This window comes from Pavona decussata, unplaced genomic scaffold (genome assembly GCF_977016875.1).
Source record: "Pavona decussata unplaced genomic scaffold, jaPavDecu1.1 SCAFFOLD_393, whole genome shotgun sequence".
Classification (NCBI taxonomy): Eukaryota; Metazoa; Cnidaria; class Anthozoa; order Scleractinia; family Agariciidae; genus Pavona; species Pavona decussata.
Genome location: NW_028145764.1, coordinates 623 through 72,321, shown reverse-complemented (window position 1 = coordinate 72,321; position 71,699 = coordinate 623). Strand labels below are relative to the sequence as shown.

The window sequence follows — 71,699 nt, the reverse complement described above, 5'->3', positions numbered from 1 at the left end:
TCAAGTAAAAGTCCCTGTATAACTTACCAATGGGATATTATATGAGCTTCATCAATAGCCACAGCTCGTACGGACTTCTTGTAACTGTCGCTTGAGACCATTTTACGCCACCTTTCATCGCCCAACCATGTTTCTGGCGATCCGTAAACAATAGAATACTGGCCATTTTCCACTGCTTTCCTCTGCGATTCAGTGATTATATCGCTCAGACAAATAGCACTTATTCCAAGCGAGGTTAATCGACTTACTTGGTCTTTCATTAGGCTAACTAATGGCGAAACTACGATTACTATATTTCTCTCACGTGCTGGCTCCAGCGAAGCAAACACTTCGGGTACTCCCTGAAATATCATTGACTTTCCAAATCCAGTAGGTAAATTCACGAAAACAGCCTTATTATCCAGAACGATGCATCTTATGGCCTCTTCTTGTTGTTGATTGAGCTTCTGTATTCCAAATCTTTCACAAACTTTTCTGGACGCCAACTGCACACAAGACTCAACATCGTCCGCCATTTTTTTTACACGCGTACTCGTGTGCCTCACGCTAGACACGCGTGTTTAGTTCTGGACTTTTCTGAACCAAATTGTGATTGGTTCAAAAAGAATGACGTCATGGAAATCGTTTGTGGGTTCGTTTTCGCAGACGTTATTTTTCGGCGGAGTGAAGCGACAGCCGGAAATACGTCTGCGTTCGCAGGCTAATTCTGCTCCTAATTATTAAAAATTCTAGTCTCTAAATAAACTTTAACAAAAGGAGAATACGCAAAAATACTCTTTGGTGTTTGGTAGAATTATTTAAGAACTTTGAAACTTGTGTGTGTTTACAATCACATGAGAGCCGTGCGGTTCAAATGAAAAACACGGCCACGAAATATATTTTTTCAAAAATTAACTTCTCCTCGAATATTAGTGATATCGAAAGCGATTAAAGTGCCTATGTAAAGCTATTTTAGAGTTCTGAAAGTTGCCATAACTGATCACAAACGGGTGATATAGGCAAATGTGAGGCTTCTTTAAACTTACTTTTCCGGCCGGCCTGCTCTAACCTGCTATCTATCGTCGCTTTCACGTTGAACTTTACTTAATCGTCCCCGGCTTTCTGATTTCTTTTACTCTCTCTCTTTCTCTTCTTTCCACGTTTGTCAACATATCCAACGAAAACATATAAATTGACTTTGTATTTTGTGTTCGTTATCATTTCTGTTATAAACGCACCTCGCTATGCAACGTCCCGCCAAATAAACTCGGGCGCATTAGCATTGTGGGATTGCGTACGGTCGGAGGGACGGTCGTACGGGTAAACAAATGACGTCATAACCAAACCAAAATTTTTCGCTTTCACGGGTTACCAAATTCTCTTAGCTATGGGGCTCTGCAACGCGCCTCCGGCGCGCGGAGCTCCGCTATAAAGTACCGAGTGATGATAATTAACAATTATTCCATGAGCGCGCGTTGGATACTCAATGATCACATGACACGCGCAGCGCTTTGCAAACGGAGTTGAATGAAAAATCGAAAGCGAAGAAGATCGGACACAGTCGGCCATCTAAAATTCAAGAAACGTTTAAATGTGCGAGTTACCACCTTTCTGAGACAAGCATTCAAGTGTTTTTGAAGTTCCAGCTCATCGAGAAGCGTAATAGCTGTGCACATTTGAGCAAATGTTTTGCTGTGTGATGCTGAGCGAAGGAAGGGATCAAGGACGGCTTTTTTTTACGCTGAACTGAATTCCTCGCAGACGTTTTAAAACAAGTCAAGGTGTACGAGGTACAACCTCACTGAGACAAGCATTCATTGCAAGTTTTTAAACTTCAAGCTTATCGAAGAGCGTAAGAGCTGTGCACGTTTGTGCAAATGTTTTGCTGAGTTGTGCCGAGCGACGAAAACGAACATTATGGCCGCCGCTCGTACGGATTTCATAGATGAACTCTTGTAACTGGAGTCCTCGTAAATGCGTAGAAACATAAAGGCAGGCATTAAGCTCTTCTTCAGAAATTTCTTCGATCGGTTTTAACCTCTTACCGCCAGGATTTGCAAGCCATCGTGAAATTTTTGAAGGTAACCAGTTGTTATTGTTGTTGTTGTTGTTAAGTTTATATGATCTAAATCGTAAAATCGTGCAATTTTTCTGATTTTAAAGGAAACTTCAGAGATACGTACCATTAAATAGTGTCATATCGAACTTTGTGGCTTTTATTCTTGTTATATTGATGAGATGGCATTGTTTGGTATTTCTTCCTTTTCTTTTTTTTTTTTTTCCCTACATTTTTCCGAAGAAACTTTCGCCTCCTGCCGAAAAAAAATTTAGCTTAGCGACACCACCTGGGGCAATCGTTTTCCATATAAGGTCAAACTACGGTTAATGAGCTGATAACCGGGATTTAGTGAACCAATCAGAACGCTAGAAATGCAATATCTGAGGCTGAGAATTTAATAACGCATAATATTAAAGACAGTTGTCTCAGGCAATTACCTCCTGGCCATACTCATTTGTCATTTGTCAAATGCACTGGCAGAGAGAATCAACGAAGCGCCGACGAGAGGCTAATGACAGAAACGTCAGCACTCGAATCTCTATTTACCTTTAGTTATCAACTCTTTTGATAAACCAAACACTCGTTTCTACTCCCCACCGACGCAATACCACAGTTTCATTTGAAAATAATCCCCTGAACAATTTTCCTGAACTGTTCTGAACTGAACTGCTCAATATTCTACAAAGTCATAGCCCTTTTCACGTACGGTTTCTGGCGCCATCTTGCTTGTCGGAAAACACGGCAATAATTACAGTAAATGATTGGGCTATCCTCTAGAAAATGAATCCAGCATTGAGAACGATTTTTGCATAACTAAGTTGCCTTCGTAAATAAAAATATAGACGCAAATATTGTAGCGTTCGTACACTGTTATTAAAAAACTTGTCATTTCGCGTGACATTCCCCGTAAGTCTTGGCAAATTTGCATCTTTTATTCATCAGAGGGGTTTTGTATGAAATTTTAAATTTTCGCTTACTGCCATTATAAAATGAATCTGTTGTTTGATATGACCAGAAACTTAAATAAAAAAATGAAGTATGTTCACTCTATTGAATAAAAAGCACCAGTGGGCAACAGTGAATCATATATGTCGAAGTACGTGTCTACCCATATTGTTATTAAATTACGACAGTTTAAATATTTAGTAGCCACCCGACGAGAACAATTAGACAAAGGACTTTTAAAAATGTCTTCCACTGTTTTCCCACATGTTTTTGCGCCTTTTTGAAGGCATTAAATTTAAATTGCAGTATGTTTTAGGGAATGGAATTTTATATGTTTAGAGACATATTAACCCCTTAGAAAAAGAGAGGTATTAGCTTATCCAGTGTTTAGAGATTTTGAGGCGACCTTTTGATTAAAAAATAAAAATCCTTTACTACATCCGAATTTCTGAAGCAATTTAGACCTTCTAAACAGATATTCACAGAAATGAACCACTGTAAATATCGCTGGACTGTGGATAAGGCCTTATATGGCGTTAGATGCCTCTCATGTCAGTTTTTCATGAGCACAGGGATTTTCTTTGAATTTTGTACGCTTAATGGGGAATTTTAGATTAATTAACCACGTGGGTTTTCATACGACGATTTGAAATTGTACCTGTTTACGTCTTTCCTTACCATTTTATTCCTTTTTTATGTGCTTTAATTTACGCAATAATTTTTTGTAGGACGCTTTGAAATTGTACCTCCTTATTTATATTCTTCTATTTAAATTAATCTAACTTCAGACACCAACATTTCATTTATTGCGATTGACTTTACACCGTGTGAACATGAACTCGAAATTTTGGTGATTTTTTTTTTAATTTATTTTTTTTTTATGTTAAGCTTACGAAAGAAATGTTGCCCCCGGTGTAGAGCCTATTTGCCAAAGGAAAATCTCGACTTTTCCATGTATCAAGCCAATGTCACGACAGCTCACTGAATTACCGGCGGTTTATAATAAAATATGACATATAACATTGGCACTGCGTTCAGGAAAACGTGACTTGCAATAAAAAATATTGTTTATGGTCTGGATAGATTTAAATTTAGGGGTTATGAGGGATGGTAGCATCCCATTAAATGAGTACAATTTGTTTTTGCTATTTCCATTTGTGACAAAATATACTTCTTTAGGTTTTAAAGTTCCTCTTCAACTTCATTATTCGAGCATGTGGACTTCGAGTACCATAAATATTTTATTGTATTTTTGACGCATGCCATTACTATTTAAATAACTTTTTCTTTTGACTCAGTCGCATTTCTAACACCACAGAGAAACAAACCAATACCAAACTCAGCGAGAAAGATAACATCTGAATGAAAGTGAAAATTGTTCCTTTTTTCTGCTGTGATATATTTAAGACAAAAGCTATGCGGTTCAGTACGCCTGTGTTGGTTGCAGTGCTAATCGTGTTTGTGGCATTGGATATTTCTGATGCGGCCCGGGGAAGAGGTAGTAACCGAGGAGGCAAACAAAGCAGGAGGCGATCTAGCAGTATCTCGGGCTCGAATTCAAGATCGTCTCGCAAAGGTGGCTCAAGTTCTAAGCCTAAGACCACCAAGAATACTCCGATCAAGGCCACCACCGTCCGCTCTCCCGTAATAACCAAGCAAACCAAACAAGGTGACCGATCAAACATGTTCCCAAAGGTTGTTGTCTATTACCTGTTCGTGCGCTACACGCTAAGCAAAGCCCCAGTGTACCGGAGTGGATATCCGATGTATGGAAGTTATGTCACCATCCCAGAAAAACGAGCTGTCAGGGTAACCAAAGAGGAACGGAGTTTGCTAGATGAGGATGGAAAGATGAACTGTTTCGAAGACTCACCTGAGGACCAGAGCCTGACCCTTAGAAAAGGCATCGAAAAACACCTGGTTGAACTGAAAACCGTAGTCAAATACAAGGGCTCGGGAAAAACACAGACGTATTTTAACGAAACGGTTTCATTAGAAGACATAAACGAAGGCGGCTTCGAAGTGACCAGCCGCGCTCGGTACAACACGACGATCGTGGAAGGAACATCTTGTACGCAAGTTGAGAAGATAGTGGAAGGCACAATGATTACAATGTACGAAACAAACCCCAACAAGGCAAACTCCATTTACAACAATAATAAACTGCTTGCGACTGTAACGTCTCTGTTGGCAGTTATGCCAGTGCTTCGCTTTATGCACTAGTTCATCTGCTGCTAAATGATGATTGGTATGCGATAACGATCATTAGCAGGATAGAAAATTAACGAATGAGAGAACAAAGATATTAACACAAAATAGAAAATAGCAAACAGAAATGTTGAATTGGAATGTAGAAAACATCTCCGCTCGATGTTGTTTAGATAACAGGTGTTTTTTTTTAATACACCTCAAATATTGAAGTAATTATTGTCAGTAGAAAGCTTTTGCTCTAATTATTTTGCTTTAATTCAAAACATTTCGCATTTTCGTGCTTATATCTGAGTGTGAATTTTTAATACAGTCGTAGTTAACTAAGGAGACAGCAGTTATGCACGTGTTTCGCTTTCTGTACTAGTGCATCTGCGGCTAAACGATGATTGGCATGCGATAACGATCATCAGCAGGATAGAAATTGACGAATGAGAGAACAAAGACATTAACACAAAATAGAAAATAGCAAACAGAAATGTTGATTAGAATGTAGAAAACATCTCCGCTCGATGTTGTTTAGATAACAGGTGTTTTTGTTTAAAACACCTCAAATATTGAATAATTATTGTCAGTAGAAAGCTTTGGTTTTAATTATTTTGCTTCAATTAATTTTAAAACATTTCGCTTTTTCGTGCTTATATCTGGGTGTGAATTTTAATACATTCGTAGTTAACTAAAAAGATATGATCTAAAGGCATGTAGAAAAAGTCGTTGTTATTACTTTATCCGTAATTTCCATATTATTTCTGACATTTAAACGTGAACGTTTGTAGGCTCAATATGTAATGGAAATAAAGAATGAAGAGTAGATCATGACTTAGTCACACCTTTTGTTATCAAAAAAGGGGAAAAATTAGAGGAGAACCCTCATGGGACGGCGAAAAGGTGACCGTAGGCGCTTAATGGGGATGACCGTTTAACAGTTGTATTGACAGTATTCTACTAATAGTAGTCTTGAGGCTTTGATAGCTGACCGGTAGATAGGTGGCCGCTTAACTGGCCCATGAGGTTCGACTGCATTTGTGTTGACCATGTAGTCTAACCACTTCGTCTGTTTTCAAATCCAACTTTAAAAAAGGCTCAATAGTTCCTCCTGCTGCCTAAATCTAGCCATATTTTTTTCTGTAAGACTCATTGCTTGAAAAGAAAGCAGCTTGCTAATAGGTCATTTTCCTGATAACGTCATTTCAATTCAACTATCACAATTTATTTTATTTTCCCTTTCAAATTCAACCTTTGTAATCCCAGAGATGAGGAAATGACAATATATGCAACTAGTGTAAGAAAATAAAAAAACTGAGGGATTTTTCATTAGTCAAATGACGCTATTTCAAAATTGTCCTATTTCCCTTTCTTTGCAGAGGATAGTGAAGTTGCATCATTCTTGGAAGCGAGCGAATTAGATCTCATGCATAAATTTCATCAACTATTAATTTGGAATCGTGTCATTTCATCTCGAAACTGTCAGCAAATTGATGGACAGAAATGACATGTGCGTTGATAATGAGACTGTATGACAATAAGGCGACGATATTAAAACCGCTAAAGCATGCATGGCAAATGTTAGCCTGCGAATGCAGACGTATTTCTGGCCATCGCTTCCCTGGAGGGAAGCCGGAAATACGTCTGCATTTGCAGGCCAGACAAAAATGCATCTATTTTTATTGAGGAAAAACAAATTTAAGAGACAAAAAGGAAACGTTTTTTGATCCATTTTAACATTAAAATAGCGTTCTCATTCGTATTTTGGAGGTTTTATTTTGATCCGTGTTATTATAAAAGAAATTAACAATATATAAGGCAGCTATACGTCAGGTTTAAGCGAGGTTGGATTACGCTTGATGTAACTTCTTTCTTTTATGCTTTCGAAGGATTTTTTTTTATGCTAAAATATGATTAAGTATCGTCCAATATACAACATTCTGTCACAAACATCCCAGAGCTGCAACCCTGGCTAACAGAAGGTCTGAGGTTGCTCGGTAGGTATTACTCCCTCCTCAACCCGTCTGATATACTTTGTTTGATTGTCTGTTGGAAATTCTACAGGATTAGTTTGATGTGCAGTTCAAGAGCTGGGAAAATGAAGATTGTTTTGCACCATTTCTCTGCTGGCGAACCGTGTCCTTTGGCCTATATTATGTTTCCTATTTAAAAAAATAATAATAATACTATTACTACTACTATTACTACTACTACTACTACTACTACTACTACTACTACTACTACTACTACTACTACTACTACTACTACTACTACTACTACTACTACTGCTGCTGCTGCTGCTGCTGCTGCTGCTGCTGCTGCTGCTGCTGCTGCTGCTGCTGCTGCTGCTGCTGCTGCTACTACTACTACCTACGACGACGACGACGACGACGACTACTACTACTACTACCGCTAATAGTAATAATAATAATAATAATAATAATAATAATAATAATAAATGATTTAGAAATACATGAAACAAGAAATATTAGTGATAGGAACCGACGTTTCGGTGCATCTTGCGCCATTATCAAGGTACATAATTAATGATAAAAAGCGGTTTGTAAAGGCTAAGTTGAAGCGAATTTGCATAACATAGCGGCAAGCTAATTACTTAAATACTTTCGCACGAAGAGAATCGGACTGCACATTCAATGTTGGTTTAAGCTCTTGAATATACAACATTTCATTGACAAGGCAGTCAAATTTGTTCATGCATTTCTTGAGCACATTGAAGCGTGCTAAGAAATTGTTCGGAACAGCAGTGTTATGTTCTTTGTAGTAATGCTTGCAGATTGATGACGCCTTTTGACGGTGTCCCTCAACGCGCGTGTGAAGGTGGCCCTTTGTATACCCAACATAACCTGCATCACACAGGTCACACTTGAATAAATAAACAACACATTGCTGGGTTACAATGTTGGGCTTGGGCTCACGCAGGCTTAGATCTTGATTAAGCTTACGGCTAGTAAACACGGGTTGAATGGTCTTTCCCACCTTGCTGCTAAGATCTCTAAGTTGTCGTTTGACAGACACTGCAGCATCCTGATCTTTATAGGGGATAGCTATCCGGATGACGTCATCGGTATGCTGTTTAGACTGGTCCGCTGCGACTCTCGAGGTGATAAACTTGTTAATGACAGAATCAATAAGGTGATTTGGATACCTCAGCTTTCGGAAAACTCCTCTCAAGCGTTCACACTCCTCTGAGAAATGTGTCCAAGATGATGATAGCCGGTGCGCGCGATCAAGCATACAGCATACCGATGACGCATACAGCATACCGATGAAGCATACCGATGACGTCATCCGGAAAAAAAATCAGTATGATAAGTGTACACGTACAGTAGACCTTGGCTAGTTCCTAGGCCTCTCTCTGTTTTTCTTCTCAATCCGTTTCGGATCACGTGGTCTGAGCTAAAAAGCGAGACCTAAACAAAATTAAAAAACTGCGACAAATGTCTCACTTTTTTTCTGGCGCCAAATTTCACGTCGAGCGGTTCGCGCCATGGCGGCAAAATCGGGTGCAGTGGTAAGTCGAACTCATTTTTGGCGCAAATGCTTCGGTCGATAAGTCTCTTTCGAGTGTATAAGAGTTGTTAATTCCTATTTTTTTTTTAAAAGGAAGCAAATGGACCATTTGTTACGTCTTTCTACCCCAGAAAGAGTCTTTTCGACGAGGAATTTGAAGCTGTTGAAGGTAAGCATAAGTATATTAAACGTAACTAGGAAATGGGCGACTGGCTTCAGCGTTGAAATCATCATGTTGTAATGAAAGGCTCTCTATTTTCGACCGGTTATTTACTATGTTTTTATAAAGCGAACTAGAGAGTCTGACCCAGCAATTTGGTAGTTTAAGGAATAATTAAACCTTCGAAGGAGAAAGACGAAGGTAAGGTTTCTGTAAGTTTGAACTTTATACTCTTCACAGGGGACTACGTGAGGCTTTTGTTTTTCTTCATTTTTGCATCATACAGCCGGCAAGAGAATTGAAGTCTTGACCGGGTTTTAATTTTCGACAAATTATTCGGTTGAAGAAAAAGTTAAGAGAACTTCCATATTTCAGTTGCAGTTGCTTGCATGTTAAAACTAAAATTTAGGAACTTCTACCAGGTAACTGTAACATTTCAAAAAGGGACTTAACTCTACTGTCAAAGGCTCACGAGCAACCAGGACAAAAAGCAAAGAAAATCGTTTTGGTAAGTATCAAACCTCTGTTTCAAAGCGGGTCATGTGAGATTTTGTGCTCAGCTTAAGCTTAAGTTTAATTGTGCTCATTTTTAATACCAAGACGAGCGAACTGTTAAATATTGAAAAACAAACAACGCGAAGTCCGATGTGTGTATGCCATATATAGACACCAGGAAACGGGATTAAAAAAAATATATATTTTATGTTTAATATAAAATAAAAAAAAATCGGTCAAACCTTTTCATCGGACTAGAGATACCCACAGGGTCCCCATGTTATCAAATTATAACTTGATTCTTTCGTGCTTTTTGTCCAAACAAAAAGTTTATCACTTTAATGGTTGTACTGTTATAAACTTACATTGTTTCTAACTATGTTATTATTGGCTTTAAACCTGAATATTCTAACTTTTCACAAGCCACATTTCAAAATAATTATTCCGAATGCGTGTATTTTACAGAATCTGAGATGCAAATCTTAGACACTTTGAAAATAATGTTCCACCCAAAGGCTGGGTCACAGGTATACTATCATGAAGTGTGCAGCATTTTGTCAAGCACATGTGGTTTTGAATGTTCAAAAAGGAAGGCAAGTGACCTAAAAGAGAAAGGTTTTAAGGATGCTGACCCACCTATAAATAGCAGGAGAGTAAAGGTTGCAAGGCAGACACTAGGATTAATTTGTATCCTTTAAATTGCATGCAGTGTAGCTCTAGGACCCCAGGACTATTTTCAAATTTCACCTAAATACACGCCTTTTACGTTTCATGATGTCAACATAGTTCTTAGTTTCTGGCTTGTCAAAAACTAATATCATAAGCCTCTGGCTCGGGAGATTGGACCACCACTCCCCGTGTATTTAACTTTGAAATAATAAATTATCTTATCTTACCTTGTGCCTTAATTTGTGTTTAAAAAAGATACGTATTTGAAAATTTGAGCAGCTGTGGCAATGAATAGAGGAAAATTAGGACTACAAATAAAATCTATGGCCTACGCAGATTTAACAACAAATTTTGAGAAACTGAAAATTGCTGTCTATTCTATGGAGGAGGAAAACCAACATCCCAATGACCAAAATAGTGAGCTGTTACAAAGGATCAAACGTTTGGAAAACGGCTCTATTTCTGATTGTACAAGTAAAGCTTCCTTCTCTTTGTCAGCACCTCAGGCCCACCAACTACTAGAATAAATGAAGCTATTTGACCAATTCAGTTGCATTGATCTTGGCAAGGCTAATGCCACGGAATTTATTAATCTACAAAAAAGGCACTTGGTGACTATTTTGGGACAGCCTGCGAAAGAGTACAGAAGAACTGCCAACTACTGACAGGTTTGATGAAAGCCTTGGTGGTTGGAACAAGCACTGCTGACAACAGTGCAAAACACAAACTCTTCCTGTGCTGTCTTTTCTTAGCCATATAAGATCTCAAAAGTCATTGTCAGATTTTGGCCTCTTGTTAATTGCTCATGATGGTGGCAAATCAATCCTTACCCTTCTGTCTTCAATTGGATTATGCAAGAGTTATGAGTGAGTAGTAGTAGTAAGTAGTAGTAAGTTATCATTCCACATCAGTTGTCTTGGCACACAAATTCTGAAATTCAATCTGTCAAACAACAAATTTTAAACTTTCATTTATGATTAACAGATGATGTGTTCAATTGTGGACTCTTGTTTTTAATTTTGTTGCATATTGACTTCAGAATCGATATCGGTGTTACTGTAGCAAAAATTATAATGTTAAAAATGTTATCATTAATTACTGTGACCTAAAAAAAGGAAATGCTGAGATAAACTCAGATCAAAGGCATAATTAAAATAATTTACAACAGATCACAGGTAACAGGTTAGAGGTACAACTCTAACCCTAAACTGAACCCTAACCTTAACCTTAACCCTAACCCAAGGTTAGGGTTAGGATTGTACCTGTAACCTGTGACCTGTATCTGTTACCTGTGACCTGCATTTTAGACCTGCCGAAGAAAATAGTTACCCTTTTTTAAATTTCAACTGCTGCTGTGGACAGTGTACTAGTAATTGCTACAGTGTTTTGGTGGCAATTGTACAATACAAAGTTGGCTCTTGGTGTATGAATTTGCAGCTCTACATGCAATTCTCACAAGAGTTGTAAATGTAGAAGTTCTTGGCAATTTATATATTCCCTCAATATTCTCTGTGTTAATATATTCCTTATGGTATCGGATGAAAATTTTTCTTAACTAGCATATATCAACATATTTTTTGCTTGGTGATTAAATGAAAGACTTCTCATTACTTGTATGTTTGATAAAGGGAATGACATTGTGTTGAGGAATCATATGCTGGTCAGTTATAATTGTGCTAAGGGAGGCTTAAAAGCGTAAGAGGTGTTTTCTTTTTAGAATGAATGCCATTTATATTCCATGATTTGAAGTTTATTAGTCTTGTTTGTATTGACTGTCACAACATGGGCAGATTTAAATGGGAAAGACAAACTCTCAGAAATGTTTATAAATGCATTAAAAGTTAGCATTAACTCCTATTGGAATAAATTGGTTTTCAAATAACAGGGCAAAGTGAATTATTATTACTACTGGTGCAGTGTGGGGGGTGGGGGGGGGGGGGGGGGGAGTGTATCACTGGAAATGTTAAAAACATCCTGAATGGACCAGCTCCTGTGAGCTGCGTTTTATACCCACCGGCTGCGCTTTTGGTTTTATAAAAATGATGTTGATCCCAATTAAGAGAAAGGTGTACCTTATGCTCTTATGTGATGAAATTATCATCAATGGATGGGTGGCTTAGTCAAAGGTTACACAAAAACCATACCAGTTGCATTTCCTTCCACTAAACCACTAATAATAGGCTATGACAATATAAATATTTACAAAGGTAAACCCCGTTTTACAAGACTGAAAAGAGCTACCCTTCCAGTGATGTGGAACCTGAGTGTACTCATGGCACGAAAGCCTGTGGTCGATGGTATTGAACACTTGTGGACCAATCCTGACACTGCTAGCAAGCCCCTGAAGGATAGAATGTCCTTAGCTTTTTAGCTTAGGTAAACTCTAAGATTAATGTGTTATTAACAGTGAATAGAGGTGTGGCTGGAAGCTAAATTAAGTTGTTGGAGCGTCTGAGTTCAACTGTAAATTATGCACAACGGCAAGAAGTACAACTTACGGGAATACCAGCAGTATTTTTATGCAAATTGACATGGTTTTTTTATTTATCAGGACTTGACTGAGTTGAGATATCTGATGGTTTTGATTGCAGCTTACGTCACTGAGATCTCCAATGAAATATCCCTCCACCCCCAACCCTCCCTTTACATTATCTGCTAGTGAAACATAGGCTAAGGAAGGAGGCAATACTTCTCGTATATGCATCTACGACATGAGAACGGTGTCAGTGTCTGGTCGTCCCGTCCACAATTAGGCAGATGACGAATTCATAGAGGAGAGGTTAGTGAGAAGAACAAAGATTTATGCAAAGAAACAGGCTACAATTTAGAAATTAGAGAGAATAAGCATCATTCTTGACTTCTGCGCAGAAATTGAGTCGCTGTTCAAGAGTACCTACAATGTCATCACAAGAAAGCAGACAAGCATACCAGATTCTACTGCTGATCACATCAAAGTTGCATGGTTAGCTATTAACGAAGAGTGGGTTTGTGATAAAGGCAGATCTGAGGTGCTGACTTACCCAAGCAACAAGAAGGAGTTGCCTGCTGTAAAACAGAAGCTACGCAAAGACTGCCAGTATACACTTCTGTGGGGTAAGCAATTACTTGAAAAGCATTTTAAAGAGCTGAGGTGTAGGTTATTTCCTACAACAGCCTTGCACTTTTTAAAAGATGACACTTGCCGTTAAGTCTTACAATGAATGGTACATCAGTTTGGTCTGTCCACTCACATACTTCAAGCACTGGCTACCAAGTGACAGTTGCAAATAGGAACATGCAGTTTCTCTTGCTGTCTCCTTATGCTAGTGAGACTTCCCTCAGTATGCCCCTTGTTACAATGTGCCTTAACAAATGTTCACAGGAATTGACTGTACACTTGAAAATTCTGAGTGTTCATCCCCATTGTCTGTTACTTTCTTATTGTTTTTCCAGGAAGTACTTGAGCCAAATACTTGATAGTTACAGCTCTCTCTGTAGTGCTTTGGAGAAATTTTTGTGTTGAGTTGTGGCGTGTAGTCATTGACAGGAGCTTGCTGCATTACGGTGGCGTCTCGACTACAGACATCACAGGCATTACACACAGTGAAAGTGACTTCTTCTGGATTAAAATATGACATCAAATTTCCTCTGCGGCACTTTTTAGACATGACAAAGTCCAAGACTTTCTGAAACCTTAGCACTGCAGACGTTTTCACCTGCGAGTCATAGCTGAACTGGTCAAAGATATTTATAATGTGAAAAATCCTGTCTCCAAAGGAAAAATACAAATAACAGGTGGCTTGGAGTCTATCACGGCCAGCATGACCCCAGCCTTTTAGCTTGAAAAAGGTTCCTTAAGGCATTATGGAAGTGAGTGGAACATAACCCTAACATTGGGTTTGTTGATACCCATTCCAAAGGCAGATGTGCAACTGAGTATCTTAATGGCTCCTTTAGTTCAGTTTTGCTGGAGAGTTTCCTTAACAGTTTTGCTAAGGCCTGCATGCTATGGCTGGATAGAGATTCCTGAAGCGTCAAGCAAAGCACTTATCTCCTCACGTTCTTCCTTGGTTGCACAGTATATCAGACCACTTTCAGCAGATGACATGATCAGAATCACCTCACTGTCAGTTTCTTTTCCCTTCACTGAACTATACTTAAGTAGTCCAATCCAATCTTTTGTTTTTTATCGGAAATGACATCTTCTGTTGCCGTGGCAGACAACGGAATGATAGGAGCTTTAGGGACAAGAGTTGCACTCATCTCTGCTACACTTAAGTAGTCGGGGCGGAATCCATTTCCCCGTTGGCTGATGCAATGGGCCTCATCATAAACCAGACAAGAAATCATGTCTTTTCCACCCAGTAACTTGACAATTTCTTTAAATGCGATGTCGCGATTTAGTGTTTCTGGAGTGGCATAGACAAGCATCAATTGTGGATCACCACAGCGCATCTAGTAAAGAATCTGCTGCCTCCTGGTGCTATCTGTCTTACCTGTAAATGATTCAGTACTATTTCCTTTGATCTTAAGTCTGCAACTTGATCGTTTATAAGCGCAATTAATAGAGAGACAACTATGGTTAGCTTGTGATTACATACTGCTGGCAACTGAAAAACAAGTGATTTGCTTCCACCAGTTGGCATTAAAACCATGGTGTGATTTCCAAATACGATGGAATCAATGGCCTTCTGTTGAAGTGGCTTTAGCGTTGAATACCCCCAGACAGATTTCAGGGTGTCAAGCAAGTCACTTGCACTTGTTACAGTTCCACAGAGGAGAACAGGAATAGAGACAGGAGTGGTTGGTGTCATGTCACTTGAAGCAATGTCCCTGCTTATGTCCACAGGTGAAAATATCGTGAAGTCATCACCAACTGCACCTGTCCCAATTACTGAGACACACTCCAATTCTGGTTCCAGGTGGTTATCTTTGTCTTTGTACCAGACTCTAAACTTAACAGATTGCTTGGGACTAAAGACAGTTATGACTTCATGTTTTCTAACAAATGGGTGTAGCTTCCCATTAACAAGCAGGACACATGAAAACTTGAGGGCAATGTTTCTCTCAGACAGTGCTTTCACATTTTAACAGCTGAGGCAACAAAAGTCTCTTTAAGTACATCCCCTTCAACCTTGAAATGGAAATTATTAACAAAAGTTGTAGTCAATATCTATATAGTAATTAATTGAAAGGTATGCAATAATAATTTTTCAAACCGGTATTTCTTTTTATTACCGGTACTTATTTTACAATCGTTTTTGAAAACACACAAACTGTGCAGTTCAACAACTAACCACCAATTCATGACCAAGATGAAAGACAGAGAGAGGTCTAGGAACTAGGCAAACACAACCACTTTTAGTGTTTGCAACCAGGCTTTTGAAGCACATTTCAGAGCGTAATAAATTATCATTTTATTATCTGAAATTCAAATGCCTCAGTCTTTAGGTCATTGTTCAAAATCTCTCTTTGAAAAATATGTTTGAGTGATTTGAAGTTTTGTGTTAGGACTTAACAACAGGGTGCATTGAAGTACTCTTACAAATAATAGTTATTTTATAGTCTACCCAGGAAAAATTTACATACAAATTTTGAGGCATCAGCAAAGATTTTCTCCAGCAACAGCTGGCCTAGTTCGGTCTTTTTCAGTTCTTCAATTGCTTTCATGTCAGTCTTTGTAGACGAGTTACTACACCTAATGTGCTGCTGGACATTTCTGAACCACCCAGGACACTCAGGAGAAGGGTACTCAGCAATTCTTCAGTCAGCTGCTCTTAAGTCGTTGCCATACGACAAACATTCGTAGATAAACTAATTTTGAACATATACGGAGCTATTCACATGTATGAATTGTCTTGAACATTTTGTGTTGGACTAAATGTGTATTATATATTCATTTGCAGCACATATATGTAAGCGCGCAGTAAACGCTTAAATATCTCGGACAGCAACCAAACATTATTTTTCTTCTATTCTCCTTTTGTAAACTTTAACTTAGAGACTAGAATTATTTCTGTAGGAGAAAAAAATCACGGAGTCATGAATTGTATTGAACATTTTGTGTTGGACTTGTGTGATTCATTCGCCGTTCACAGCGCATGCATATTTGTAAACACGCTTTAATTTTAAGCGCTGACTGAAATATTTTGGATCACAACCAAACATTACTTTTCCTGTATTGTCGTTTTGTTAACTTTTACTTAGAACTAGAATTATTTCTGTAGGGGAAATATTTACAGAGTTATGATTTTGTTGTTGTTGAACATTTTGCGTTTGACCTTCACCAATCGTCGCGCATATTTGTAAACACGCTCTAATTTTAAGTGCTCACTGAAATATTTGGAGCTACGACCAAACATTAATTTTTCTATATTCTCCTTTGGTTAACGTTTACTTAGAGACTAGAATTATTTCTGTAGGAGAAATATTCAGAGATATGAATTCTTTTGAACATTTTGCGTTCGACTTGTGTGTCGACATTCCATTGCGCAGCGCCTATTTGTAAACACGCTCTAATTTTAAGCGCTCACTGAAATATTTCTGACCACAAACAAAAATTATTTTCCTACATTCCCCTTTGTTAACATTTATTTAGAGACTTTAACGATTTCTTTAGGAGAAATATTCCGCAGAGTTATAAATTGTGTTGAGCATTTTGTGTTGGACTTGTGTAATTCATTCGCTATCAACTAAACATTATTTTCCTGTATTCTCCTTTTGTTAAATTTTACTTAGAGACTAGAATTATTTCTGTAGGAGAAATATTCACAGAGTTATGGTTTTTTTGTTGTTGTTGAACATTTGGCGTTGGACTTGTGTAATTCATTGTAAACACGCTTTAATTTTAAGAGCTCACTGAAATATTTCTTACCACAACAAAGATTATTTTTCCTGTATTCTCCTTTTGCTAACTTTTACTTAGAGTCTTATATCTGTAGGAGAAACATTCACAGCTATTTTTTTTGTTGAACATTTTGCGTTGGACTTGTGTAATTCATTCGCTATTCGCAGCGCATATCTGTAAACATGCTTTAATTTTAAGCGCTCACTGAAATATTTCGAGCCACAACCAAACATTATTTTCCTGTATTCTCCTTTTGTTAAATTTTACTTAAAGACCAGAATTATAAATAAGAAATATTCACAGAGTTATGATTTTTTTTTAACATTTTGCGTTGAACCACAGGCCAATGTGACACAGCTTACCATGCAAGCGTGATTTAAGAGTTTGTATGGCGTTAAGATTAAATCGAAATTTAGACACCAATATTCCCACAAAACCCACAAAATACATAATAAAGTCTAAAAAGCTTACTCGGTGTGTTTTGCCGTGTTTTCAATGCTTCTCAGTGCTTACAAACGCTGGTTTAAGCGGTTTATCTTTCAGCAGCTGGTCCACGTGCATTACTGCATTATGTTGATGAAAAGGTAGGAAACTACAAGTCGAATTTGAATAAAAATTAAGCCGGTCATTTGAGGACAGCACTTCGAAAACCTCGCTCAAATTTGCTTGAAACTTAAGCACTCGCTTACAGGTTTCTCCATATGGCAAGAAGGATGTTGTGCGGTCCTTCCTGGGCCGCTGATTTTCGGCGAAGTTTATTTATTGAGACACAGGCCTTCGTTAACAACAAAGTTCATTTCAAATCGGGTGCCATTTTTTCCGCCGACCGAGCCGTGTCCCTGGAATGTTGTTACAAACTCACGGTCAAACCAAGGCATGAGTACTAAAATGTGCCCAACTGGGGAAATCCACGGGAAGCCTTTGACACCCAACAAACGACACACCCCCTCCTAGCTAAGTGCAGTTCGGTACCAGCCGTCCGTGTCTGGCGTGACAGCAAGAACGTCTCTTAAGAATATGAATATTGACTTTTGTATTATTAATTGTTTTTTCATAGGATTTGACTTCGCGATTTTCCAACTCGTAACTGACGACTTGGCTTTTATTGAATAAAAGCTGACTGGAAGAAACTGAAAATTTGTCTTTGTATTCACGTTCTCCAAAAACCTTGAATTTGGTCAAGTTGTTGTTTTGCCGAGAACGGCAATATTTTTTACGCACGTGTGACGTAATTTTTTTGTATTGTATTTCGAGGTTCTTTTTACCGGCACGGCACGGCACGGCACGACTGGATGGCCTTTTCATTAACATAATATAGTGTGCACGTGGACCAGCTGCTGAGAGATAAACCGCTTAAAACAGCGTTTGAAAGCAGTGAGAAGCATTGCAAACAAAGCAAAACACACCGGGTAAGCTTTTTCAGACTTAATTTTATTTTCTGTGGGTTTTGTGGGAATATTGTTGTCTAAATTACGATATAATTTTAACGCGATACAAACTCTTTTAAGATCACACTTGCATGGTAAACTGTGTCACATAAGCTTTGGTAACCTACGGTTGGACTTGTGTAATTCATTCGCTGTTTGCAGCGCATATTTGTAAAATAAGCGCTCACTGAAAAATTTCTTACCACACCAAGCATTATTTTTTCTGTAGTCTCCTTTTGTTAACTTTTACTTGGAGACTTATAACTGTAGGAGAAATATTCACATAGTTTTTTTTTTTTTTTTTTTAACATTTTGCGTTGGACTTATGTAATTCATTCGCTTTTCGCAACGCACTGATCTTTGTAAACACCCTCTAATTTTAAGCACTCACTGAAATATTTCGAGCCACAACCAAATATTATTTTCCTGTATTCTTATTTTGTTAAATTTTACTTAGAGACTAGAATTATTTCTGTAAGAGAAATATTCACAGAGTTATGATTTTTTTTAACATTTTGCGTTGGACTTGTGTTATTCATTCACTGTTCGCAGCGCATTTTTCAGGGGCACCCAACGGATCGTTTCGGTAAATTATCTGTTCGGAAGGCCCTTAATCCCCTACAATTTTCTTCAGGAAATTTTCACCACGAACGTTCGTGATATGGGAAATTTAAGGCCTAGTGTTTTCGGATTGATAAAAATGTTGTTTCAGGTACCGAAAAAAGGTTAGGTAAGATTTTTGGAAAGGAAATAAGACCTAAGGTCTCGGGAAATGGAGAAAAAAAAGCCCTACTAATTTCGAAAAGCCTCAAGTTCCCCTAGAATGACCGAACAGATAAAAATATTATAGCGCTGCCTAAAATGAACCTATAGAGCTTTTAAGCTACTCTAGATCACCTGAAACAACGCTTCAAAGGATCTGAGAGAAAAGTGTGGTTGGGTGCACCTGATTTTTGTAAACATGCTCTAATTTTAAGCGCTCACTGAAATATATTTCTTACGACAATCACGTATTATTTTTCCTGTACTCTCCTTTTGTTAGCTTTTACTGTAGGAGACTTATCTGTAGGAGAAATATTTACAGAGTTATGATGTTTTATTTCGGTTGAACATTTGGTGTTGGACTTGTGTTATTCATTCGCTATTCCCAACGCACTTATATTTGTAAACACGTTCTAATTTTAAGAACTCATTGAAATATTTCAAGCCACAACCGAACATTACTTTATTGTTTTCTCCTTTTGTTAAATATTACTTAGAGACTAGAATTGTTTCTGTTGGAGAAATATTAACAGAGTTATGATTTTTTTTTAACATTTTGCGGTGGACTTGTGTAATTCATCCGCTATTCGTATCGCACATTTTAAGCGCTCACTGAAATATTTATTACCACAACCAAGCATTTTCCTGTATTCTCCTTTTGTTTACTTTTACTTAGAGACTTAGTTCTGTAGGAGAAATATTCAAAGAGTTATGGTTTTTTTTGTTGAACATTTTGCGTTGGACTTGTGTAATTCATTCGCTATTCGCTGCGCACATTTGTAAACACCCTCTAATTTTAAGCGCTCACTGAAATATTTCGGACCACAACTAACAGTTATTTTTTCCTATATTCTCCTTTTGTTAACGTTTATTTAGAAACTAGAACGATGTCTTTAGGAGAAATATTCCCAGAGTTATGAATTGTTTTATACATTTTGTGTTGGACTTGTGTAATTCATTCGCCATTCGCAGCGCATGCATCAGATTTGTAAACACGCTGTAACCAATTTTAAGCGCTCGCTGAAATATTTCGCGTAAACAGTTTGCTTTATATGTACTTAAGATATATATAACTCCCGAAAGGATGAGGAATTTGTAACCTTATTATGTGTTATTACCTTCATAAAATAAGCAGACTTGCATGTATATAAATGATTTTAAAAAGGAATTGTGGAGCTCCACTTTTAGGATGTGTCATTACTGAATAATACATCATTCTCAAAAGTTATATGTTTTTGTTACATTCCCTTTATATCCTTTGTTGTTATATACATACAACAAGAAAAGGTTTTTGAAGAAAATAATTTTAATTCAAAAAATGTTTCCTTTTAGAAATTCTGGTGGATCAGATCAATTGAGAAAGGAGAAGTCTTCCTCTGCCCACTCGGTCGTTCATGTGTTCATCTGGTTCCAGGGTTCCTTCACTCGTTTTTTTTTTTTTTTTTGGACATTGAACATTGCTTGAGGCCTGAGCGTGAATTCTCTTGTAGTTCCACGTTTACGTAGAAACGGGTAGGGAAAACACTTGTTTAATGTTTACCGGGTGCTTCTGTGTCCTACCATACTATTCCTATCGTCCGTAAAATTCTACTGAAACATTAGCACCATAGTCAGTTTAAACGAATAAAACCGTGCGCTAAACCTACAAAGAAACGCTAGAGAAAGTTCTGCTCAGAGAACAGCACTTTCTCATTTCCAGTCCCCAAGGGGCCAGAGAAAAACATGTGCACTGTTCCAATTTGTATTTTACCTGCCAATATGCATGCTTTTAAGTTGATGAGTAAGTTACAAGGACAAAACATTCATTATAATCTAAGTAGTGGTCTTTTTCGTGGGAACCTTCGGCTCAACGCTTTTTTTTTCTCAATTTAATTCAATTTTATTCACACTTAATTGAAATACAATATATTTTATGATAAGAAAATAAACATGCAGAGCATTATATTTAAGTGGTTTTACCTTCTAGGAAAGAAGTGCGTAGTGGCCAAAGGTGCAAGGCTTTCGTGTTGGCCACTACCTCTGTGTAGTTACAAGGAAAAAAAAAAGGGGGAAGTAGAAATTCTCTGAAAACTGATTGTAAAGCTCTGTCTAGGCTTGGGAGAGGAAAATACACCAGTAAGGGAAAAAGTGCTTAAAGCAAATACATAAGTATATAGTATACGTTAAATTAAAATGTATTATTCCTGTTTGGCTGTCAAGTAGCATAAGTTTCTATTTCAAAGATATGAAAATTGGAGCCATTCCCATCCTTGCCAGAGATGCGTGCGTCCATTTCGGCCAAAGTATTGTTATAATAAGTCAAAGCAAATAAAAGAGGCGCCAAACAAAACAGACAGTGATACTACTCCGAGAACACTGACTTCTTATTTCCATTCTCTCTCAGCACCACGGCAGCTTAGAAACATCATGTTGAGGGATCGATAGTGCACAAGCTTCCTTTTAACGGTTAGCCACAATGATTAACAAATGAATACAAACTTAGAATATTATCTCTCTTCCATACGGGGGATGTAGCCGAAGAATTGAAATCAGTGATGTCGGGAAGAGGCCGGGTCAAAACATTGTGCAGTCTAAACTCCAATATGGAAGTAAAAAAGATGCAAGATGAACCGAATCAAGTCACACCAAAGGAAAGCAGACTAAGTCGGTTTAAAGATTATTTAATACGGCAGAGACACTGGAAGATTTAAGACTAGGGCAAATTCAAAAAAAGTAAAAGACAAGAAAGTTGTGCTCAGAGAACAGCACTTTCTTATTTACATTCCCTAAGGGGAAAGAGAAAAGCACGTGCTCTGTTCCAATTTGTATTTTACCAGCGAATATGCAAGCTTTTAAGTTGAAGAGTAAGTCACAAGGACAAAACATTCATTGTAATCTAAGTAGTAGTCATTTTCGTGGGAACCTTTGGCTCAACGCTTTTTTCTTTTTTCAATTTAATTCAGTTTTATTTACATTTAATTGAAATACAATATATTTTATGATAAGAAAATAAACATGCAGAGCATTATATTTAAGTGGTTTTACCTATTAGGGAAGAAGTGCGTAGTGGTCAAAGGAGCAAGGCTTTCGTGTTGGCCACTACCTCCGTGCAGTTAATTACAGAACAAAAAATAGGGGAAAATAGAATTTATCTAAAAACTGATTGTACAGATTGTAGAGCTCTCTCTAGGCTTGGGAGAGGAAAATACATCAGTAAGGAGAAAAAGTGCTTACAGCAAATACATGAGTATAGGGTATACGTTCAATTAAAATGTATTATTCCTGTTTGGCTGTCAAGTAGCAAAAGTTTGTATTTCAAAGATAGGAATGGTTAAATTGGGGCCATTCCCATCCTTGCCAGAGATGCGTGCCTCCATTCCTGCCAAACCATTGTTATAATAAGTCAAAGCAAATAAAAGAGGCGCCAAACAAAACAAAGACAGTGATACTACTCCTAGAACACTGACTTCTTATTTACATTCTCTCCCAGCACCACGGCAGCTTAGAAAAATCATGTTGAAGAATGGATGGTGTACAAGCTTCCTTTTACCGATTAGCCACAATAATTAACAAATGAACACAAACTTAAAATATTCTCTCTCTTCAATGCGGGGTATGCAGCCAAAGAATTGAAATCAGTGATGTCGGGAAGAGGCCGGGTCAAAACATTGTGCAGTCTAAACTCCAATGTGGAAGTAATAAAGATGCAAGATGATCCGAATCAAGTCACACCAAAGGAAAGCAGACTAAGTCGGTTTAAAGATTATTTAATACGGCAGAGACACTGGAAGAATTAAAATTAGGGCAAATTCAAAGAAAGTAAAAGACAAGAAAGTTGTGCTCAGAGAACAGCACTTTCTTATTTACATTCCCTAAGGGGAAAGAGAAAAGCACGTGCTCTGTTCCAATTTGTATTTTACCAGCGAATATGCAAGCTTTTAAGTTGAAGAGTAAGTCACAAGGACAAAACATTCATTGTAATCTAAGTAGTAGTCATTTTCGTGGGAACCTTTGGCTCAACGCTTTTTTCTTTTTTCAATTTAATTCAGTTTTATTTACATTTAATTGAAATACAATATATTTTATGATAAGAAAATAAACATGCAGAGCATTATATTTAAGTGGTTTTACCTATTAGGGAAGAAGTGCGTAGTGGTCAAAGGAGCAAGGCTTTCGTGTTGGCCACTACCTCCGTGCAGTTAATTACAGAACAAAAAATAGGGGAAAATAGAATTGATCTAAAAACTGATTGTACAGATTGTAGAGCTCTCTCTAGGCTTGGGAGAGGAAAATACATCAGTAAGGAGAAAAAGTGCTTACAGCAAATACATGAGTATAGGGTATACGTTCAATTAAAATGTATTATTCCTGTTTGGCTGTCAAGTAGCAAAAGTTTGTATTTCAAAGATAGGAATGGTTAAATTGGGGCCATTCCCATCCTTGCCAGAGATGCGTGCCTCCATTCCTGCCAAACCATTGTTATAATAAGTCAAAGCAAATAAAAGAGGCGCCAAACAAAACAAAGACAGTGATACTACTCCTAGAACACTGACTTCTTATTTCCATTCTCTCCCAGCACCACGGCAGCTTAGAAAAATCATGTTGAAGAATGGATGGTGTACAAGCTTCCTTTTACCGATTAGCCACAATAATTAACAAATGAACACAAACTTAAAATATTCTCTCTCTTCAATGCGGGGTATGCAGCCAAAGAATTGAAATCAGTGATGTCGGGAAGAGGCCGGGTCAAAACATTGTGCAGTCTAAACTCCAATGTGGAAGTAATAAAGATGCAAGATGATCCGAATCAAGTCACACCAAAGGAAAGCAGACTAAGTCGGTTTAAAGATTATTTAATACGGCAGAGACACTGGAAGAATTAAAATTAGGGCAAATTCAAAGAAAGTAAAAGACAAGAAAGTTGTGCTCAGAGAACAGCACTTTCTTATTTAAATTCCCTAAGGGGCCAGAGAAAAGCACGTGCACTGTTCCAATTTGTATTTTACCAGCCAATATGCAAGCTTTTAAGTTTAAGAGTAAGTCACAAGGACAAAACATTCATTGTAATCTAAGTAGTAGTCTTTTTCGTGGGAACCTTCGGCTCAACGCTTTTTTTTTTTTTTTTCTCAATTTAATTCAATTTTATTCAAACTTAATTGAAATACAATATATTTTATGATAAGAAAATAAACATGCAGAGCATTATATTTAAGTGGTTTTACCTATTAGGGAAGAAGTGCGTAGTGGCCAAAGGAGCAAGGCTTTCGTGTTGGCCACTACCTTCGTGTAGTTACAAGAATAAAAAAAAAACCAGGGGAAGTAGAATTTATCTGAAAACTGATTGTAGAGCTCTGTCTAAGCTTGGAAGAGGAAAATACACCAGTAAGGGAAAAAGTGCTTACAGCAAATACATAAGTATATAGTATACGTTAAATTAAAATGTATTATTCCTGTTTGGCTGTCAAGTAGCATAAGTTTCTATTTCAAAGATATGAAAATTGGAGCCATTCCCATCCTTGCCAGAGATGCGTGCGTCCATTTCGGCCAAAGTATTGTTATAATAAGTCAAAGCAAATAAAAGAGGCGCCAAACAAAACAGACAGTGATACTACTCCGAGAACACTGACTTCTTATTTCCATTCTCTCTCAGCACCACGGCAGCTTAGAAACATCATGTTGAGGGATCGATAGTGCACAAGCTTCCTTTTAACGGTTAGCCACAATGATTAACAAATGAATACAAACTTAGAATATTATCTCTCTTCCATACGGGGGATGTAGCCGAAGAATTGAAATCAGTGATGTCGGGAAGAGGCCGGGTCAAAACATTGTGCAGTCTAAACTCCAATATGGAAGTAAAAAAGATGCAAGATGAACCGAATCAAGTCACACCAAAGGAAAGCAGACTAAGTCGGTTTAAAGATTATTTAATACGGCAGAGACACTGGAAGATTTAAGACTAGGGCAAATTCAAAAAAAGTAAAAGACAAGAAAGTTGTGCTCAGAGAACAGCACTTTCTTATTTACATTCCCTAAGGGGAAAGAGAAAAGCACGTGCTCTGTTCCAATTTGTATTTTACCAGCGAATATGCAAGCTTTTAAGTCGAAGAGTAAGTCACAAGGACAAAACATTCATTGTAATCTAAGTAGTAGTCATTTTCGTGGGAACCTTTGGCTCAACGCTTTTTTCTTTTTTCAATTTAATTCAATTTTATTTACATTTAATTGAAATACAATATATTTTATGATAAGAAAATAAACATGCAGAGCATTATATTTAAGTGGTTTTACCTTCTAGGGAAGAAGTGCGTAGTGGTCAAAGGAGCAAGGCTTTCGTGTTGGCCACTACCTCCGTGTAGTTACGAGAAAAAAAAAAAAAACAGAGAAAGTAGAATTTATCTGAAAACTGATTGTAGAGCTCTATCTAGGCTTGAGAGAGGAAAATACATCAGGAAGGAGAAAAAGTGCTTACAGCAAACACATAAGTATATGGTATACGTTAAATTAAAATATATTATTCCTGTTTGGCTGTCAAGTAGCAAAAGTTTGTATTTTAAAGATTGGAATTGTTCAATTGGAGCCGTTCCCATCCTTGCCAGAGATGCGTGGGTCCATTCCTGCCAAAGAAATGTCATAATAAGTCAAAGCAAATAAAAGGGGCGCCAAACAAAACAAAGACAGTGATACTACTCCGAGAACACTGACTTCTTATTTCCATTCTCTCTCAGCACCACGGCAGCTTAGAAACATCATGTTGAGGGATCGATAGTGTACAAGCTTCCCTTTACCGGTTAGCCACAATGATTAACAAATGAATACAAACTTAAAATATTCTCTCTCTTTCATACGGGGTATGCAGCCAAAGAATTGAAATCAATGATGTCGGGAAGAGGCCGGGTCAAAACATTGTGCAGTCTAAACTCCAATATGGAAGTAATAAAGATGCAAGATGATCCGAATCAAGTCACACCAAAGGAAAGCAGACTAAGTCGGTTTAAAGATTATTTAATACGGCAGAGACACTGGAAGATTTAAAATTAGGGCAAATTCAAAGAAAGAAAAAGACAAGAAAGTTCTGCTCAGAGAACAGCTCTATCTTATTTACATTCCCTAAGGGGCCAGAGAAAAGCAAGTGCACTGTTCCAATTTGTATTTTACCAGCCAATATGCAATCTATTAAGTTTAAGAGTAAGTCACAAGGACAAAACATTCATTGTAATCTAAGTAGTAGTCTTTTTCGTGGGAACCTTCGGCTCAACGCTTTTTTTTGTCAATTTAATTCAATTTTATTCACACCTAATTAAAATACAATATATTTTATGATAAGAAAATAAACATGCAGAGCATTATATTTAAGTGGTTTTACCTTCTAGGGAAGAAGTGCGTAGTGGCTAAAGGAGCAAGGCTTTCGTGTTGGCCACTACATTCGTGCAATTAATTACAGAAAAAAAAATAGGGGAAAATAGAATTTATCTAAAAACTGATTGTACAGATTGTAGAGCTCTCTCTAGGCTTGGGAGAGGAAAGTACATCAGTAAGGAGAAAAAGTGCTTACAGCAAATACATGAGTATAGGGTATACGTTCAATTAAAATGTATTATTCCTGTTTGGCTGTCAAGTAGCAAAAGTTTGTATTTCAAAGATAGGAATGGTTAAATTGGGGCCATTCCCATCCTTGCCAGAGATGCGTGCCTCCATTCCTGCCAAACCATTGTTATAATAAGTCAAAGCAAATAAAAGAGGCGCCAAACAAAACAAAGACAGTGATACTACTCCTAGAACACTGACTTCTTATTTCCATTCTCTCCCAGCACCACGGCAGCTTAGAAAAATCATGTTGAAGAATGGATGGTGTACAAGCTTCCTTTTACCGATTAGCCACAATAATTAACAAATGAACACAAACTTAAAATATTCTCTCTCTTTCATACGGGGTATGCAGCCAAAGAATTGAAATCAGTGATGTCGGAAAGAGGCCGGGTCAAAACATTGTGCAGTCTAAACTCCAATATGGAAGTAATAAAGATGCAAGATGATCCGAATCAAGTCACACCAAAGGAAAGCAGACTAAGTCGGTTTAAAGATTATTTAGTACGGCAGAGACACTGGAAGATTTAAAATTAGGGCAAATTCAAAGAAAGTAAAAGACAAGAAAGTTCTGCTCAGAGAAAAGCACTTTCTTATTTACATTCCCTAAGGGGCCAGAGAAAAGCACGTGCACTGTTCCAATTTGTATTTTACCAGCCAATATGCAAGCTTTTAAGTTTAAGAGTAAGTCACAAGGACAAAACATTCATTGTAATCTAAGTAGTAGTCATTTTCGTGGGAACCTTCGGCTCAACGCTTTTTCCTTTTTTCAATTTAATTCAATTTTATTTACATTTAATTGAAATACAATATATTTTATGATAAGAAAATAAACATGCAGAGCATTATATTTAAGTGGTTTTACCTATTAGGGAAGAAGTGCGTAGTGGTCAAAGGAGCAAGGCTTTCGTGTTGGCCACTACCTCCGTGTAGTTACAAGAAAAAAAAAAACAGGGAAAGTAGAATTTATCTGAAAACTGATTGTAGAGCTCTCTCTAGGCTTGGGAGAGGAAAATACATCAGTAAGGAGAAAAAGTGCTTACAGCAAATACATGAGTATAGGGTATACGTTCAATTAAAATGTATTATTCCTGTTTGGCTGTCAAGTAGCAAAAGTTTGTATTTCAAAGATAGGAATGGTTAAATTGGGGCCATTCCCATCCTTGCCAGAGATGCGTGCCTCCATTCCTGCCAAACCATTGTTATAATAAGTCAAAGCAAATAAAAGGGGCGTCAAACAAAACAAAGACAGTGATACTACTCCGAGAACACTGACTTCTTATTTCCATTCTCTCCCAGCACCACGGCAGCTTAGAAACATCATGTTGTAGGATCGATGGTGTACAAGCTTCCCTTTACCGGTTAGCCACAATGATTAACAAATGAATACAAACTTAAAATATTCTCTCTCTTTCATACGGGGTATGCAGCCAAAGAATTGAAATCAATGATGTCGGGAAGAGGCCGGGTCAAAACATTGTGCAGTCTAAACTCCAATATGGAAGTAATAAAGATGCAAGATGATCCGAATCAAGTCACACCAAAGGAAAGCAGACTAAGTCGGTTTAAAGATTATTTAATACGGCAGAGACACTGGAAGATTTAAAATTAGGGCAAATTCAAAGAAAGTAAAAGACAAGAAAGTTCTGCTCAGAGAACAGCACTTTTTTATTTACATTCCCTAAGGGGCCAGAGAAAAGCACGTGCACTGTTCCAATTTGTATTTTCCAGCCAATATGCAAGCTTTTAAGTTTAAGAGTAAGTCACAAGGACAAAACATTCATTGTAATCTAAGTAGTAGTCTTTTTCGTGGGAACCTTCGGCTCAACGCTTTTTTTTTTTCTCAATTTAATTCAATTTTATTCACACTTAATTGAAATACAATATATTTTATGATAAGAAAATAAACATGCAGAGCATTATATTTAAGTGGTTTTACCTATTAGGGAAGAAGTGCGTAGTGGCCAAAGGAGCAAGGTTTTCGTGTTGGCCACTACCTTCGTGTAGTTACAAGAATAAAAAAAAAACCAGGGGAAGTAGAATTTATCTGAAAACTGATTGTAGAGCTCTGTCTAAGCTAGGAAGAGGAAAATACAACAGTAAGGGAAAAAGTGCTTACAGCAAATACATAAGTATACAGTATACGTTAGATTAAATTATATTATTCCTGTTTGGCTGTCAAGTAGCAAAAGTTTATATTTCAAAGATAGGAATGTAAATTGGGGCCATTCCCATCCTTGCCAGAGATGCGTGAGTCCATTCCTGCCAAACCATTGTTATAATAAGTCAAAACAAATAAAAGAGGCGCCAAACAAAACGAAGACAGTTATACTACTCCGAGAACACTGACTTCTTATTTTCATTCTCTCTCAGCACCACGGCAGCTTAGAAACATCATGTTGAAGGATCGATAGTGTACAAGCTTCCTTTTACCGGTTAGCCACAATGATTAACAAATGAATACAAACTTAGAATATTATCTCTCTTCCATACGGGGTATGCAGCCAAGGAATTGAAATCAATGATGTGGGGAAGAGGCCTTGTCAAAACATTGTGCAGTCTAAACTCCAATATGGAAGTAAAAAAGATGCAAGATGATCCGAGTTACAACACCGGAGAGCAAAATCGGTTTTTATAGATTATTTGATACGGCAGAGACACTGGAGGATTTAAGATAAGGGCAAATTCATAGAGTGAATTAGATTTTTATGAGGCAAATAAGTCAGACAAAAAAGTTCATGCATTTAAAATCGAAACACCACCAGGCTTCTGATCTTTTTGACTGGACCACCTAATGAGAATGTCTACCTGTTGAGTCAAAACCATGTTAAAATTAAAACGAAATACCTTCCCTTGTACATAAAATGTTTCTGGAAAGAGGCGCCAAACAAAACGAAGAAAGTGATGCTACTCCGAGAACACCGACTTCCTATTTTCATTCTCTCTGAGCGCCACGGCAACTTAGAAACATCATGTTGAAGGATCGATGGTGTGCAGGCTTCCTTTTACCAGTTAGCCGCAATGATTAACAAATGAATACAAACTTAGAATATTCTCTCTCTTTCATACGGGGGATGCAGCCGAAAAATTGAAATCAATGATGTGGGGAAGAGGTAAGGGAAAACGATGAAAACAAAAAGAACGAAAGTTCTGCTCAGAGAACAGCATTTTTTTTTTCTTTTTTCATTTGAATGCCATTAGGAACAGAGAAATCATTAACAAATAAAAGAGGCGCCAAACAAAACAAAGAAAGTGATGCTACTCCGAGAACACCGACTTCTTATTTTCATTCTCTCTGAGCGCCACGGTAGCTTAGAAACATCATGTTGAAGAATCGATGGTGTGCAAGCTTCCTTTCACCATTTAGCCACAATGATTAACAAATGTATACAAACTTAGAATATTCTCTCTCTTCCATACGGGGGATGGAGCCGAAGAATTGAAATCAATGATGTTGGGAAGAGGCAAGGGAAAACGATAAAAACAAAAAGAAAGAAAGTTCTGCTCAGAGAACAGTGTTTGTTTCATTTGAATCCCATTAGGGTCAGAGAATTCATCAGAAACTTCGTGTGCGGTTTAGCAAAATTGGAGCTATAAATAAATAAAAAATGCCTCAAGCAATGTTCAGTGTCAAAGGTAAACGAAAAATTAAAACAGAAATACCAAAGAACGAAGTAAAGGCTGATGTCATGGATACTGAGAGACATAAATTGGATAACATCTTTGCTTTGAACTATCTTATTGCAGAGGACTGCACAGGATTCGGAGATTAAAAACCCGAGATCAAGGAGCATTTACTACAGATCAAGACTTTGTCCTTCGTCAAAGTGAGTTTTTGCAAAATTTTGAGGTATTAAGGTTTTGGCTTAGCTTTTTAGGTATTAATACAATTTTGTTGACCCAGTTGCTCACTTTCGGGGTTCTATAAAGTCCTCGTTCTCTGGATGGTTTTAAGAAACTAATCGTCAAAGCTTGTTTTCTCATTATTGCCAGTTATCTTACCAATTATCCTTTCAAAACAGTTTTTATGTTATCAGCTAGTTTTCCGTTAGCTTCTGTGCATGAGATGAGATGTTTTCTTCTCTAAATCGTTCGGGTTTTATCGCTGTTCCTACCAGTTCCTTTCAATTCCCGAGAAGATAGGAATCTTACCAGCTTGGTCTGTCTGGTGATGACCACGAAAACACGGAAACTAAATTATTACTAGCGCGCGCCAGTGAGGGCCGTATTCTGCCTAATTTCAGATTATTTAACAATTGTTCACCAAATTGGTCCACTTACTGAGTTATCCCTAATGGGAGCGGTCCACTTATGAGAAGTTATCCCTTACCATCACTTTTCATCCATTTTACTGACACTGAGGTGAATAATTGTTTTAGTATATACCACACAAGCTGAATAACTAGTGGACCAACAAATTATTTTATTTCTGACAATATACCGACAAATGGTATGAAATTTTCAAATCTCGCGCGCCACGCGGTAAGTGATTTCTTATTGTAGAAAGTTCCAACTCGCTTTCTTGCAGACAAATGAAACTTTTTGAGACTCTTGTTTAGTTCCTACAGTGTCATTTCTTAAAATTTTCTGCGAAATTCGTCTTGTTGCTGAAACCATGCTGAAAAATATTAGTTGCTTCATTGTTTTCATTGTAATTTTAGTGTTCGACAGTTTTCGTAAATAAGGGATTTTATTTTTATTTTTCGCCTAAGAATATCGGGTTGAAAAGATTTAATAACTTACCATTTAATGCCGCCAACCAAACTTTCTTGCCATCTATGTATTTTTGTTAATAGCCGCCTTTTTTATCGAAATAATTTCCTCTTAAGTAATCATGGCGAAACGGGAAGCCATCTTGTTTCAATTCGGCTGCTCGGAGTGAATAGTTGACTTTTTAGATCACAATGGGCTTTTGTTTCTCATTTTAAGGGACTCTTTAATTGTGTGCAGTCCGCGCTTAAATCGGAGGCAATCGGCAAATTGTCGGTGATGACATCTTATCACCTAAGGGGGTCTAGTGGCGGAAAATGTTAAGTTGGACACCAAAGGACATAGGGTGGAGAAGTAGCTGTATTGTCTCACGGTCGCGCAGTGAACGGATTGTAAGCGTGATGCTTCTTGCATAGTTTTTAAGACTGAAAGTGCATCAGTTAAATTACCGTCAGGACATTGAGAAACGTAAAACAACGCATTTCAACGCAGTTTGTGCTTTTGATTGAGGTTTCGTTCCTCGGTAATGATACACGTGCATAAGTCATGGAAGCACCCCTTCGAAGACGGTAAAGAGCGTGATGAAGTCGTGCGCATTGCTCACCCTCGTATTTATTTTACAAAACTTGCCCTCTTGTTTTCACAGCTGATCATTTAATCCTTTCTAACTAAAAGGTAGGAGCTTAGAACATCAGAATAAAGCTCGCTTGGGTTTGTTGAAAGACGTATTTCATGAACCGTTTTCTTCGCGCGCGCGCATATAATCTTTAGGAGAAAACACATTTTACAGATCGATGTTTGCTGGAAATTACATTGCCTTAACTTCTTTTACGCTGGATAATTTGCTTAATGTTTGATAGTTTAACATCGTGTAAAGGAGCTGTAAAGTTTGATTTGCACTACTTTTGCCTGCGATATAGAAATGGTATGCAAATTTGTTGCACATGAATCGTAGGCTAATTGACCGGAATAAATATATTTTTTAGAGCAGAATAGGAAGGAAATCTGGGATCGAAAAACGTCGAATGGCCGTCTTCAGTCAGTCTGATTAGTTTTAGTACACAATATGTGATGTTTGGAAACTTCCAAGGGCTCCATATGAATCGGTTTTGATGTCATAATTGGTGACGTGAATTGTGAGCCGTGAGGATCGCACGCATATTCGATCCTCCCTGAGTGGGAAAGAGTTTCAATCAGAGCTTGAAACTTGGAACAAAAAAACTTATTTTCTTCGTCTTGTGAGAAATGAGATTTAATTTAGGAAAAATTACATTTAAGAAACACTTTAATTTTAATGAATACAAGCATTAGTTTCAAGGCCATTTGGAGTAGCGTGCACAAACCTGCATACTTTAGAAAAACTTGATCCCAGTTCCTTGTCATAATATGCCCACAAATCCCGTTCGCAGTGTCACAAATAGTAAAAATAAAAACAATTTATCTAATGCAAACAAGAGAGATAAAATAATCATTATAATGAAAAGGTACTCGATGTACGCATCCAGTTAAACCTACGGAGACCTTTCAGTACACTAACTTCTATTCATAAGTAAACAAAAGGAAATCAAAGGGAAGGCTCTTAGAACTATAACTAACTATAAAAAAAAACTTTAAATCACACTTTATAGAGGAGGGTACTCAGAGGATCAGGAGCCCGTCAAAAAAAAAAACAAAAAAAACAAAAAACAAAAAGAGCACAAGTAAATGTTCCCGTTAATAACGAAATTTCATCCAGCATTGATTAACCCCATCTAGGCCGGGGGGTGGGGTCGATTTTGCCTGCGGCGACTTTGAACCTCAATACATTTTTTTACTACTTGCGTAAATGCCATGAAACTTTGATAAATGTTTCGGAAAATTATCTGGAAACAATTTGACGTGCTCGGTTAGTGTTCTATGACTTTGATGTGACCATGGTAACCCATTTTTAACAGGTCGGGTTTTTTTTTTAGAAAACAGAAAAAACCTTTTTGAAATGAAGAAATATCCCTTTTCTTAGAGTATTATTTTATGTTTTTAGCTCATATGTGTTGTTTTCATGGATTTGATTACTTTTCGTTGTATGTTTTCGTTGTCGTTTCCGTGACTTTGCGTTTTCCAGTAGTTTTCGGGAAATCAACAAATCTAACATGGTAAATCAGGGAGGTCGCCATTTGGAAATCATGACGTAATTAATGTGACGCCGTCACTCCTCTTTGCGACCACAAAGGAAACATCTTTGGACGTACTATTTCTACTCTTAGTGTCATTTTCATGGCTTTCATAGCCCCAGAAGACGAAAAAGGCTGTTCTAAGTAGGGTTAATAATGTAAAACCAGCGCTCATGAACACCAGACATCTTACCTCTGAAACAGCAACGACTGCTACATACTCGCACGAACGAGGTTACAAAATACTAAAACTTACGCAAGAGATTTACGCAGGCTTGTCACGTCTTATAGCCCTATCAGTAGTATTTGAAACTTACCATTTCTTTTAGCGACAAAATGGCTGTTAAGGAAGCAATGATCTTTCTCCTGGCTATCATGTATCCAGTGATGATGATTGCAGAGCAAACCGCAAAACCTGAAGGTAAATATTAATACAATTTAAAAAAAAAACAAAAAGGAAAATATGGCGGCAGCTAATTACCGTCAGTAAACCATCAAATTTTATTTGTGCAAGACAGCTAATGGTATGGCATTTTTTTTATCTAAAGAACGAAACGAAAAATAGGGAATTTGTCATTAATGAGTAATACATTTTATAAACAACTACCAATTAAATTATTGTTGCTTTTATGATACCAGTAGTCATCAAGTGTGATAATGACGATATCACATGGGCTATTAATAGTAGGTATTAAAACTGTGTTCCTCAAAATGGATAGTGCAAGGTGGCGTTCGATAAACAAGTAAAATTTTGTGGTGATTTTGAATCTAAAGTTGAGCAAGCGTTTTTTTAAGTTGAGTTAACTGAAGAGATAATATTTATTCTGGGTTTAAATATTTTACTAACATTCAGTTTCGAAACAATTTGGTTACAGCTTGCCCTGAGAGAAAGAAAGTCATTGATGCGATCAACAAACAAAACGAAGAAGTCAAGAAAGTAAAGGAACGCGTTAAGAACTTCCTGGATAGAATAGCTGCAGAAGTTGAACGCTTTTCTTGCACAGGTGGGTAGAGTACTGAAGTATATTGTCACCAGATGAGCGATCTTGGACTCACTTTTCACCACATGTATGGTGAAGTTTTCGACTTTAAAATATACAATATACAATATACAATAATGGAACAACACCGTGAATGATAAACGTTAAAACAGACATGTTACTAAGTACAATCTACCTGGGCAATCTAGCTGGGCGCCATGTTAAATGTGGCAATACGTCGATAAAATAGTGGTAAATACTCATTTTTGGTCAAAAATTAATCAGTATCTTAAATGCAAAAAAGGTTACAAAACCCTACATGTTTAGTAATGTGTTTGGCTTTATTCACCTTTTGCGTGTCATTTCCGGTTGAACTACATTTCGTTTATTGCAGATATAAAGTGATGCGTTAGAATCTCAGGAAGAGTTTTATCGTTCACCTGTCATTGTGCATGCTGACATATGCCTACCTAATACAACGACGCCCAAGTATACGCTTCAAGAGCATCTTGATTTTTTTTTAAGTCCTACAGTTTATGGCGTTAGGCAGCTCAAATATTAAAAAGAAGAAAAGAAATGTTAAGGTTCACAGTCGACGCAGGCAGATCCCCCATTCTCCAACTCTCTTCTAGATACTGTGGATGCTTCGACAAACGGGTCCTCGGCACCAAGAATTACAATGAGCATATCAAGAATTTGAAGAATCCATTGAAGGCAGTCTTCCGCAATTTAGACACTTGAATTGAGAGGCAATTCCATAACTTATCTTCAAAACGTGACAAAAAGTCACGCTGTTGATTCAATTGCAAACGTTCCTCCCTTGCCGTCTTTCTTAAGAAACTATGGCAAACATTTCAGTTTTTTCACCGTTCTTTAGTCAGTTTTGCAAAAGTTCGCAAAGGCGAGTAAAAGTAAAGTGTTACAAACGTTCGAAGCTTAACTTTTGTATCGCAAATCTCCTTTTGTTTTTATCGCCTGCCCGTCTTATACCTGAAGAAGGAGATGTCGTTGATGAGAAATTGAAAGATTATCTTTTCCAATTATATTTTTCAAATAGTTATTTGTATCATTGTACGATGATTATTATTTTCAGATTAGGACTGAACGCCCTTTTTATTGCTGATAGTATTTAATATGCATTTGTAAATTAGGATTGATAGTTCTTTTTCCTATTGTAGACAATGACTAATTCATTTGTGTAAATTAGGACTGAAAGGCCTACTTGGAGCCCCAATAAAGATCATTTTCATTTCAATTCATTTTACTCGCTCTCTTTTTTATGGTTCTTTTTTTTGTTATCTTTCTTCACTTGTTGTGGCTGTTGTTTTCTAAATTGGTTTACTGAGAGTTCATATTTCTTAAAATGAATTTTATACCTTTAGAAACAAAGGGCTGGGATTACGATCATCCTGGAGCATCATGCAAGGACATCCTGGACTCTGGTTCCTCCATAGGAGATGGGGAGTACTGGATCAACCCTGGATGGAGTGGCGATCCATTGAAAGTTTACTGCGACATGACTACTGAAGGAGGTGAAGATTAAAATATTTCTACCTTACCCATTTTCTTGCGTATAGGCGTGTTAAAAGTCGCTCACTTCTACTGCCCTTGTAGACGCTTACAATGGAAGCTATAAACTGAAAATAGATTTCTTTTAGGTCGACCTCAACACACAGCATGGAGACATTTTTGAAAATGTTCCGCCGACTCCTCGCACACGAGTGCCACGAGTCTTAACAACAATGTTGTTACTCTTCAAGCCATTTATGTGAGCTTTCAATGACAATATTTCATAACCCTTTTTGTTTTGGGGGGCTCTGCTAACGTGGGGTTGGAACAGGTTTCTTTTACCTTGAGCAATTTTTGGATACAAAGAGAACTTTTAGATTTTTCGCACAAACATCAAAATTAGTTGAGCATATATTTAACAGCAATTTATGCGAACTTTCCTGTTGTGCTTGGGTGAAAAATCATAAAAAACAAACCAAACTTAACAAGAAGCTGTTACCAGCTTAAACTGTGGCCATATTTGACTGCGTGGTGCGTAATCCTACGATCTTATAACCTCCAGCATCACTAACTCCCCCAAATCGATAGATACAGAGATATAGTGAGGCAATAAGTAACCACCAGATAGAATTGCATTTCTTGCAGTCAGAATGAAATACAGGGGAAAACGACATTTGTTAAGTAGGATACCTTGTGCTTCGTACGGATGTTTTAATCCCCGGGCTTTAATCCTTACGTTTTCACCTTTGATTTGGAGACAGAAGCCATTTGTACATTGATTATTTTTCAATACTAACCGTGAGTCAGATATGTATTTTTGTGACCCCGGATCGTGATGACGCAAAAAGATCGCAATTTCCAGTATGATCGTCGTGAAGGCCACATTCAAGTATTCTACCTTGTTCATCCTCTGTTGATTAAAACGCAAACTTTTGCAAGCGTAATTCCGTCATCATTGTTCAAGTCCGGATATTTACAGGTTTGGACAGAAATGATTTCAAGTAGTCATTCTCTCTATGAATGCCAAAGTCTTATTTTTAGTCATTTGTCTTGCATCGGCCATCTTGTATGTGACACGTCATGTGGTCATATACGAAGTCTTATGCATTATTTCTTGGACAATCACGACACACACAAAAAAATAATAATAAATAAATAATAAAAAGTAATAAAAAAGAACGCAACCGAGAACTTAACTCGCGTCTCACGGCCTGGATAATTAGATTTAACGACCTTATTATATATAAAGTTGGTAAACTCAGAGAAAAAAAATGTTTTTCAAAGTTGGGTGGATTTTCCAATCTAAAAGAAATTAATTTCGAATTGCTTTGAATCGATCAAACAAAAAAATAAATAGTAAAAATGGGACTGAGGAGTTACAGATGACTCACACATGTCAAAGCAGGTTGTGTCAAACACTGCAAATAAGATGTTTAAAATCTTCAAGCGTGGCCTTCAGATAAATTTAGTCATGTTATCTGATTGTTTTATCTCGCGTTTTAAAAAAATGACAGTAGAAGTATCGAGTAATAATAAACCCTTATATTTCCTTCTGCTTAATGGACGTAAGATGACAATTAATCTCCTCTGACTTCAGGGGGCTGGCTTCTTGTCTCCAGTTATGTGATGCAAAGCTCAACACCTCCCTCTCAACTGCCACTTAGCACTTCACTCCTTGGAATAAGCAGCAATCAGACGTTTATCACAACAAGCGTCATGAATGAATTGAGAAGATACCTGAACTTTACTCAGGTAAGATTGCACTGCAAGAAGCAAGAGGGGAGACGATTTCATATCACCACGCTTCTGAACAGTGCAGGTGAAGCTGCCGTCCAATTCCTCAGCGGTCAGACGGATGTTATGCCTCTCGCTTGTGGTTCGTATTTTAAAATGAATGACGACGACTCGTCGTTAAGTACAGCTTGCGATAAGTGGGGAAAGGAAAGCGGTAATTTTCTCGTTGGTAAATGGGGAATTGAACAGGTTATTGATCATGGCACCGCTCTTGGACTGCCTGAAAACCGGTTATTCGATCACACTGCTTTCGTAGAAATTAAATATCATTGGTTACTTGGGTTGTTGCAGGACAGGTGGGAATGTGATGATTACCTTGTTGGGGTAACTTCTGGGGATTTCTGGAAAGTGTTTGTTCGCTAAGGGCTTTAGATTGGTGCCATACTTACTTGTTTCCATTTGATAAGGGTTTACATTTTCCAGCAGCAGTATATTAGTCAGCTAAATAATTTTGAAGCTTCCAGGCAGCTTGTCTTGTAGTGGAGGGTTACGTTTTGAACAGCTGGATCTCCTGAGTAATTTTCCATTCTATACAGATTCAAGTGACAGTGTTTTTCCTCTATAGAAACTAAACTGCATTATGTTCTTTTTAATTAGTTATATAGTCATCACAAAGGCTTATGGTTTTAGAGACAGCAACATCACAATAGAATGATCCTTATTAATGTAACGATTAACTTGCAATAAGCACACAATTTTAATTTTAAATTGTTTAGCATGGGATGAAAATTTCGGGCAGCCAGTGTACAAATAGTTGTCAGTTTGCTTCTCTGTTTCTTTTCTTTTATGTTCTTATGTTTATATCAAGTTTATGTAATGTTTCAAAACACGAGCAGCAGTGTTTTATCCGCATTTAAAACCAACCATGTGTTGAAGAGCTGGAAAGCAGTAGACTAGTGTCAGGTTTCCGTGTTTTGCTGATATATTGCCTGATTACCCGATCTATTATGTTGGTAGATAACATGTAGAATGTTCTTTACCTCGTTGTGAAAACCATTCAAGGTACTCATTTGTCTTAATTGTACATTCTGATACGCCAAAGCTTGGATGAAAAGTGTTGTTAATCAAAACATCAAGAAACGGCAACTTGTGGACGACCTCCTTTTCAACAGTAAACCGAATATAAGGATGTTTTAAAGAGTCAATGTCATTGAAAAAAACATGAGCACCATGCAACATGAGCACCAAACAAAAAGCAAATTGAAGGTATCCTCGACATAGAATAAAACATTAAAAGATGTGTATTCTTGTTACTAAAGACTTTCATGGAGGTCCCATGATAAGGTTGGCTAGGAGAGGAGAAAGGAGAGATCCAAAAGCCACACCATCGATCTGTTCATAGATTGCCGTATCTTGATCAACGTTTAATTTGTTAGATACATAACATATATGCTGCATCTTAGGCCACGTTAAGACTCAATACCCCACTGGTAGCTACCCCAGTAGACGGCCACTAGTCTGAATTTAGCTTTTTGTCGGTGCTCAAGCAAAAACCTGGGCACGTCCGCTTCCTTCAAGGGTAGTACTCGGGCACTGCTCTGGACAGATATTTGCCTCCCTGCCATACAAAATGTAAACAAAATGTCGGGCGCTACATTGACGAACGAGAAAGCGATTGCTCTTTGGGCAACAAAGAGTCTGGACAATGTCCTTTTCAGTGCCCGGGCACTTAGCCCTGTACAAATGTCTGCTTGTTTCCTGGAAACTCCGTACAAAATACTTGTTGATGTCGTCCAGTAGATTACGAACGTAAGAAAAGATACAATATATAATCGTATCTATCCAGGTGTAACAATGGTAAATGGATAATATTAATTTACAATAAACTTACAAGCTGGGTAATTTTTGTTCTTGTGATTTTGTCTCACGTCGCAGTGACCCTTTTATGTTTAGTGTAGAGTTCGGTTCTGTCGGAACAGAGAAACCTCAGAAGGATAGTATCACGCACGCTCAGCGTGAAGACACCATTGAGCACCTTACAAACTTAACCACTGTGAATCACACATGAACAAATTTTAGGTCTCTGTTATATTGTTTTCGGTGGAAAAAGTAATATTACTACAGCTACCAGAAATGCTTTTAATAGCGGCTGCCTGTAAGGATCGAGAATTCGCCGTCAACGACCAATTCGGCAAATCGCTCATATTTGGTCTAAAAACACCCCTTGGTGAACTATCTTCAAAAATCATATTTAAAAGTTCTAACGACTTTTTTATTTTGAGAAATTCGCAAAATTCCAAAATGAGGTCAAGGTGCGGTTTTTCGGCCAACTGAAGGCTTAAATTAAGGTGCGAGAACGAAGCACAAATGCCAAATGGTCAAAATAAATTCAATCGAAGTCAAACTTTACACAAACTATAAGCAACTATTTTCGTTTATTGTACACTACTAAATATTTTCAAATCTATCCACTTTGTGACATGACGAGATCATGCTAGCGAATACCTTAAAACTTCCATTGTAGAGCGCTTAAAATAGCGATGAAAAGCCCTGGTAAAATAGCGCTGAATAGCGCTGGTACCTCAGTTTTCGATAATCTTCTCTTAAAGACTTAACATATAGTTATTAAACATTCACTATGCCAAGTTTCAAGCTCGGACTCCAAACGCTTCCCTCTGAGAAAATCGGAGAACTTTTGCAATGTGTTCAGCTTAAATAACCCAAGATGTATCGACAAAAATAAAAGCTAATTAACTCCACTTAGGCGTATTTCCAAAAATAAACTACAGTCCTTTTCCTGAAATAAAATCTTTCCTTATTCTATAAAATAAACATACCCTGAGGGTTTTTGTTACCCTGGAAGTTAAGCAAATTGGAGCTGGAAATCCCGCCACTTTTACCACCGTTTTAGTACTCACCTTGTCGACTCCACTAATTACAAACTGTTGTCAACAAGTTTTTCTTACATTTTCAAAGGCAACAAAATGCTGCGAATTGGTAGCGGTTTCAAAGTTTTAGAGAAACATCTTAATTCGTTAGGACACAAAAAATACTAAACATTAAGCCATAAAATGTACTTTTCTCGACCGAACTGAGTATTACAAGCGCTTGAAGTCGTAACCGTGTAATTTGAAACGTACTATATGACCTTCAAATAAAAAAAAGCCGATTCCTCAAGAGGTAAGGGTGTCAAGAGATTTATTCATAGAGAAATATCTATAGGGAGAAAGAAATGCCAGTTTTATAATATATTTAGCAATTTCAAAACTGAAAAATTCCGTCTACGAGCAGAAAGCAAAACAAATACACTCCATTTAGCACTGATTATTTGGTTTTATTGTTTGAAGGAGTTTTAAAAATAAAACATACCCGTTCTACTCTGTTCTTCCACCTTTAATGCTGCATTCCTAAGCTTCTAAAATGCTATACATTTGCTTAATCAGCAGAGGTTATTACTTGAATCCATTTCCTCGCAGCACACGCATTCAAGACTATTGAACTTACATGCAACAAAGATCTTTAAAAACTCTTGTAACGTATCACGCAGCCTCAAGTCCAACATATCCACATGTATACCAGAAAATGTTTTAGAATTCGTAAACTAAAAGCTAAAAGGCCCCAGATTCCGATTTTCATTGACAGAAAAGACTCGTCGGATAGCAACTATTCTTTGATGCTAGCTTCTCCATGATCGAAACAATATTATTCCATTGTACCACTGAAACGGATTTTGCGATAAGCGTAATTTCGTTTCTCAAGGAGAATAATGTAAAAAAATAATGAAGGCCACCTATACATTTAATTTCTGCTTTGAAACTTTGCTTTGATCCAAATGTTTACTAAGAAATCAATTATCCTGCTCAATGTTGCAGAATATGCCTAAATACAGTTGCCTAGAGTATAATTATGTAAAGGAACGAATGTGACTTCTTTACGACAGAGGAAGTACCAACAGCCTGTCCACCCACGAGGCTGACGTCATTTAGCAGGTGCATCACAGTTGTTTTCTGGAGAAGATAAATTAACGAGATCGCGGCTGCACACTGAGTCCCTTATCGGCCGTTATGGCCAGTTGGTGGCTGAATACTCTGGCCTTTCCAGCCAGTTGCAGCTTACTTTCTTTCTTTCTTTTTTTCTTTCTTTCTTTCTTTCTTTCTTTCTTTCTTTCTTTCTTTCTTTCTTTCTTTCTTTCTTTCTTTCTTTCTTTCTTTCTTTCTTTCTTTCTTTCTTTCTTTCTTTCTTTCTTTCTTTCTTTCTTTCTCTCTCTCTAGTTTCCCTTTATTTCATGGCATCTTTTCCATACTATTTCGGGGTTTTAACATGACCAACTGATAGGTTAATTCCCGTGTTGACATGACCTTGATGAGTCACCCCTTTCTCTCGTTAGTCAAAATTGATTCCAAGAAGTCGTCGTTGACACTTCATTTGTAATACGTAAATGCAGTCGCTACTGAGTATTATAATCATATCTGATGACAAAGTAGAGAAAATGTCTCTTCTTCATCAAACTCTGCCCGCACGATATTATCTAATCGCTGAAATAAATATTTTTCCTTCTTTCGTAATTTTTTTATCTGGTATTTTCTGACGGCCCGTGATAAACGTGAACGCCTAATAGAGTCGCTAACTGTATCAAAGAAAGATTTTCTACGAAATGAATCCGGCTTTGATAGTGTTAGTTCTTGATTTTCTTTTTTTCTTGAGGCTGCAATGGCTTTACTTATAATGTCAAAGTCAATAGTTTGCTTCTTATTGGAAACTGTTATGACTTTGCCATCTATGTGGCCTACCACAGGTAACTTGTCGTTGCTTGTTTTCTCCTTTATTCTTTTACTTATGGCATCAAAAAACGCCTTCCTTCTTCTATCACTTTTTACACTGTGCTCGTCCACAAGATCACAAAGTTCATTTGGAATGACAGAGTTCCTTGCTTCCAAGAGAGCATCGTTGATTGCAGCGATGAAAAAATTCATGAATAGAATGGTGAGACTGAGAAGCAGAGTGGAAGCAAATATTCTACCAAACGTTGTATTTGCATCTGATAGCTCTTTAATTGGCCTCGCCTTGACTCGTCCTAAACACAGTTCAAGTTGAAAATATATGGCTTTCAGCAGAGAGGAGTACTTTTCTGATCCCGTTCCGAAGATCAGTATGCCAAAATGCATAAAAGCCATGAAACCGACCACGAAAACGGCCATGAAAGACCAAAGAAGCTTTGCAGATACTTTCAATGTCCTCGATAACACAGCAACGTGCTCGTTGAATCGTATAAGCCTCAACAGTTTGAGTGTCACCAGAAATACGACAACTCCCAAAACCCCATTTTCAGCCTCTGACCATGCAATTACTTCTTGAAAATTGACGTTCGCGTAAATGTTTGCTCTCATTTTTCTAATAGTCGAAACGGCTTGGGACGACCGCGCAATATTCATCACAACAGCAAGCACGGAAAAAGCAACTTGAAAAATTTCTATCCAATTCCAAAAGGACTTAAAAAATTGCAATCGTTGTTTATAAAACGTAAGGCAAATTCGCCCGAGATACAGTAGCACAAATAAGATGAATAATAAAACACAAATCAGGTAAAACTGGTGTGAGCCAGTTTCTTTGGAATACACGGAAATGGTTTTAATCCGCTGAAATGCCCCTTTAAATCCAGACGGTTGAATTTCGTAAAAATAAGTCGCAATAACCAATAAATTAGTAGGAGATTTGAACGCAGAAAAATCTGACATCACGGGACGTGATTGTCGATCCAACCATCTATGCCTCTGCAACATTTCCAATACACCAAGACTGATCTCTTTCTCATAACCAAGATCAGCAACGAATCCTCCTCCTAGATAAAGTGAAAACTGCCCCCACTTTGGCACTGTATCGGTTTCTATAGGCTTCTGGTATCGCCATGGCTTGGGACAAAGCCGGTTCAATACGTCTTCCCTCGTGGAGTTCATGACCGGGATCCAACCAGGCTTGTTATAAGGCGTCATGTCTTCGTTTCTGCTTGCAAACGCTCCATAGCATACGGGGAATATTGTTTTGATATAATCCAAGGTATCACAGGGCTCTGTGAAAATAGGAGTCAATCATTGAGGGTACACTCGGTAGAAATTACATACTGTTGCGAACACATGACTACAATGCAGCTGGACTGGAATCGAGGTATGCTTCAAAAGCAGCAGTTTATTTGTGACGAAATGAGTTTTAGCAAACTGTTATGGTGGCTAAAGAGTTATTTAAACCTAAAATCAATCAAGCTTTTGTTCATCTTTTCATCCAGGCAGACAGCCAGCCAGCTATCTAGCCGCTGTTCAACCATCCATTCATCCACCCATCCATCCACACATCCACCCATCCATAGGTCCGCTCGTCCGTCTGTCGATTATGCATCTATTCATCTGCCCATCCATCCACCCATCCACCCCTCCATCTATTCTTCCGTCCATCCGTCTATCTATCCGTTCTTCCGTCTGTCCGTCCGTGCATTCCCTTCTTCCTTCCTTCCTACCACCCTTCTTACGTTTAATTTATTAATTTCCTGAAATTGTTAATGCTTTAGTTACCGGCCAAAGAGCTTTCGAGTGAACTACAGTCAAATAACAACAGAATTGTCCCAAATTAAGTTGTGATAAATGTCCTCTTAAAATACACTTAGCAAATAAAACAAAGACATGAAACTGTGATGATAATTTCGTCCGAATTTCGATCAGCTTTTATCGATGAAGAAAACATTTTATATTAACAGGGTGACCCGGTCAGCAGCAAAGTAACTCCTATCAATAGGGGAGCCGTAAAGTACAAATAAATTTCAAAACGTTCTAACATAATTATAATATAAAAATTTACTTACCCGGTTTAACCCTCAATTGTCTAACTCGTGGCATTCCAACAAGAACAGAGCATTTGTCACCAATGTATATGCTATGATCATCTTGGAATCCATTGTACCACGATCCAGCATAAACGCCAGGAACAAAAACGCCACGTAGCCAGTTCCAGTACAACGTGTTGTTAAAAACCTAAAGATTGCAGATGATAACAGATGGTCGGTTATAAAGTTCACGTAAACTACTGCATTGATCCGTGTTTCGTTTTACAATAAATACCGAAGTAATGCTGGATGTGTGCCAACGAAAACCATATTTTTTCTTCATTTAGGGTTGTTTTTGCAAGAAATTGCAAACAAAGATGCCTTTGTTTTCCTTCTATGACTATGCATGTCAAGAAATTGATCATATATATAGTTCTGATGAAGCGATTGTTCCATACAATATTCCTATGTAGAAATTGGAATAGGATTGATAGTTTGCCAAAAACACAAAGCATTCTCACTCGATATTCCAATTATGCTAAGTATTTATTGACTTTGGGGAAGTTGCTCTAAGTTGAAAGCACGGTGCAGTTTTCGTAGACATGGTAAAAGCCAAATCTAAATGCTTCAGATCATTTTCTGGTCCCCGCATTTAAAATAACTGAGGAACTGATATTTCACTCTTACGGTCAGTCTACGTCAGGGGTGACCAGTATTTCCCAATCAAAATTCGAATTCCTCTTTGTAATGTCCGGCATTTGAATGGAAGCTTGAATAGTTCTATGGAAATCTTTCCGAAAAAGACGCATTAACTAAAAATAAAAAAGATTCAAAATACTTGGGAAACAGTTGCTATTCTTGAAATACTCAATGCTGTAATGTAAAGAAAAATTGTCATTACATACAGATAATATGAAAGAATACCTCGCGAAATCTTGGTAAGCCATCACGAATTGCCTTTGTCATCAAATATCGGTGATCGCTCCTGTTTCCGTAACATACCACCATAAGAACAATTATAAACGTAGAGTACATACATAGTTCCACGACGAAACGTGATACGTTCAGTTTCTTCGCCTGGCGTTTTCGCATTCCCTCCACGTTGGAAATTTCCATCTCCCAGAGCCTTCCTTTTGGAGACACCTGACAAAAGTGTTCAACAGTCGACAATCCATCGCCTTTTTTCCTCCTTTTTATTATGGTTGCCATAAACACAGCGGTGAGAAAAATTTTAGCGGGCTCCGTTATTGCAACATCTTGAATAAATGATATGAACATGGAAGACAACCATTGCTCAGATTTACTTTTTTCCCATACAAGACTGTAAAAGATGGTAAATGTTGCAGAAACTGCGCAAGTGCAGAAACAAAGAAACCAGGCAATGTACATTAACCATTTAGATACAGCACTTGCAGTTGTTTTTTGATCATGATTTGCAGAATTGCCCTTTTTGAACATGAATACGATGAGAATGTTTATTGGGGCAACGATAAGGGCGCTTTGAATTCCAATAATAACCTGTCTCCACGAAAATTTTAGGGGACCAACTTGGATGATTTGAGCAGATTTTCCTCCAAGCTCATAAAACATAGCATTGGCAAGCATACCCGTGAACAGTATGGAAAGACAACACGATGCTCGTTGTACTCTCGAAAATCTTGCCGATGCTGGCTTTGTCAAAACAGACACCCAGATATGTTTCTCTGTAAGATCTCTCCTCCACCGCTTTAGCACTTCTTTGTTGAAGTCTGTGTTGTCTGTCGAAGAATTTAATATGCGCTCTATTCTACCATCACCTCGCTCAAGGGCTAACCATTGGCTATTGAAAAACGTCCATGAATTTAGTGTTTGTGTGTCTAAAATGACCACGTCTTCAAGAAACCATGAAGGACTTGACCCAGAGTTATCATGACCGATTCGTACTCCACGTATCCAACCCAGAGGTTTCTCGACATTCAGAAGGAAACTATCCGAGGCTCCACGATTAAACAACGGCCCACCGAAAGTTGCCTCAATGTTCAAATATAGAATTCCTGTACTGTCCTCTACCCCAAAAATCTCTATCGCGACCTTTGCTGTTGTACCAGCATTCTTCCATATCCCTGTTGTTATGGTTATTTCATATTCATATGCACTTCTCGATGACATGGGAAGTTGCCTTGCATGACAGGTCTAAAAATATGTATTAAAGTGGTTATATATTAATATCAATGCAGTTGACTTCACTACGAAGTGCATATCCGACTATTACTTGCCCGCCAAAATAGGTCTTGCATGTTTGTTAGCAATCACCAGGCTCAACCCTTTAAGCAGTCGCCTCTGAAAATGTTTATACGCGAATTATTGAGATGTTGAATTGTTTATCATCAGCACATATACAGTGCGATACTTTAACCAAAGGCACGGATAGATTTGTAGAAAATTTTGGAAAAAAAAAAAAAACAGCAGTGGGTTGAAGTGAACAGTGAGAGGCGAACTTGGCCACAAAGAACCTTGCGGTGTGAAAGGTATCTGATAATACGTCTGGTAACAGAAAAATGCGCTATCAAGAAAAAAGAGCGACAACCGTATCTGTTAAAAAGCAAAGTCAATAGGCCCAAAAATCCACGTGCAAATAGTTGCGATCAATTGGCAACTTGATTGTACTGTCTCTGTACACTCGCTGTGCACTTAACCTTTCCTTCACAACTTTATTGGTTCAAAAACAACACGATTTTCAAATTGTTTGCTTCCATGTCCTGCACACGTGCAATTTTCTATAGATTACAACACAAGATTCCTTGTGGCCGTGACGTCTTTGCTGGCGACTCACGTGAAGCTGATGTTTAAACAATTTTTTTACCTCTCAGTATCTGTAAAAACGAATGTTTGACAGGTGTATTATCGATGATAAAAAAGGTCTCGTAAATAAACGACTTAATGGCTAAAGACGTTTGAATCTAGCTTTTGGTTGTCTCCAACCAATCTTGCCGGGCGAATCAAAGAAGGCGACGGAGATTCGAAAAATAGGGTGTTCATATGCAAAGGACATAAACTGTAACTACATTAGCTGACATCAAAAGGGATCAGTCTAAGTCAAGAAAAACTCGTCGCACACTTAATTGCCAGACAATTTCTCGCCCTAACAAAGTTAAAGTGTGGGAAAATGATTATTAGAGAAAAACTTTTTAAGCCTACATTTCACTTTCGAAACGATAAAAGGAAGAAAAGCAAACAGAGTTAGCGATAAAAAGTATGAAATCTTTATAACTTACTCTTCTAGCAGCTTCTTCTCTATCTTTTCTTCTGAGGATAATGAACACCACAAGATAAATTGCCAAAGCCACTGCAACAGTTACAATAACAGCCACATTTCCAGCCTCATCTAGTCTTCCGAATTCGACAAGGACCTTGTCAAAGTCTATTGGGTTTGGTTTTAGCAGAAGGCTTCCTCCGAATGAAGTCAAGTGGTTGCAAGAACAATTAAGCAATCCATGAACAGTAGCAGAATGGATCTGTGGGGATATTGAGAACGGAAGAGGGTTTGAAATTCAAGAGAAGTAGAAATCTTGTGATCACTTGTGTCAGGCGGAGTATACTTTTTTTTTGGGCACACTGCCAACATTAAAGGTCAGTTTATGCATTTAGGATAAAAAAAAAAAAAGACAAACACTTAAGACCGTGTGGATACAGACACTCATAAAATTCGCCTAGCAGGTTTTTCTCACCTGACATCCTTCTGTTGTCCACATCTGTCGTTTATTTGACCAATAAACACAACTCCCTAGGGTCACTCGCATGGTAAAGTTCTGATCAGTGTTTGGATCATATTCAGGTACCACACTCTGAGTTGCAACAGGAGGAGGACTTTTTACCTCAACGCAAGATCGCTTTTGCCTTCCGTGTCCAAAACAAGAACGTTTCTGCCTATTTTGAGGTTGTACAAAGCTCTCCCAACTTTGCACTTCTATATAATAATTTCCAGGTTTCTGAGCAAGTATTTGGATTGGACTTAATCCGTTCGGAGAACAGCCTTCTTTGATTTTTACATTCCCTGGCATGTGTTTCCATATACACCTCTGTTTACTGGATACAGTTCCATTTAGATCGTGCACTTGGTTGGTTGGTCGATCGCCGAATCTCATGAAAATAAGCAAGTTTACTGTGACATCTTCGGGTGTTATTTCAAGCTGTAATAATGTATTTTCATGATCAATTTTTATCTTGTGAAAACGAGAAGTGCCGTTCTTTGTGAAAAAATATGGGTACTCCAAAGCATTTATTTCATCCTTCAAAGGAATTTTGATAAAAATATCACTTGAAAGGTGTGATACTTTGATGTTATTTCGTTTGTCATCCTTGAGATCCAGCGTTAACACATCGGAATGAACTCTTTCGCTTGTCCTGTCCCACGTGAAAGGGTTAAATGGGATGGATAACATCTGCAATAATAAATAAACCTGTTTTTACTTATGTATTTAATGTGTAATGGTATCAAGGAAACGTTTAATTTATTTCCGAGAAAAATGTACAATTCAAAAACAACATCAACATTGTCTAAACAAGCACCAAAAAAGAAAGGCATAAACCTGTTTTTACTGATGTCTTTGATGTGTAATGGTATCAAAAATTACAGAGAGATTTAAGGCTCGACGTTTCGGAATCATCTTGACTCCATTATCAAGAGAAATCCCTTTTAATTAAAAGCTTAATGGTATCAAGGAACGTTTAATTTATTTCTGAAAAAAAATGTACAATTTAAAAACAAAGCATTCATAAATGGAAGCTTCCCAACGTTTTGGCAGTCAACATTGCCTGAACAAGCTCCAAAAAAGAAAGGCCGAAATGTTGTAGATTTAACGGTTGTGATTGGATGTAGGGTAACTTAGGGATGCTCTTTATTTGCCTCTATGGTAAAACTCAACTAACGATGTTTACTTCAGTTTTTCAACTGTGCAGTGAGCTGTTTTCCATTTGCCTTTATTTTATCAGACGTTATTGCCATGACGAAGGAAATTAGATGTCGCTTTATGCTGGAAAGGGAATCTCTTGTTACTAATCTTATTGAGGTCAAGTAATTCTGAAATGTGGTTAAGTTAGTTCACGTACGCAGCATGGTAAAGTGTCCTTGACATAAGGCGCCAAAGATAGAAGAAAGAGGGGAAGATCCAAATCGACTTGGCGTCGAATGGTGGAGGAGGCCGTTGAAAACCTCGTTAAAGGAGATGGAAGGCGTAGCAAAAGACCGTACCAAAGTACAAGATGTAGTTAGAAGAAACATATAAGGAAATAACACTAAATCTTGAAGTGTCACGAGGAGGAGACGTACGGTGATGAGGATTTGGTTTGGTGTCAAGATTTCGGAAAGTGTTTCGTCATCACAATTTTGAATACCCCTTTACCTGCGTATCTACAAAACGAGTATTAGTGATCACGGAGTTCAAAACGTCTCTCCCATCTGGTAGAACAAATTTTCCTTCATCAATTCCTATCTGCAATCCAGCCAATGTGGCAGGTATGTGACGTCCTAGAGAGAAGGTCATACCATTCGTTCGAATGGATGTGTTTTCTTCGCCCGGAAGTGTGAGTTCGAGTACCGCATCACTGTTGACAAGTTCCATGGAACGTGTAACCAACTGAACGCCCTGGAAGAAAATAAAATTATCAGTCACTTAGGTAGTTTTGACTATTCAAATGAAAATGAAATGTAATAATTAATAACTACAATGATATCCAAAGAAAGGCTATATAGCAAGAACAATGCATGACTTTGTGTGATTCCTTTTTTTTCGGAGACATGCGATTTTGTGGTCTTTCTTGAACAATATCTAATTTCTTTAGCCAGCTCTTATTCACGACTATAAAAATAAATTAATCTTTTCTTGAAACGACCCTGAAATTTCTGCGTCCCAGTGTATCGCCATTTTAGTTTATAAAATAGTGGGGGATTACCACTTTGAAGGTACACAGTGATTTCACGAAAAGATGAATGCCACTTACTCGATCACGGTTTAAATTTCCCGAGGCAAATGCTGCTCCGGCTCTTAGCATGTTGTTGAGACACGAGCCCAGGTTTTCTGCGGACTTGGGAATCAGCGGTATGTCAGTTGTACTCTTTGCCAAGGCCTTGGACATGAGCAGTGATGTCATAGAGTCGACCGCGGATAGCGAATCGAACTAAATAGTAAAAGATATATGAAACACAATAAATGTTTAACAAAATCTTTTACGAATTTAAATGTTGTTCCCTGTTTATCGCGTTGTTTCTTCAGACGATAGTGGAGGGATGAATGCTGCCCATCATTCATTGTGATTAAAAATAGTGTAGTAAGTGTTTTCTGATACCATGGCTAATTTCAGTTGCTCGATCTGGCAATGTCGATATGACATTGTCATGAAGGTGACTGTCCAATGTGCAAACGCTTTGGAGAATTTTCGCTTAAGAATATAATTTTTTCTCGTTTTTCTTTTTTTGCGTGTTTTGGCCGCTCCAATTTTGAAAAAACAAAATGGGTCTCTAGATGTTACCACGGTCTCTGTTTCCCTTTTTTATTGTCAGAGACTTTGAAACTGTTTAGTTCAAATAAAAATTAATGTTAAACAACTTTTTTTACCTCGCTTGCAGCGTTAACAGATATTTTAAAAATAAACGTGTTAATGAAAACAGCATTAAATGACGTTAAGTTTTGAGTTAGCATTTAAAACTGCAAACTGTTTGATCCAGAAGCCATGTCATAAGTACGTAGATTATGATCATCCGGGTAAGTGTAGTCCTGAGAAGGACTGAGTCGTTGATATTAATTTGTAAAATGAACCAAAGAATTGAACCATACCGTATTATTCGAGGCAACATGAGTCATTCAAGCAAACTTTTACTTACCAGAGACTTGATAGACACCGTATCCGCATCATTAATGGCAGTACCAATTACTGAAGAAGTTTGCAACAGGTCTGGAAGACTTTTTACAGGCATTGAAACAATTTTTCCCACGATGAATTCTTTAACCTGTAAAAAGTGCGAGTTAAACTCTCAGCTACTGAGAACTTGAGTCAAATATTTCCAAGGATCAAACTTGGGATAAAGGTACAAATAGCAAAGTGATAAAGTGACATGCACCCACTAATTATATACCTCCTTCAAAAACGAAATGTTTCTCAGTCCAAATGTCCGAAAATGCAATAATACATTTTCTAATATAATTGCGCCAAGGCCGCCCTTATGCCCAAAGCCAAGGCTCAAGATTTTCAGATGGAGTCTCCAACATCCTCTTCTGTGGTTAAAAGATGAGCAAACCAGGGCTAACGTAGTTATAGCGTTTGTGAATAATAATGTAAAAACACGTTTGTGCGACCAAGCAGAGTTGAAAAAAACATTTCTTTTAAAGTGAGTTTTCATGGGCCAAAGAAGCCGGGTAGAGTATTAAGAAGAGCACCCTTACCTGTTATCAACTTAACGAAAGTGGAAACAATGAACATATCTTGACCCTCAGAAGTACCCAAGAAAACCCGTTGGCGAAAATACTGAGAATATATCGCAAGCTCAACTTATCTATCCAAATTTTGGGTTCACAGGAGTTTTTGTGTGGTCAAGTTTCTTAACTGAGGATACTAACAGCATAGAAGCTGAGTCATGTCCACCTCTGTCTCAACTCCAAAAAAGGTTAGACAATGAATTTAGCTCCCTCTACCTCCACCCTGTCTACTTCTTTCGTTTCCGTTTTAAGTAAACCTGCTGTAACCAAACTATCAACATCGTTTTAATATTGATCCAAGTGAACAACCGAAAAAGAGCAATTTTACCTTTGTTTCGGTTTTTCTATCCAAAGTAGAACTCTGTGAAATTGCTTGCAGTGCGTTATTCCCTATTTGCACCGCCTTGCCCAAGTCACCGATTTGGACAGCTTTACTCAGAAGGCTGTCGTCGGCTAAAATAGACGTTACTGCTAAGTTGATATCCCTGACTGGCATCACCTGTAATTCAATAAAAGGCCTTTACGAACGTAGTGAGCTTATCCCAGATTCTTTAGCATAAAGTGGCTAAGAGTATTACTACCCGCCTTGGTGGCATGTTAGCTCTTTCCCATGTTAGCCAACTCTTCCTGTCTCTCCCCTGCATTTAGTTATGTTTCCCTGTCACTTTATCAGCACCAATTTATAGTCCTTGGTGGAGAAAGGGTATGTCAAAGTATAATTTCTTTCCCAAATAAATACTATAAAGCCTTAATTAGCTTACGCCAGACCTCTACCCACGGAATGCCCAATCCGGAGTTCATCACGCTAACAGTTACCCTCCGTACCTCGTATCTGTTGTTAATGTATTAGGAAAATAAAACTGTCAAACTTCACCTATGTATATGGATAAGTCAAACGAGACCGACTTATACCATATTATCAAGATATACGACACCTTCTTATATCATAGACATATGGCGCAAAAACTGGGTTTTGAAAAAGATTGGTCCGTCAACGATGTAAAGTTTTTCAGCGTCATATATATTTAGCAGTTGTTACCCTGTCAATACGACAACGAAGTACCAAAATCATTATATTTTGATCTGAGCAAGGTGGTGGGCAGCCTCCTTCGCAGCGGCTCTTTTGGCTTGTCAGGCAATCTTTCGTCCCCAGCGAGTTGAGGAGGAAAGATTCCGTGACGAGCTAGTAGGATAAAGAGACTTTTTGAAATACGGAAGTGGCTGTATGAAAAAAAAAATGGATAACGTCCGGCTTTTTGTAGAAGAATTCTACTTTACCCTTTACCTATTACGTCTGAAGGGGATGTAATTAATGCATTTTCAATTAACATATCAAACACGAGGAAGAGTGTTTCATCCTGACTATACCAGAATCTACCAGACATCGAGAAGTGGGTTGCATTTGAAAGAGCGAGGGCAGCCAAGTTTTTATTAAACGAGTACGAGTTCTTTAATACATCTTCTAAGACCTTTGATAATCAGTCTTAACAATTCAAAGCAAACGTTCGCCAAAATTTGTGACAATACCAAGATCACATTACCAAACCTTTATCACGGAAGTGATTTACTCTGCCATCTCCTCATGAATTATTAATGAGTTTGAGAAATAAACTTCACAATCCTTCATCCGGCATTGACCTTTTTTTCCCTTTCATCAGTCAAGATCAGGGAAACTCAATGGCAACGTCAAGTTAAATTTTGACGTGTTAGATGATAACTTTTAAGAACTTACCTGAACAGGCATTTTCACTACCGGCGCAGAGGCACCGTCCTTATCAGACACAGTGGCAGTAACATTCAACGTATAATTATCTGACAGGACTCCGGAAGGCAGCTGAGAATCAACCAGATTTTTCATGCCGTAGTAAATCACGTTGTTAATACCGTTATCTAGTTCATATTGAAACTGGTACTTTAAGTGTTCGCTGTTACTCTGCCAACCACGACAACTAAGAGTGAAGTTAGTTTCCAACGAGATTCCTGATACTGGTTGGATGGAACATTCTCCTCCTAACGGATGAAACGCTGTTGAGATATCATAGGCGCTCATTCCTGATTGGCCAGCTGCAGTTCCAACAAATACTGCTAATCGATAGTTCTTACCCCCAACAAGCAAATCTCCCTTTATTACAATGGCACTCGAATTAAGTGGAGTACTTGCCATCAGTTGTAGATCACTTCTTTTTTGCCAAACCCTGCTGCCATTGGAAACAGATTCACCTTTTTCGTACAGTGCCCAGTTGTATGATGTGATGTTAGAACACCGGGGACCTTCGCAGACTGATTCTGTGCTCAGTTTAACTGATGGTATTACTTTGATTCCGCAATTAATCAGGCACCTGAAATCAATAACAACATATCTGGTTTGAAATGGATAGTTTTGTAAATCAGAAAGTATTATCACGAAGGAAATGAAAAACTGTGTAATTGAAAATCTAGTAATCTATTCGTATTAAAGATGTTGCTCTTTTGGCGATCAGTGTTCAAGATTAAAATTGGTAAAAAGGGGCTTAAAACAGAGATAAAAAACTTAAAAAAGTTAGCCAAATTTTATTCGTATTAAGTTGTAAAAAAAATAATGGTGATTAACGCTAAAGCAGTCGATGAATAGTTGAAGTTTAGGCTTCTCGGCAATGGACAGGAAACTTTAAGACAAAAATTCTCACATTTCCCGACGTCAAGGTGGAAACCTTTGATTGGAACAAAATAAGTCCATGTCCAATCACTGCATCCGACCTGACTCGAGTCGCCCAGGCAATTCGATTCAGAAAGGGCGAGGAACAGGCTAAGGTAACATAAACTATTCCACTTTAATATTAAAAGAGTCACGGGAGTATTTCGCAACTGCCTATCTAATGCATCAGCTAATTAAAACCCCGACCCCCCCGACCACCGGGACAGAGAGGGGAATTTAACAGTGGCGTTAAAACACCACTACTTTCCCCGCACCCGGGGTCAAGTAGACTGTTAAAAGCCCTGAGTAGGAGGGCATTAGTATACCGTTCTTCAGAATCAGGTAAAATTCAAATCAGGTTGGGTTTGTTGGTAAAACTCGACATTGTGATGGATTTGACGTTTAGGGTGGTATCATAAGATTTTTCATCTGCGTGACTAACGCGCTGTTAAATGAGCCCGGCTATGGCCGCTTTAAATCCCCGCTATGTTCCGGATTTCGGGGGGGGGGGGGGGGATTTTTAATTGACTGCATGGTACATAAACCTATAAAAGTGGTTACGTCATTAAAATGGATTATCTCACCTTTGGGCTATCTTAGGAGGAGGGTCTTGTACTAGACTGACAATTTGGAGTACGCTTGACACCCGGTAGTCCTTTGCCACGGTCAAATTCACAATGATTGTGTCACTATCGTGGAGGAACTCTAAGTCAATTACAATGACATGACCTGTACCGTTTCCTAGGTATTGAGCGTTGGACATGTTTGTTGATGGTAACGAACTTTCCTCTGGTAAACCACTACTGGAGTAATTTTGTGCTCTTATATTTACATAATGCCAAGTAAAGTTCATTCCTTTGTTGTCACCAGATTCGGGGTCGTAGGAGAGCGAACCATTCAGCGTAAGATTTTCGTTGACTCCTCGGGTAATCACGGATCCTCCGAAGATCAATGCAACCAGGTTTTTCTTTCTTTTGCAAAAACGTCCACCTGCAGAGGAAGAGGTCTAGTTTGATATTTGTTGTTCACAAACTCATTAACAGTTTATGAGAAGAGAGAACGAGGATTGGAATGCGATCTTAATTTTCCTAAATTTAGTGACCTTTACTTTGGATTTCTTCAAGAATTATAAATGGTTAGCTATGTCAGACAATCGAAAGAGTGTTTCATTCGCTTTCCAAACACTTCGAAGTTGATTTAAAACTCAGCTATACCTCGTTTTCTCAACCCACTTCTTAGACGAACGAACGAGTCGGACGAACCTCGTGTTTGGCATATAACTTCATAATTTGAAGACATAAACAAATAACCTAATTCGGGTTTTTGACATCTATGAGCAAAAACGTATTAGAATGGAAACCGATCCATCCTACGGATTTTATTAAAGTACAACATCAGATACTCAATAATTTTAAAAAGTCACGTACGGCAAGAAACAGAGAGAAATGGTATACAAATTAAATTCATTTTTTCAACATTGTCTAGACAGTAGATCGAATTCTCGTTACAGTAAATAGAGGAAAGACCTAGAGGTCCGACAAGCGGGGAGCTTTTGTTTTTCAGTGACTTACCTGAATGTTGCTGTGTGTTGCAAAAATCAGAGTCACAGCAGAAAATGTCACAGCATTCTACCTTATATTCCTTCAATGCCTCGTCGCAATTCAGTCTGAACTGAAGACCACAGTCTTGCTTAGGCAAGCAGCTCATGGCAAGGTAATCGTAACTATTGTTCAGTTTGGTGTCAGACCAGGCGCATGACATGTCAGGTCGCTTACATGTAACCTGCAAGCTGGATATTTTGTCATCAGCACATTGTTGCCTGGATCCAAAACAAACGTGGCACTTCCTAGATGGAGCTGCAAACGAAGAAGCAGTTTTGAAAATAGAAAGCTCTGAAGGGTTTCTGGTTAGGTTAAAAATGAAATGAAGGTGTAACGATGATTGTTTTTTCTTGAAATAGACTCTTAGCACAGATTCAACAGTTTAATTATAGTTTTTTTCCCACAGTTTTACCATTCCGCTTCTAGAATGCGAATGTATGCAGTAAGTTTATACTAAAATACGAGAATTGTTTCAATCAAAGTTCGGATGAAAGAAGGCATGTATGAGAGCTGACTACGCAGCTTACAGTTAAAAATGTGATAAACCAGTCGAAAAGGAGTCATTAAAATACACTGTAAATAAAAGTAGTTACGAATTGGTGCCCGTGTGGGGCAGTTTTAGAACGAAATTACATATCTGTGAGTAGTATACGGAATGAGGGTTCTACGTCGAATGGATCAGGGTGGATCAGGGTGGATCAATGATCAACCTTCACGGTGACGTCATAGCTATGAATAGGTTCGTAGAGCCAAAATAGTGACGTCATTTTAGGAAACAGCAGATATGGAAGGCTGGCCCAAACTTGTCTAGAATGGTGTTTACTTCAGTTAAAGGCACTAATATAATTGACTTGATTTTCTCGCAGTTGGTAAAAATATAGGTTGAAAGCGAGTTACAAAGGTTTCGCCGATGGTTTAGGAACCACTCAAGCCAATCATACCGTAAATTGGGATGTGCTTCTGGCTTTCAGATCAGAGACTTAAGCTTTTGCGTAATCTCTTTTTTCACGGTTCGTTAGCCACTAATTATGCAGCATGCAGTGATCCAAATCCAAAACTTAAATCTGCATACAAACTCTACTTCTTAACAAAAACAATAGACAGCTTAAGTTTAAAGAAATAACCAATTGAAACATCAATTAAAACACTTGAATGATAAATGCTTGCTATTAAACAAGACACATTTTTTGAGAAGCCTTAAAAATTACTTTATTGCCTTTAAATAGAGAATACAAAGATATAAAATTATTTAACTACCGGAGATTTTGAATGAATTAAAGTACCTTTCAACTCTATATCCAAATCGCCGCGTTTGTCTCCTTAGTTTATCATAATAATGCGGAGCTTATTATTTCTATTTTTGCTGACCTTGCTTTCTCCTCTTTCTCATTATTATTTTCCTTCCTTCTCTCTCCCGCTCATTCCTGTTTTCCCTCTCTCATTCATTTCACTTTTCCTCCTCCTCATTTCTCAGTTATCTCCCCTCGCCCTTTCTATTTTTCTCATCCTCATTTTTTATTTTGCCTCCTCCTCCTCGTCCTTTTTATTTTCGCTCCTTTCCCCCTCATTTTTATTTTCTCCTCCTTTACCACCACCGCCACCGAATAAATGAATGAATATTTTCTATAAATGAACAGCAAAAGGTGTATTTCTATTTTTGCTGACCTTACCTCCTCCTCCTCCTCCTCCTCAAATAGGAAAACAATAGAAATGAGGAGGAGGAGGAGGAGGGAAAGCAATAGGATTGAGGAAGAGGAGGGGAGGAGGAGGAGTAGGAGGAAGAGGAAGAGGAGGAGGCGGAGGAGGAGGAGGACCTTGGAGGACCAAAAGGTGTATTTCTATTTGTGCTGACCTTGCCTCCTCCTCCTCCTCCTCCTCCTCCTCCTCCTCCTCATTTATTCGGTGGTGGTGGTGGTAAAGGAGGAGAAAATAAAAATGAGGGGGAAAGGAGCGAAGATAAAAAGGACGAGGAGGATGAGGGAAAATAAAAAATAAGGATGAGAAAAATAGAAAGTACGAGGAGAGATAACTGAGAAATGAGGAGGAGGAAAAGTGAAATGAATGAGAGAGGGAAAATAGAAATGAGCGGGAGAGAGAAGGAAGGAAAATAATAATGAGAAAGAGGAGGACGCAAGGTCAGCAAAAATAGAAATAGTAAGCTCCGCATTATTATGATTCGAGTGTTTTAATTGATGTTTTAATTGATTATTTCTTTAAACTTAAGCTGTCTATTGTTTTTGTTAAGAAGTAGAGTTTGTATGCAGATTTAAGTTTTGGATTCGGATCACTGCATGCTGCATAATTAGTGGCTAACGGACCGTGAAAAAAGAGATTACGCAAAAGCTTAAGTCTCTGATCTGAAAGCCAGACACACATCCCAATTTACGGTATGATTGGCTTGAGTGGTTCCTAAACCATCGGCGAAACCTTTGTAACTCGCTTTCAACCTATATTTTTACCAACTGCGAGAAAATCAAGTCAATTATATTAGTGCCTTTAACTGAAGTAAACACCATTCTAGACAAGTTTGGGCCAGCCTTCCAGATCTATTGTTTCCTAAAATGACGTCACTATTTTGGCTCTACTAACCTATTCATAGCTATGACGTCACCGTGAGAGTTGATCGTTGATCCACCTTGATTCACCCTGATCCACCCGACGTAGAACCCTCATTCCGTATACTACTTCTGTGATTTTTTAATCTGTAATTAGATATACAGCTGTTACATAACTCATCTCCTAATAATATTGGCAGTCTTTTTTTAAAATTGTAGCGACTTTTCCAAACATTTTTAACATACTGATCATCATCATCATCATCGTAAACAACAACAGCATTTATTTAAAATCACTGTAGACTGTGGTACATTGTGCACTGATAAGACATCGAGAAGGAGCGATACACTGGTTTGCAAGCAGTAGCGAAAACACAGATTAGTTGTTGCTTTATAATAGCTTTACAAGAAAACATTGGTGACCTTTCTTCTTATTTTTTTTATACTTTGCTGTCTTGGCAAACACGAGATTAGGTAACCACAGGTGGCAATTTCATCATATTCTTGAGGTTCTTCCTCTTTTGAGTGATTTCCTTGATAATCTTAAGATCTGCATCATTGGCAAACCAAAATTAAAAGTCGCTGTAATATCGGGTTGTGTCGCAAAGTGTTTTCTTATAATTGGTATTATTATGTTGAAGTTAGACATTTCTGACCCAAAAAAATTATAAAAAGTTTGACGTAGGACGTGTTCCAACACCAGGAAAACATTGTTTTTAAAAATGACCATCAGTCCTGTTCTGTATGCTTGAGTTAGTCATAAATGTGTTCGGTCTTGGACGATTTTCAAACTCAGTTGCATGAAATATAAAACGTTCCAAAAAAAAAAAAATGGGAACGAGGCTTAGTGAGTACACGTCGAGTATCATTTTTCGGATTTGAGTCATGTCAACGTTACAACATTTATAGCAAGCCATCAACAACATAGTAGAGCAGCACGGCGCAACAACTGTTAGAGTCTTAAGCCTGCCGCACACTTGAGGAAAGAGCCTAGCAAATTGTCTCGAGAGGCCAAGCAAGGCAATCAGCTCAGGTGTTTCCTCAAGTGTGCGGTTGAGTTTTGGTGAGAATTTCGCCTCGCGAAATCTCAAATATCAAACATGATAGATATTTTCCTCACGGCCTCGCGAGGCCAAAAACTCAAGAAAACGCAACTGCATACATGATGAAAAAGCTGAGCTAATCGCCTCGCGAGGCAGTTTGCTCAGCTCTTTCCTCAAGTGTGCGACAGGCTTTAGTGAAGTTATTCTTCAGCAGATTCCTTGCTTGAATCAGTTTGAACATAAGGGATCCACGCTTACGAAGAAATAACATTAGGATTTGTATGGAACTGCTCGCGAGTTGGGTGTGTAGGAGTAAAGTAACGGAAAACTCGATATTAAAACTGGCTTAAACGCGGAATTAAGGCGTAATAGCACAAGGCTAATATTTCAGATGGTTTGTGAATTTCAATGACTGTTTATTTATTTTTTTTTTTTGCTAGCTGGCTAAACCCCGAGATAAGATCAATACAAATCGTTATATTTCCCTACTAAGTGGTTTCTTTGTGAGGGTTCCACTTTACAGAGAGACTGTTTCACCCAACTTGTGGAAGAGGACGCTATGAAATAGCTTACCTTTGATCCTAGTAAAAACTCCAGTTGACACATTGTAGTTTTTTACTCCGCGTAACACCACTTCAAGGACGCAAGTGTAATTTGCGTTAGTCCTTTCTGCAGGGACAATATCTAGGCTGAGTGTAACTTCCGAATATGGTAAAAGCAAAGTTCGTAGCACGGCACCATCTTTTAACAACAAAACCCTCTCCATTGTAGTAGAGGACGGTTCATCAGCTTCAGTTACATTGCACTGAATCGTTGTGGTGTTCCTGCTGTGATTGTCTGTATATCCAAGAACAACTTTGGGAATTTCACGCACTGAAGGAGTAATAAAAGAGTAATAAGTGCGCACGTCGCTTGCTTTAACAAGAATGGGCCCTTTGCAGCTAACGGTCACATGGTACAAAATCCACCATGCTACGACCCAAGCTACGCACTGGGACATCCAAAACAAAGCGACTTCATCCAGTCAAATTTGAATTTTCTTTGTTTTGGATGTCCCAGTGCGTAGATTGCGTCCCAGCATGGTGGATTTTCTACCTTGCGACTGTTAAGTGGAAAGGGTTCATTGGAGGATCCACCAAACCAACAACAACAACAACAACTATATAAGATCTCGGGAGCTTTAAATTAGGAAATCCGGATACGGATTTTCAACGCCGTATGTCGGATTTCCAAATAAAAGAGTCATTTTTTTGCGGGATGGGGGGGGGGGGGGGGGGGGGAGGGGGGAGTGGAAGAATTTGCCAAGAGATTGTGCAGCCAATTATTGTGAGGAGCTGTCTTTTATCCGCCGAATGTGTGTTGACCCTTTTTACGCGCGAAGGTGGAGTAGAAGCAACAACAGCTTCATAAAGATCGAAACAAAACTTGGGAATAACCTTTTTGCGCCCACAGATAACCTTTTATGTACTTTGTCACTTGCGTATCAATTATTTGACTCAGTAATGTTTCCAGTTGTAACATTGGCACATTGCGGCGTGGATAACCGCTCAGACTTTTAGAACCGAGAGAGCTGGTATATGATAAGAGAGATATCGTTTGGAATAACGTTAGTTTAAAACTGTATCCATTTGGTATCTTAAGGAATCTTGTTAAGGATAACAAATACATAGAACTTGTATTTCGATGTTGAATTGTTACAGCTAGGAAGGAAGACAAAGTAACCAGGAACATTTCAGAGAACTTACCTTTAATAACATTCACGTTGAATCCACGTATTTGCCTTGAAATGTCCCCAATCGCAAAAGCGTGGCATTCGTATCTTCCCACATTCTGGCTGTCATCTGCGAGTGTCACATTTTTAAAGTGCAAAGTGGCATAGAGCTTGGTTTTATTATCTAAGAAAGATACAGGCTTATTTAGTACAAAAACTGGCAGCTTTTAAGCTGTTTAATTCTAAGGAAAAATGTATAAATTTGTTGTAAAAGATCTCAGAGATAAAGAGGTAGACAGACAGACAGACACAGCGAAACAGAGAGACGCACACAGCAGAAAGTACAGCATTAACACTATGACAATAAAAACTGAACAGGAAACAATACCTTCCAGGGAGTCTCTGGTCTCCGCAAAATTGAAAGATGACGTCATACACGTAAACATTACGTCATCTATTTTTTCAACTTGTCAAAAAGTCTGAGCTTAACCCCCCCAAAAAATTAATAATAATAATAATAATAACAATAATAATAATATTAATAATAATATTACAATCTCTTTATTAAAATATTCCAAGGAAAATCGATATCCACAAGTTAATAATAATAATAATAATAATAATAATAATAAAACTAATAATAATAAAAATTATGATTATAACAATAAAAGACAACGAGGAAATGTCAAAATGGTATGAAAAATTGAAAGTAATGGCGAAATTTTGAAATAAGTGGGTGCCGAATTCTTGTTGCGATAGAAATACTATCCAGATCGAGTTAGAATTTAGAAATGTTGGTTTTTGAGGAAAGGGAAATCCGGAGTACTCGGACAAAAACCTCTCGGAGCGAGGACGAGAACCAACAACAAACTCATCCCACATATGACGCCGAGTCCAGGAATTGAACCCGGGTCCAATAGCGGGAGGCGAGTACTCTCACCACTCGCCATTCCTGCTCCCCTAACTGTCTTAAGCGAAATCCCGAACCATGTAATATTCCAGTTGTTCAGCTGTCTGAGTACTCTGTATACAGTTCTTCATTAAGTTGTTGAGAGGGTTTGGTATGACTAACGCAGTGTTTTTAAATTTATTGTATTAATTAATATACAGTCGACTCCCGATAACTCGAACCTTCAAGGGAAATTGAAAAATGTTCGAGTTATCGGAAGTTCGAGTTATCAAGGGTAAAATTATATAGAAAATGACCTGAAAGGAAAGGAAAATTGGTTCGAGTTAGCGAGGGTTCGAGTTATCAGGAGTCGACTGTATATACGATTTCAGTTAACGACATGACTAAGGATCTCTCATCTTTCCCATCATTCCCATCTTTCTCAATCCTTAGTCACGTGTTTAACTGAAATCGTACGAAAACATGTTTTTTTTTTCCAGAAACTGAAACAGTTATCATGAATGGCATATAGTCCTGCTAATCATAGTGGGCCCGTTTTGCCAAGCTCATCGTTGGTGCTCTACAAAGCTACTACGAGCGCCCCTTCTGAAATCCCAGGAACGCACCTTAGGTAAATACCTTGTTTTTCTGTTCTGCTGGTAAAATACAAGTTTGCTGTAGGCATTATATGTGTTTCAATTGAAGACAGGTAATTTTTGATAAATTGTATCTCCCTTGGGACCTTCACTCCAGATGGATCAAAAGCCACGCACGTGACTTCCGCTGAAGAGAACTCGATTGGATAGATGTTGTCAGGCGGAAACGGTTCAACAATTCCAAAGTTATCTGGTGCAGCTGTAGAAAAAATAAAATAAATAAATAAATAAATAAATAAATAAGTAAATAAGTATACCATTACATTTATTCCCAGCCATTGCGCATATGCCACACATTGATATTCAAATCCTAGCAGTAATCGAGCACTCGGGTTTCCTTATTCCGTGTTTGCCTGTGTCACTCACTGAATAATACACTATTCTTAGAAATAAACGCTTTTTTATTGACTTTTTAATTTTCAACAGGTGTTTTTGTTGCTTCTAAAACAAATGGAGCACAACTTTTTTAGAATCAACTCGCAATAGTAAAAAGAGGATTTAATGTGATTCGTAACACTTAGGAAACGTGAGACTGATTAAAGGAAAACGTTCGCTTTCTTTGTGTCCCACCATTCCTTCATCGTCTTACCTTGACCAAAGCACAGGATTTTCACAAAAAATATCAATAAATACGTAGCCATCTATAAAAAATGAAAAAGAAGAAAGTTAGAATAAAGATTTGGCTGGAAATTTTGAAAGCGATATGTACAAGTATCACTCAATAGTAATGAACAGTTTTAATGACAAAACTAAATCTCTCGCAAAAACAAAAAATATGCTGTCACAACCTTATTTCCATAGAAAAATCAAGTTTCGTGAACAATGATATTAATTTTATGAAAACTCCAGAAGTTTGGTGTTGTTTGCTTTGATGTGAAATGAAAGGTATGACTTTTCAAAGTCAGCGCAGGCACTTTATTCTCCTCTATAAATCAGACATATTCTTCACGCACGCGGGAAAGGCTCTGAAGTAATAACAATAATAATAATGATAATAATAATAATAATAATAATAATGACAATGATAACAATAATAAGAATGATAATGATAATGATAATGATAATGATAATGATAATGATAATGATAATGATAATGATAATGATAATGATAATGATAATGATAATGATAATGATAATGATAATGATAATGATAATGATAATGATAATGATAATGATAATAATAATAATAATAATAATAATAATAATATTTTAACAATAATGATAATGACCACATGGTCCAGAGAAATTTTACTTAATCGTACCAAACATATCCCACTTTGTTGATTCCAAACATATTTACTTAATTCGTAATCCTCAAAAATATGCCAAAATGAAATCGTTCTAAATTGTGACCGTTTTCCTTCTCCGAGATCGAGGGATATTAAGCACTTAATGACTAGCCCCAAGTGAAATAGTGGCTTTTGTTTCCCCGAAAAACTCACTTTTTCACTTGTGAAACTTAGCACTCGCTTACCTGCCCCACCATATGGCAAGAAAGATGCGGTGCGGTCCTGTCAGGGACACGGCTCGGTCGGCGGCAAAAATGGCACCCGATTTGAAATGAACTTTTTTTTCAACGAAGGCCTGTGTCTCAATAAATAAACTTCTCCGAAAATCAGCTGTCCAGGAAGAACCGCACATCATCCTTCTTGCCATATGGTGAGGCAGGTAAGCGAGTGCTTATGCGTGGTTCAATTCTGCCTGTTACCATCCCCCCCGGGCACACCCACGGGCATTTGTGTACTTGACGTCCTATTCCCCACCCCCGGGCAGACAGAAAGAGACAATTTCCCACCCCCGGGACAGCTGACATGGACTAAAAATAAACTGCTTCGTTTTGATGATTTATTTCTTTATTTAGACAAAACCAGGAACCTGAAAAATCCTGAACTCTTAGAACAATTAACTCCCCTCCGAAGTAAAGCGAAAATTATAAACTCGACACACACACTAATACACCAGGAGGGCTTTTCAACCAAACTGCCTCGAAAATTGAAATGTATCTCTACAAAACAACTCTTAAATTCCTAGAAACAATTTGGAATAACGTCTTTTGTATTTTCAGTGCAAATAAATAAATTGTTTTTCTACAAGAAGATCAAAATGTTTAACTCAGTATATTTACAACATTAAAACTGCGCCTGAAACAAGCGGAAGCGAGCAAATTCTATTAAAATAAAACCATTATTAATTTTTCTTCTGGAGGAAATCCTTTCCTCTTTTATGTTTTGAACTTGATCACTTTTTGTTTTCTTTCATCAGGTCTACGTCAGCTCTCTGACTGGCGGAAATGTGCTAACGTACCTCAATGGACTTGCCAGCGAAAAACGTGGCTTTTTCCGCGTGGTTAGCCGCCATTGTGTCACCCCATAAGTCCTTGCGCGAGTAGTTATTTCGATTTGCCCCGCCCCCCTACCCCCGGGCAAGACTGCTTGAGGAAATTCCCGATCCCCGGGCCAGACGGGCCGGGTTTTCCCGGGGATGTGCTCAAGGGGGATGGTAACAGGAAGAATTGAACCACGCATAAGTTTCAAGCAAATTTTAGTGAACTTTTCGAAGTGCTCTCCTCAAATGACGGGCCAAATTTCATTCAAATTCGACTTGTAGTTTTCAACCTTGCCATTAACATAATACAGTGATGCACGTGGAGCAGCCGCTGAGAGATAAACCGCTCAAAACAGCGTTTGGAAGCACCGAGAAGCATTGAAAACACAGCAAAACACACCGGGTAAACGTTTTCAGATTTTATAATATTTTTTGTGAGAGTCTTGTTTTCTAAATTTTGATTTAATTTTAACGCCATACAAACTCCTCTATCACGCTTGCATGGTGACCTGTGTCACATACGCTTTGGTGTCCTGTGTTTTAACCGCCGGGGACCTTAACCTTAGCCAATCAGAATGTTAAAAAGCAACGGTACTATTGCGCAACATATTCTTGGCTACCATCACGTACAAACGTTGACAAACGTCAGCTTGCCAGCGTTCGTCACGTGCATGGTATTTAAAAGCGGAATTTTTGAGCGGGTTGCTCCCTGGAGCTTGAAATGTTTTTGCTACTTTCTCAAGTGTTTCCTCATCTCGGAGCATTGTTAAAAACTGGTTAAGAACATTCTAATTTTTACTATTGTAAAACGACAAAGAACTAGTCTGAGGCGGGACGTCGGCAAACCTTGAGGAAAACTACAAATGACAAGAAATGTTTGAATTTCCTTTATTCATATATCATGGACATCCCACTCCGGCGACACTTGTGTTTTTTATTTTTTGTTTTTGTTCTTTGTTTTATGGGCCTTAGTTTTTTAGAAACACAGATCTGGCCCCTTCCTTAAAACTTTATTTAGAAACTGCAACTATCGCATTAAAAACAAGCGAAATGACTACTGGAATCTTTCCTCGAATGGCGTCATTAATTAAAAATTAAACTTGCGCGTGTCAGTTTATACTCGGTACCTGCAAACAGGATTAAATTTCATTAATTTGCATGAAGCTATAATCCAAAAATTTAACGTCTCTGTTGCGACATATTTTGGTATATACATTTTTACATTCATTTTAGCTTATATTTCTTTACTTCTTGGCGGTGATACGTAATACGGAGATAGGAGAAATGTCAGTGATATGGTGATACACCTTTTTTTTGTTTGCATGCACTTCACTTGTAAGGTTTGAATAATATATTAGGCACGATGACGTGCTTAATAACATTTCAGTAAAGAGCAAATTAAACTTCCCCCAGCTGCGAAGGTCAAACATGGACAAGAACACGAAAATACAGCAAATTTAATATTCAAGCACATAAAGGGTCGTAAAGGGTCGACTCACGGATTCACAAACTCAACAAAAAGTTCACGAAATGGGCAGAGCCTACTGCACAGAAATGCCGTTATAAAATCCGAAGGCTTCTCGTTTTTTTACACTTTACTCCGCGAGAGCTCGATAACATGACAAGCTACTAACACGTTATTATTAGTTTAAGCTTAGCAGGTTGACAGTTTTCTGAGAGTCCAACGAATCCATTAATTGATTTAACCGTTTGTGTATTCACATTGTTGCCAGTCTCTTAAAACGGCTTTCCATGCTTTGAAAAAAAAGAAAGAAAAAAAGAAAAAAAAAGCAGTATTCAATAGTATTAGTTGAATATTTCTTAATTTACTTAACAGATTACAGTAGCGAATCTAGCGGAAGACCCATATGTCCTTATTTTTTTTGCCAAAATCGAGGCAGGGCCGAGGCGCCGATATATTTATATATTCATTTATTTCATCTCAATTTGCCATACAATACAGAGATAGGCCATAACATATTACAGAGACAGGACAATACAGAGATGTAAATATAACTCAGAGAGAAGGAAGTCAATAAGTTGTTTTATTAAATTCGCCGCTCGGAAATATCCCTTTTCCGATCGAACACCATGCAAAAATGCCTTCTTTAGTCGACGCTGCCAGTTTATTATCAATTGAATGCAATTATTCACATGGCCTTTGGATGGTAATTAAAGCAGCCATGCACAGTGATTCGAGTGATTGGAGTATAAATCATATTCCCCGAATTTGGAAGCTGTTGTTGCCTTTATAAAAATACTAGCTGACCTTTCGTTTGCATTTTTAACGACAAATTTGGAAATGAATTAGTTTTCCAGTGTTACGAAATTTTGAGCTGATATTTTACCGAAGAAAAAAGTAATATTTTCTTCCCAACTTGTTCAAATTTCTGAGGCGAGTAAGGCCATCGTAACACTGATATCCACCGAAATTGCATTTGGGTGGTTACTATTTTTTCATAATTCAAAGACACTTACCTTGGTACTTTTATACTTTTATGAACTCCCCAAATGGGCAAACGTGAGCCTCATATGCGTCTGTAACTTCAGTGCAGGCGCCTTCCTTGTTCAAAAAAAAAAAGGTAAACGGTAAAATTCGAAAAGGGTCTGAGGCTAAAAATGGAATTGAATGAATTTATAGCTTTCTCTTTAAGATCACACGAACATAATGCCGAGTCTACAAGATAAGTCATAATTTAAAAAAAAGATGTATACTAAGCTGTGCATTCTACTTGAGAAATAATGCTGGGTCGTTTTTGAATGAACAACTACAAGTGCATACAAAAGAGCAATCACAATCTGTTGATACGCACCTTAGCCTCTGCAATGCCCTGCCTTTCTGCTTGAAATCGTATTTGTTGCTTGTAATACGCAAAATGAAACGTGCTTTACTCTACTGAGGATTAAACACGCAATTTCCCGTGACATGTGCTGCTAATATAATTGACAGGCTGGTGGCTTTATTGACACAGGATATTGTGTGCCCGGTGAAATGACGCTAATGGAACAACGTTTGGGAAAACAGGTCTTCTTTTGTCATTCTGACAGTTGTGTGTTAGCTATAAACAAGATTCTCTAACGCGCACATTTATCTACAGGAAAGTGATAGACGGAGTAATGGAGACACTTCTTTGACGTATAATAAAACATTAAGGAGGTGGGAACATTCTTCTTTTAATAGAATATGCTTCTAATTTGACTGTCACGCACCTTTTCTAGCTTTAACATTTCCCTGAAAAAAGTACGTTATTACCAAAGCATTCAAATAAACTCGCCCACCTACCGAGTTGTATGAGGAAGCCAAAAATTTATAAGCTTTATAGGTTTTTTATAGGTTTCCTCGCCACTTTTAACATTTAATCCGATGCACCTTACACTTGAAGGTTTTGTTTAATGTTTTTCTTTCAGTGTGGGAAACAAACACACACACACACACACACACAAAAAATAAAATAAAATAAAATAAATAAATAAATAAAAAAATAATAAAAAATAATAATCTACCAGATCCAAGATGGCCTCCATTTGGATATTATGACGTCATTCGTGTCGTATGACCTCATTACTTCCAAAGGGGAAATATGTTTGACGAATAAGTTATCTTCCAATTGTCATTGTCATAGCTCTAGTATTCTCCGAGTTATAGCTAGAGAAAGTGGGGGATTGCACAAGTTGACTGTTGGTCTTGGCTAGTGCCAGTCTCTCTGCAAGATTTTGTTACATTGTAAGGGGCGTTTCAATCGTGACAAACCTCAAAGGCAGCTAGTTATAAACACAAAATCAGAGAGGAGAGATTCCCAGAGATCTGAATCTGACAGTACAACAACGGCGAATACCTAAAGGGGCCCAGAGGATGAACTGCCTACAAAATTGTGTTTTGGAAATGTGTTCAAAAGAATGTTTTGTCTGAAGCTCGAAATATTTCCTTGTGTCTTAAATACTTTGAAGCGCTTGCTTGCCAATAATATTTCAGTTTTCTATTTAATAAGCTTATTCGGTCTTTATTGCGTAAATATTAAAGGAGAACGAAAGCTAAAAATGGAACTTTCTTTACCTTTTTTAAAAACAAGCACAATATGCACATTGATCAAATATCCCAATATTTCGGGGTTTACGTACCTTTTGACTATAAAAAATTGCGATAAAACGTTTCGTAAAAACATTATAAAAAGGTTAAAAAACACGACGTTTCGATGTACATTACATCATTATCAAGTGAAATTAAAAATGCAAGATTGCGGCTATAAATACAAAAATGGACAATAGATATTAATTAAAATAGTTGCATTGAAAAATGCTACCGGTTAAACAAAAAGTTTCGCACGTATAGAGTCCGTTTGAGTGTTCAAGCAAGGCTTAAGTTTCTTGATGTACAGCATTTCAAATACCAAACAATCAAATTTGCTCTGACACTTTCTCAAGATGTTAAAATGGCCCTGATTCAATAGGTGTTTGCTCCCGTGAGCTTCAAGAAAATGTTTGCCAATTGCCGAGTTCTTGTGCTCAGCAACGCGTTGAAAAAGGTGTCTGGCTGTATAGCCGACATAATCTGCATCGCACAGATCACATGCAAAATAGTAAACAACGCATTGCTGATTCACAATCGACGGCTTAACTTCCCTAGGCTTAAGATCATGTTCTAATTTCCTACTAACAAAAACTGGCTGCAATATGGGGCCAATCTTATTACTTAGGTCGTTAAATTGCCTGCGAACCGCATTGGCAGCTACTTGATCCTTAAAAGGAAGGATAATTCTGATCTTACGACCGCCTTCAGGCTTCTCTTCCGCTGCCTGTTCCGATACATTACGAAGAAAATCACTAATGATGGAATCTATGAGAGCCCTAGGATAATCTAGGCGACTGAAAATTGAGCGCAATTTGTTACATTCTAAATTGAAAGCTTCTGTTGTGGAACATAGAGCGTACGCGCGATGTAACATTGTTTTCACTAAAGACACCTTGTATCGTTTGTCGGTATGGCTATGGTAATGCAAGAGTAAGCCACTGTTCGTTTGTTTCCTGTAAACTTGAGTTTCAAGTTTAGTCCCACACTTGATGATTTCAATGCCAATAAAAGGAATCCTACCACTGACAGGGAGTTCCATTGTAAATTTCATGCTGGGATGGAGACCATTCAGAGTATTGAGAAACTCAGAGGCAGCGTCACCACTAGGCATTTTAGCCAGGGTATCATCCACGTAACGTTTGTACAGGTCAGGCATCAGACCATCACGGGAGAGCTTCTCTTCCAGGTGACACATAAAAACATTAGCCATCAGAGGACCAAGAGGGGAGCCCATGGCCACCCCATCAGTCTGTTCGTACAAAAGACCATTGAACTGGAAAAGCTGTTTGGTTGTAGCAATTTCCAGTAATTTGGCAAGCTGATCCTTCTGCAAGTTAAGGCCGTAGGTCTTGTTGAACCAATCGTTGGTGAACGCTTTGTGGACTAGGATGTTAATCGTCTCACTCAAAGGTACGTTGGTGAAAAGTGATGTCACATCATAGGAGACTAAGATGTCATCCTCTATACGTGCGAAACTTTTTGTTTAACCGGTAGCATTTTTCAATGCTACTATTTTAATTAATATCTATTGTCCATTTTTGTATTTATAGCCGCAATCTTGCATTTTTAATTTCACTTGATAATGATGTAATGTACATCGAAACGTCGTGTTTTTTAACCTTTTTATAATGTTTTTACGAAACGTTTTATCGCAATTTTTTATAGTCAAATGTTTTTCTAAGTCTTTGCTTCTTCGTATACTCAAACGCGATAACCAACTGCACTTTTTCAGACGTCTTGAAAAGTGTAGTCAACGCCTCATCAAATGCGAAGGCGCCATTGAATTTTTACGTTTATGTTTGAACTTTGGTGTTACACCAACTTTCGCACAAGTCGACCGTACAAGAGCACGCAAATGGAAGAAATCTTCAGAAACTTATCAAAAGGATGTCATCGAAGAGGAATTGAGTTTCAAACTCTCCCAGCTCAAACACCTCAGAGAAGAAGTACAGAATGCTTACAAAGATCTCCGAGATAAATGCTCTTTGCTTCGCTTCATCGCCATCTTGCGAACATTGAGTGTTCTACGCAACAACCAGTACGAAGAAATGATGAAGGGCCATGTCAGCAAAATCTCGCGATTAATATCAAAGAAGCTTGATGTCAATGAGCATATAAACAACCTATCTTCTTATCGCCTTACGTTCTTCGAGAAGCTTCTTATCTGCAGAGGTCTGAAGTTTTCAGTACCACAAAAGGTCTCGCCCATCGACATACAT

General features: G+C 37.9%; 6 protein-coding genes across 12 annotated transcripts in view; 2 read left to right on the top strand and 4 right to left on the bottom strand.

The window, feature by feature from the left end:
* The window catches only part of LOC146451201 (uncharacterized), a 2,055-nt gene extending 1,360 nt beyond the window's left edge, over window positions 1-695 (bottom strand). For 2 of the 3 annotated variants that reach the window (XM_085099483.1, XM_085099482.1), the window contains exon 1: window positions 28-695. In XM_085099483.1, the coding sequence (XP_084955609.1) occupies window positions 28-515 (488 nt within the window). In that variant the 5' untranslated portion in view covers window positions 516-695. Of the gene's footprint in view, window positions 1-23 lie in introns of all 3 variants that reach the window. The other variant, XR_014860083.1, reaches the window with a different exon arrangement.
* A 3,591-nt stretch (window positions 696-4,286) lies between these two features.
* Window positions 4,287-6,014, top strand: LOC146451200 (uncharacterized). Its single transcript, XM_085099481.1, has one exon. The coding sequence runs from the start codon at window positions 4,346-4,348 to the stop codon at window positions 5,204-5,206; it is 861 nt and encodes a 286-aa protein (XP_084955607.1). The 5' UTR covers window positions 4,287-4,345; the 3' UTR covers window positions 5,207-6,014.
* Window positions 6,015-7,647: 1,633 nt separating this feature from the next.
* Window positions 7,648-8,431, bottom strand: LOC146451199 (uncharacterized). Its single transcript, XM_085099484.1, has one exon. The coding sequence runs from the start codon at window positions 8,429-8,431 to the stop codon at window positions 7,787-7,789; it is 645 nt and encodes a 214-aa protein (XP_084955610.1). The 3' UTR covers window positions 7,648-7,786.
* Window positions 8,432-33,808: 25,377 nt separating this feature from the next.
* LOC146451198 (uncharacterized) lies at window positions 33,809-39,977 on the top strand. Its single transcript, XM_085099479.1, has 4 exons — window positions 33,809-33,893; window positions 34,348-34,476; window positions 35,835-35,984; window positions 37,559-39,977. The coding sequence occupies exons 1-4, from the start codon at window positions 33,809-33,811 to the stop codon at window positions 38,116-38,118; spliced, it is 924 nt and encodes a 307-aa protein (XP_084955605.1). The 3' UTR covers window positions 38,119-39,977.
* A 1,031-nt stretch (window positions 39,978-41,008) lies between these two features.
* On the bottom strand, window positions 41,009-68,289 carry LOC146451197 (polycystin-1-like protein 2). 5 transcript variants are annotated; one of them, XM_085099473.1, is made up of 18 exons: window positions 68,225-68,289; window positions 67,890-67,974; window positions 63,676-63,727; window positions 63,070-63,285; window positions 61,576-61,725; window positions 60,404-60,703; window positions 56,203-56,487; window positions 55,216-55,621; window positions 53,690-54,296; window positions 52,286-52,456; window positions 51,366-51,491; window positions 50,486-50,662; window positions 49,888-50,130; window positions 48,214-48,927; window positions 47,761-48,000; window positions 45,431-46,678; window positions 44,546-44,714; window positions 41,009-43,762 (listed from the first exon to the last, which is right to left on the bottom strand). In XM_085099473.1, the coding sequence occupies exons 3-18, from the start codon at window positions 63,725-63,727 to the stop codon at window positions 42,159-42,161; spliced, it is 6,708 nt and encodes a 2,235-aa protein (XP_084955599.1). In that variant the 5' UTR covers window positions 67,890-67,974; window positions 68,225-68,289; the 3' UTR covers window positions 41,009-42,158. The 5 variants fall into 5 exon arrangements, with proteins under 5 accessions (XP_084955599.1, XP_084955600.1, XP_084955602.1 ...); XM_085099474.1 differs by having other exon boundaries at window positions 67,890-67,970; window positions 68,225-68,244; XM_085099476.1 differs by lacking the exon at window positions 47,761-48,000.
* A 1,426-nt stretch (window positions 68,290-69,715) lies between these two features.
* On the bottom strand, window positions 69,716-70,936 carry LOC146451196 (uncharacterized). Its single transcript, XM_085099480.1, has one exon. The coding sequence runs from the start codon at window positions 70,712-70,714 to the stop codon at window positions 69,716-69,718; it is 999 nt and encodes a 332-aa protein (XP_084955606.1). The 5' UTR covers window positions 70,715-70,936.
* Between the last annotated feature and the right edge of the window lie 763 nt (window positions 70,937-71,699).

Coding starts and splice junctions, on each gene's coding strand:
- LOC146451200 (XM_085099481.1), top strand. CDS start 4,346: ATGAAAGTGAAAATTGTTCCTTTTTTCTGCTGTGATATATTTAAGACA.
- LOC146451199 (XM_085099484.1), bottom strand. CDS start 8,431: ATGCTTGATCGCGCGCACCGGCTATCATCATCTTGGACACATTTCTCA.
- LOC146451198 (XM_085099479.1), top strand. CDS start 33,809: ATGGCTGTTAAGGAAGCAATGATCTTTCTCCTGGCTATCATGTATCCA. Junction 34,477..35,834: donor TGAACGCTTTTCTTGCACAG/GTGGGTAGAGTA, acceptor TTATACCTTTAG/AAACAAAGGGCTGGGATTAC. Junction 35,985..37,558: donor CGACATGACTACTGAAGGAG/GTGAAGATTAAA, acceptor CTCTGACTTCAG/GGGGCTGGCTTCTTGTCTCC.
- LOC146451197 (XM_085099473.1), bottom strand. CDS start 63,727: ATGGCTACGTATTTATTGATATTTTTTGTGAAAATCCTGTGCTTTGGT. Junction 51,492..52,285: donor ATAGAAAAACCGAAACAAAG/GTAAAATTGCTC, acceptor CACTTTTTACAG/GTTAAAGAATTCATCGTGGG. Junction 48,928..49,887: donor CTCGTTTTGTAGATACGCAG/GTAAAGGGGTAT, acceptor TTATTATTGCAG/ATGTTATCCATCCCATTTAA.
- LOC146451196 (XM_085099480.1), bottom strand. CDS start 70,714: ATGGGCTCCCCTCTTGGTCCTCTGATGGCTAATGTTTTTATGTGTCAC.